Genomic DNA, 71,588 nt, shown 5'->3' on the forward strand with positions numbered 1-71,588 from the left:
AGGAGCGGTTTATAGTGGCTGTGACCACTTTGGTGGCCTTTTCGCTGATTGGCGCTCCAACGCGTTGCCGCGGCGACTTGTGGGAGCCGTTGGCTCGGTCAGTGAGTGACTGTGTGAGGGAAGTTTATTTATTTTTTTGGTCAGATTCACATTTATCACATTTATCAAGTTTTCAGCTGGGCGAGCGGGTTGCCAGATCACACTGACCCGTCAAATAGGGAGCATGAGAGATTTGACTCCGGAGCCTCTGGACGGAGAACCGCCCCCGCCCGCACCCACCCTCAAAAACACTCCACAGACCTCTGGACGCAGAACCCCCCCCCCCCCCCCCCCCCACAGACGTCTGTCTTTGAGACCGCAAGCTGTCTCCGTAGAGTTCCTCTTTCACATGAGATCACGAGGAGAACCCCTCGAGTGTGTCTCGAGCGCCGTGTCGAGACTAGACTGCGTCGGTGTCGTAACTCCGCTCCATGACCTGGCAACCTGTTTCGTCCATCAGCAGTCAGGGCAAAAGGCCTCGATCCCACCCTCAGTAAAGCTAACAGACTGAACTTTCCCCGTTTCGTTTGTGGGCGTCTTGGCTACACACAGGAATTCAAATTGGGCCCATTTTAATTCCTGGTGTGGGGAAGATTAAAAAGAAAAGACTTGTAAATGCCAGTGTAAACCAAATAGGGACGCACCCTCTCCCCCTCATAACGCATACGCACAAACACACGCACACACACACACACACACGCACACACATTGAGTGTTTGAAGGTGGGTGGGGCTGTGCTTTGGTGTGTCCTTGTTTTTTCCGCCGAGTCCCCCCCCCCCCCCGCTCAGGATTGTGGGATTGCGGTTCCTCCAGACTGCGGTGGTGGCTGTGTTGTTTGTGCAGTTTTTTGGAAACGAGGGCGTCGAGCACTCTGTTTTTATTTCTCCTCGCTGGGGGGCGGGGGAATAATAATAATTCTGCAGGATTTTCAAACAGGCAAGTGGGGGAATTCTGGGAAATGGAGTATTAAACGTCCCTTAGCTCTCTCTGAGTGGAAGGTTGCGTCAGTTGTGCTTGAAATCTTCCTTCACACAGAACTAAAGTACAGGATGTGCTTTGAGACATTGAGGCGTCCAGGTTTGCATTAATGAAACGCATGAAACTCACACGTCATCTGCTTTTCTTTTCTGACTCTCTATACACACCTTGGGTTGTGTGTGTGAGTGTGTGAGTGAGTGAGAGTGCGAGTATGAGCGTGTGTGTGTGTGTGTGTGTGTGTGTGTGTGTGTGTGTGTGTGTGTGTGTTTTTATGTAACACTGTTTCACTCTGTTTCATCACTGCTTACTGTACAGTGTTTGTAAACGCTGTCTAAAAAAATAAATAAAAATAAAAAAAGACCAACTTATAGTGACTGTAAATGTTTTCTGGACAACTACTAATAAATGATGATTGTTAATCTGTTTATTTGGGCCTGGTCTTTAAAAAGTACTCACTTGCATAACTCACTCATTTGTGTGTTGAAGCTGCTTGGGCCTTGTTCAACTGCTGTGCCCCTATTGGGATTTAAACCTGCAGTTCTTCTGGTCAAAATCCCGTTTCCTGGATACAGATGATTGGCTGATGTGTTCGGTGGCAGATATGTCCCAGGGTGTCGACATAATAAAGCCGCCTAAGGTTTCACGCTCTCTCTGGCCTGGAGTTTATGGGTGTGGGATGGGGAGATGAAATTAATCTGAAATTAACTCATTTTACATTATATCACATTACAAGGCATCTAGCAGACACTCTTATCCAGAGCAATGTACAATGAAGTGCAGATCGAACACAGGGACAAGTGTGATGAGGACCCTAGAGGACAGTACGGTTCCGAGTCCTAGTGTGACCTCATAGATACAATCGGAACCCTTGAAGAATACATCAACTTGTGAACTAGCATACCACGGTTGGCAGCTAGAATACCCTGAGTACAACAATACAATGGCTGATACAAAACATGATAATATCTATATATAACTATATAAGTGCCATTATAATCTATGGCATATACAAGGCTAATCATGGTGGTGAGGTAGGGAGGGAAAGGTGCAGCCTGAAGAGATGAATCTTCAGTCTGCGTTTGAAAGTGGTCAGAGACTCCGCTGTTCTGACATCCACAGGGATGTAACCAGAAGGCTTTATGTTCAACTCCCATATTGATTTAATCTTGAGTAAGATATTTAATCTAACTTGTATCCCAGTAAATCGGTGTCAGTGTAAGACATTGGACCAAGTTCTGTGACTATATATAAATTAAGCAAGCGAGTGGCCAGCATGGTTAGGGGTCGATTCCCTTTAAAATCTCAATTCGGGAAATGAACTGAAAAGCTCCTCATAGAGCCTCATGGGGTTTTTTGTGTCCACGTTCATTCAGTTACCTTTCTGAACCGTAAATGGGGCAGACCCCACCCCCATTCCCCCAATGTTAGTCAGAGGGGTTGGCTCTGCCCTGGGGGGGGGGGGTTCATGGGCTTGATTCCCCAAATGGCATCCTTGTCATCATACCTCTGAGTTTGGCCCTTGACCTCGATTGCTCCAGTGGTGGTTGATCTCTGAAAGACTGTGATTGTGTGTGTGTGGGTGTGTGTGTGTGTGTGTGTATGTCTGAGCGTGAGTGTGTGTGTGTGTGTGTGTCGCTGTCTGTCCCTAACAGATGAATAATGCCCAGAGAGAGAAACGGACATTCAGAATAGAAGCAGGTGGGCTCCGGGCCCCATGGGAAGGCCGTTCATTCAGACATATCCTGGGGCCCCTCCCCACACCCAGAGGGACCCAAACCACCCCTCCCCACACCCAGAGGGACCCAAACTGTCAAGCCATCCTTAGCCCCTCCCCCATGTCACCAAATTCTAAAACCACCTGTTTTAGAAAACAAAATGGCAAATCCAGGGAGCATTTTGTTTTGATATTATTGTATCTCTCGTTTGATTGTGTTGACTGGGGGTTGGTTTAATACATATCATTGCCCTGCACTGCATGCTAGGAACTTTAAATAAATCATGGTTGAGCCCAAAAACATTTTTCATTAAGTACTTATGTGCGTTTCGTTCATGTCCTCAGCTGAGGATATTTTGGTGTTGGATTGAAACAAACAGGAGGAAAATGCTGAATCAAGGCTCACACACACACACACACACACACACTCACACACACACATACACCCACACACACACCACACACACATAGACACACACACACACACACACATACACTCACACACACACACACACACACATACACACACACACACTCACACAGACACAGAAACCACACGCAAGCTCATCACATCACATGCCTGTGGTTGGCTGGAGCGTTCGGACAGATCTCGCGAAACACTTAATAGTTAAATTAGCTCCAACCTAACACGGTTAACACGGTTAATGCCTAACAACCTAACATGGTTAATGCCAGGCAGAACTAATAAACATGTTACTCTGTCAGTGTACAATGTACTCCTTCAGAGGTGATTTTACACTGAGCATTTCCTCATGTCAGTATCAGCCCTCTGAGAAAATGCTATGGATAATGAAGATGTGGAAATTACACCACACACACCAAACACACACACAGACACACACAGACACACACAGACACACACACACACAGTGTTAATTTTTGTAGAGTATCTAACTGTGGATTTTGGACAGATGTGCCTTGGAAAATTAATTGGGAAAGTGGGCAAGTCAAGGATTTCAACCTCCAAGAACACAGACTTCTCTCAATGACTTCTCCAGACAGCTGCATCGAAATGATCATACGTTGTCTTTCCAGTCTGGAAGAAAGAAATAAATGGCCTACTATAACCTGTATCTTCTCGCATTTTCAGAGCGCAATATCAAAAATCGATCTCTCGAGACTGACAGCCGTTTCAGCTGTATCCCGGTGACATCACTTCACGCGCCAGCGTCGTCGGGGCTATAGATGGAGCTGTCGAGTGCTAAAAAAGCGGAATCCGACACAAAGTCCTGTCACAAAGCGCTGCGCCTTGCAGACGAGAGCCCCCAAGTTCTGCTAGGGAGACGGGGAAGAGGGAGAGAGAGATAAAGAGGGGGAGAGGGAGGGGACCCAATTGCGGTGGGGGTGCAATAGCCTCACAGTGACCAGAAAGTGCCAATTCAGCTCGGAGTACCAGTGCGCGAGCGAGCGGAGACGCAGAGCCGTTGGCGAAAGAGGAAGAGGCGCGAGGGAGGAAAGACTGCGGGCGAAACGGGAGGGAGTTCGATGAAAGGAAACAGCCTGACGATGGGACACAATGTGGTTACAGCTGTTTGCCAAACAAAAATACATGAATCCCGTCGCTCGTCGACTGACCTGTGATCACAGCCAAGGAAAAAAATAATAAACCTCTAAAGAAATTCGATTGAACCTGGGAGACACCGGGGGGATACGAATCGCCACTAGTACAAACAGCCCGCACAATGAAGAAAAGCAACTTGGCCAAACGGGTGAGATTTTATAACATTGCGCCTGCACGGATTTTACGTAATTCTGTCAGCGGTTCGGGCACGAGCGCTTTATTCGTGACAAGCATGAATCAGACGCGATGTTAATATCGACGATTTGGTCTCTCAACTAGGTGAGGCGTTTTCATTACGCAAAGCTACTGACAAAATCTCATCGTGACAAATTCACAGTGTCAAAAGGACTCGTCAGCTTACGCCTGGATGTATTGTGCTGCGCGCCGTTTCTACCACATGCCTCTTGCGTCCAAAGTTTCCCTTTCAAATGTTTGGGTGAGGGTTTTTAAAAGAATCTCTTGTGCGTTAGTAGCAGTAGTGTGTTTCAGAACACACCACTGGTTTTAATAGCTTTACGTTTGTAAGTGGCACACTGTGGCGTTCTGGCTTGGGCGCAGCACTTTATAGTCTCGTGTCAAGCTCCGCCCTAATTACAATATAATATTGATCCAAACTGTTAAAACACATTGGACGGGTGGTGCACGTGCGCGGATGTGTGCACTGGCCTGGCGTGTGCATCGCGCGCGAGGAGTGTGATGCTGCAACGGAAGATCTGTCAGGCGGAGTCAAGTCTCTGCCCCGTTTGCCCGTTGAGTGAAGTGCTTCCGAAACGTTTAACTTTTATTTCGCCCCTTCTTCTGAAACATGCAGGGACCGCAGGATGCCCAGCAGCCGCCGTCGCAGCCAGATAAAACCGGCTGGATTCGCAAATTTTGCGGTAAAGGGATTTTTCGGGAGATATGGAAAAACCGCTTCGTGGTGCTGAAGGGGGACCAGCTGTACATCTCCGAGAAAGAGGTGAGTTCACGGGGACGTCCGTACACTTCCCGCTTAGAATCAGAAAAAGGCGAGGCGTGCACAGTTCCGTTTGTATTTTGGCCAGATTCGTGTTACTATCATTAAAACGAGATTTTCTTGACTGCTGGGCTTTATTTAGCATTACTTTGTTTACTTGTATCGAGGTGGCTATGCCAATAAAATGAGCAAGCAGAGCAGATAATAATAATAATAATAACAACAATAATAATAATCATAATAATAAAACGAAACATAATAATAGCTTTATTTATATAGTGCCTTTCATGCAGAATGTAGCTCAGAGTGTTTAACAGGAATGCATCCGTTAAAGGGAAAGTTTATTCATTGACTTTTTCTTTTAAATTATTAACTTATGATTCAAAGTTAGTTTTTACAAACTTACACTGCTCGTGCTGATGCCAATTTGGATTGTCATTACTTTTGTCGCGGTCAGTGTTTGAATTCAGCAATGCTTAAGTGGTATGATAACACAGATGGGGAAAATTAAGTGTTAATACAAGCACTTTTTCGTATAAATTGACATTTCTACCATGTCAGCAAAAAAAGTACAACGGGAAGCTGCTCTCACGTAAACGTTGATGTTCCCAGAATCAAGTAAAAATAATTAGACCCTGGTATTATTTAAAGTGGCGCCTCCTTGCGTCTGACACTGGATGGCCTAATTATTTACTCACTGGTTCTAAAAACACGGGTGACCACAGCTCACAACACAAACAAAAACAAAACAAAGCAGGCACCTTTTAGACGCTCTGGCAGACCTGTCGCCATCTAGTGGTGACACAGTGTTACTGTCATTCATTTGACGGGAATTTCCTAAAGTCAGAGCGGTCGAACACACACGCAGACAGTGTTGTCAGAGACCAGCCTGTGTTTAAAATTACAATGGAGGCCACCTTCCTGTCTTTATTCGGGGGTTTTCTGAGAATTGTGTTAGCAGTCCTCCCACTTCCCAGAATCCCAAGGATCATGTGAAGTTCTCACTGTGCTACCCTGCTGAAAAAGATAGATTTTGGTACAGCTGGTTGACCAGTTCACACCAGCTCCCAGCTCCCAGCTCCCAGCTACCAGCTCCCAGCTACCAGCTCTAGCTCAGACAAGCTACCAGCACTCACTCTCGGTTATTCCGGAAAAATCCACGTCCGCAGCTGAATGTTTTATCCCAACACAAAAAAACACACAAGCCACGCACAGCCGTCCAGCATAGACGGAGGTTTGGAATTCCTTGGTTGGAAATCCCGTCTGAGAGCAGGAAAAGGAGAATGGACTTTTTCCTCTGACCTTATCCCCTGTGTGTTTTTCCCTTACGGGCCCGTTACTGAAAGCATTCTGCGTTTCTCTTTATTTTTTTTGGATTAAGGGGAAATCCTGGAAGGTGAACTATGAAATGAAAACAGTCTGGAACATTCTGTCAGAGTTGCATTTCAGGGTAGTTCTGACACCTCTCTGAGACTAGAGGTGGCCATTAGAACACAGATTTAATTATTCCTACTTCCTGAATACTTTGCCGTAATAAAGTGTTGTGGTTTAGTAACGCCATTGGCTGAAGTGTTGTGGTTTAATAACCTCATTGGCTAAAGTGTTGTGGTTTAGTAACCCCATTGGCTGAAGTGTTGTGGTTTAGTAACCCCATTGGCTGAAGTGTTGTGGTTTAATAACCCCATTGGCTGAAGTGTTGTGGTTTAATAACCTCATTGGCTGAAATGTTGTGGTTTAGTAATGCCATTGGCTTAAGTGTTGTGGTTTAGTAACGGCATTGGCTGAAGTGTTGTGGTTTAATAACCTCATTGACTAAAGTGTTGTGGTTTAATAACGCCATTGGCTGAAGTGTTGTGGTTTAGTAACGGCATTGGCTGAAGTGTTGTGGTTTAATAACCTCATTGGCTAAAGTGTTGTGGTTTAATAACCTCATTGGCTAAAGTGTTGTGGTTTAGTAACCCCATTGGCTGAAGTGTTGTGGTTTAATAACCCCATTGGCTGAAGTGTTGTGGTTCAGTAACCCCATTGGCTGAAATGTTATGGTTTAGTAATGCCATTGGCTGAAGTGTTGTGGTTTAATAACCCCATTGGCTGAAATGTTGTGGTTTAGTAATGCCATTGGCTGAAGTGTTGTGGTTTAATAACCCCATTGGCTGAAGTGTTTTAATAACCTGGCTTCCAGAAGCACAGGCACACTTCATAACACCTGTGTGTTTATGCGTATGTCTGTGCATGTGTGTGTCTATGTGTGTGTCTGTCTTTATGCGTGTGTGTGTATGAAATTGTGTGCATGCCTGTGTGTGTGTGTGTGTATGCCTGTGTGTGTGTATGTATGCATGTGTGTGTATGTATGTGTGTGCGTATGCCTGTGTGTGTATGTATGTGTGTGCGTATGCCTGTGTGTGCGTGTGTGTGTGTGTGTGCGTGAGTGTATGCCTGTGTGTGTGTGTGTGTGTGTGTATGTGTGTGCGTATGCCTGTGTGTGTGTGTGCGTGTGTGACGCATATGGGCGTCTGCGTACACAGGCCACCAGGGACCGCTCCACACATTGAACTCTTTACTCTTTACTCACACCCAGCACTGAGCCAGTGCTAGTCACGCACACGGGGAGAGAGAGAGAGAGAGAGAGAGAGAGAGAGAGAGAGGAGAGAGAGAGGAGAGAGAGCTTTGATTGCTTGGAATTTGGTTTTCAGGGTGACACCCCCCCCCCTGTGGAGTGGGTGATTGGCGATTGGTCGGTTAGCGTGATTCTTTAGCACCTTTAGCGTCTGCAGAGATGTCTGTAGAGCGTCACTAGTACTAATCCATATAACACTCAGCTTAAAGATCCTCCACACAACGTGAGGCAAGGATTAATCATGAAGGTGTTGCCACTGGCGATGGAAGAACACCGTGCCTCCATGTGATATCCAGTCCTGGGAAAGTCATTTTTAATGTTCAGAATCTTCAGAATTCTGAGTCAGTGTTCTAGAACTCCACGGCTTTCAGTCGCAAGTAGTGATTGTGACATCAGCACTAGAATTGTCTGAAGTGTTGTGGTTTAATAACACCATTGGTTGAAGTGTTTTGGTTAAGTAACACCATTGGCTGAAGTGTTGTGGTTTAGAACTCCACGGCTTTCAGTCGCGAGTAGTGATCAGCACTAGAATGTTCAGTTAAGACATGTGAGAACTCACACCTGAGAGGGTTGTCTGTGTCATGGCCTGATTGTCCCACACACTCATACACACTCTCTCGCACACACTCACACACACTCACACACACTCTCTCTCACACACACACTCTCTCACACTCTCTCACACACATACACACTCACACACACTCTCTCTCTCACACACTCTCATACACACACACACTCATTCACTCTCATACTCTCACACACACACACACACACACGTACACACACACACACACACACACACACTCTCATACACACACACTCATACACTCTCATACTCACACACACACACACACGTACACTCTCTCATACTCTCACACACACACACACACACGTACACACACACACACTGTCGAGGTGTTTATATATAGCTGCGGATACTCTCCTTGTAGCATTGTAAAGTGCTCTTCGGATGCAGGCGCACGTTGCGTCAGGCTCTGTGAATATTTCATGGGGAGAGACGCCATGTCTAAATGAGAGGAGGCGCAGGCTTCTTCAGCCGTGCGTGTTTACAGTACACGTATGAGCATGTTATGCCGTTATGACACGGGCAGTGCATATTTATATCCCGTGACAATGTGTAACAGTGTTTACGTGTGGATGCATACTGTATATATGTTTAGAATTTACTTCCCGTTTAAGTTCCGTGTGCTACACATATACACATCGTCCGTCTGACCTGAACCCTGCACTGCCCCTGTACTGCTGTAGCTGTGTGGTTATAGTGGTGATTAAATATTAATGAGACTTGTGTGTTTGCTGACATGTCCACGTGCGCTCTGCACGTGTGTGTGCAGCATGAATGTATGAGTGTGTGTGTGTGTGTGTGTGTGTATGTGTATGAGTGTGTGTGTGTGAGTATGTGTGTATGAGTGTGTGTGTGTGTGTGTGTGTGTATGAGTGTGTGTGTGTGTGTGTGTGTGTATGAGTGTGTGTGTGTGTATGTATGTATGAGTATGTGTGTATGAGTGTGTGTGTGTATGTGTGTGTATGAGTGTGTGTGTGTGTATGTATGTATGAGTATGTGTGTATGAGTGTGTGTGTGTATGTGTGTGTGTGTGAGTATGTGTGTATGAGTGTGTGTGTGTGTGTGTGTATGAGTGTGTGTGTGTGTGTGTGTGTATGAGTGTGTGTGTGTATGTATGTATGAGTATGTGTGTATGAGTGTGTGTGTGTATGTGTGTGTATGAGTGTGTGTGTGTGTGTGTATGTATGAGTATGTGTGTATGTGTGTGTGTGTGAGTATGTGTGTATGAGTGTGTTTGTGTATACAGAGCTGAGGTGATCGCTGTGTGTGTGTGTGTCTCCTCAGGTGAAGGATGAGAAGCGGGTTCAGGAGGTGGTGGACCTGTCGGACTACGAGCGTTCGGAGGAGCTGCGTCGGTCCAAGAGCCGCAGTAAGAGGAACCACAGCAAGTTCACCCTGCTGCGCTCTCGCCAACCTGGCAACCCGGTGAGCAGCCCCATCCGCCCGGCAACCGGGCAGGTCACGCTCCCATTGGACACTTCAGTGTCCAGTGTTCAGTGTTTTTTTCAGTGTTCTAGAACTTTGCCTTCAATTGTCAGCAAAGTTTGATTGTTACATCAGCATCAGAATGTTCAGTTAAGGACATTCTGATCGCGCATTTGTGACCTCACACTTTAAAGGGCTAAAGGGATGCTTCACTTTGTCATAACGCAAGTAAATACAGTGGAGCGTGTACCCCATTTTAATTGCATAGTGTGAATGCTGACAACATCAGCTGTCCTTGACGACTGTTAATGACACCGGCGTATTTGTCTGGGTCCCATTCATTTTTGTGACCTTTCCAAAAATGAATAGTTTTAGCGGTCAGCAGGGACAGCCGATGGCGTGAGCATTCACTCTTACCGCATGTGTGTCATGCTGAAGTGAAATATGGCTCTAAGCGCATAGCTAACAGAATAACTAGCGGTACGGAAGGTCATGTGACGCAGGTGCGATGCTGAACACCGGGCGCAGGTCAGGCTGTGCTGCTGACAGTATTAAAAGCAGGCAGGCTCAGGGCGGAGAGGATGAAAATCTCTGCTGTTAGCACAAGCAAACGCCAGGCACAGCAGGCCAGGCGTGAACTGTCCTTGGTGCCCTCTGACCAAATCCACCCCGTCTGTGGGTCAGGGAGCTAAGCGTCCGTCCTGCAGTGCCGGATTGGTCCAATCGTGTTTGTGTGCTCACATTGTGACGTCTGATTGGTCCGATCGTGTTTGTGTGCTCACGTCGTGACGTCCGATTGGTCCAATCGTGTTTGTGTGCTCACATTGTGACGTCTGATTGGTCCAATCGTGTTTGTGTGCTCACATCGTGACGTCTGATTGGTCCAATCGTGTTTGTGTGCTCACATCGTGACGTCCGATTGGTCCAATCGTGTTTGTGTGCTCACGTCGTGACATTGGATTGGTCGGATCAGTTTTATGTGTTCACACCCCATCCCCTTACACGCACACACAAACACACATGCACACACAAACACACATACACACACACACACACACACATGCACACACAAACACACACACACACTCCTGGGTCCAGGAGAGTGCATGTGGTGAGGAGACTCTCCCAAAACTCAAGTTTGCCACCAAGCCATTTAAAAAGTGCCAGTTCTTTAGTCGAAAGCTCTGGTTAATGAGGGAACAGTCAGGCCAGTACAGGGAGTATCCCCCAGCGATACACATGGCATTTGGTAGAAGGCATATTTTCCACCATCTGAGACGGGTGCGTGGGGGTTGGACCCAAAATGCACGACTCAGAAACAATAGTAATATAAAGACCCCTCAGGGCTTTATTCGGGACGAATCCCAGGAGAGTAGTCAACACAAGCAAAGTCCATACACGTAGATCCAGCCAAACAAAAAGTAAACAAACAAAAAGCACGGTGCCGAGGGAAGAGGCAAACTCGTAGTCGGTAAACGTGCAGGGAGGTCCGGTAGCAGGAGAGCTGTCAGCGGGGCTGAAGTACAGGCGGACGGCAAGCAGAGTCGTAGTCGAGGGCGATGCGGAAGTCGAAACCATAAAACAATCAGCGAGGCAAAAGTACAAAGACGGTAGGCGAGGACGTGGTCAAAAACAAGCGGGGGTCAACAAAACAGAAATCAATAAACTATGGTCGGTAAACAGGCTTGGATCGTAACGTGTAATCAAATAGTAAATGCTCAAGAGTTGCTTTGGAGTTCAAGAGGCAGACAATTTCGCGAAGAACAGTTGCGTGACTGGGCTATAAATGCGGGTGTAGACAGGTGTAGACAATTAGTTAGAGCGTAGCAAGGAAATGGAAAACAGGTGCGATGGATGACAAGTTTAACAAGGAGATTAGTAATCGTTAGTAATAAACCTATCCTGCCCTAGCATTAGTAAATTAGTAAATGACATGCACGAGAAACGTAAGGTAACATGAACACATGATTAGTCTTGTTAGTTTCTACCCAATCCTGATCTAGCGTTAGTCGTTTTAGTAAATAGACAAATGGAAATAATTAGGGAGTGAATGACAGAAGGAGCGAGAGAGAAAAGGCGGAACGCAAGGTTTGCGGAAAGACATGTAAAAGTGTATGCATAAACAACGACCAGTTAACGTAACAATAAACATAAATCAAAACATAATACAAAACGAAACTAAGACGATAACCATTCAACATAACAAGGTAATATAATCGTAACGAAACATAACTAGACATGACGAGAAAATAAATCGTAACAAGAAATAAACTAAACAACATGACGAACCTAGACTAACATAATACATGAAGACACTACGTGACTAAGACAACATGAATAAACATAAAACATGGCGAGACAGACCTGAAACGTGACAGGACCCCCCCCTTAACGACCGACTCCTGGCGGTCCTTGGAATTTATCAGGGTGGTCACGATGGAAGTCTCTGATGAGCGATTTGTCCTGAATGAGACTGGGAGCGACCCAGGAACGCTCCTCAGGGCCATAGCCCTCCCAGTCAACCAAGTATTGCACACCACGGCCCCTCTTACGAATGTTCAAAAGCTCTTTCACAGTGAATGCAGGGTGGTTATCAATGATGCGGGGGGGAGGGGGTGGGGGATCGGGGGGACAAATGGGGTGAGAGGATACAGGCTTAATACATGAAACGTGGAATGTGGGGTGAATTTTAAGTGAAGCAGGGAGTGACAGTTTAACAGAGGATGGGTTAATAATGCTGTGGATCTTAAAGGGACCAATGAAGCGGGGTTGCAGTTTGTGAGAGGTGGCTTGGAGGGGAATGTCCTTAGTGGACAGCCAAACGGAGTCACCTGGTTTGTAGGCTGGAGCTGGTGTGCGGTGTCGATCCGCGAAGCGCCGATTACGGTCTGCCGTGCGTAAAAGCGCGGCCTTGGCATCCCTCCAGATCTTAGCGCAGCGCTTCATGTGGGTGGCGAGGGAGGGAACGGCGATCTCGGCTTCCTGGTCAGGAAACAGTGGAGGTTGGTAGCCAAGAGAGATCTTGCTCCATGAAGCCGGATTCTGGTTTGAGACACAACGAAGTGCGGCTCCCAAATCCTGGTTGGCCCTCTCGGTTTGCCCATTGGACTGGGGGTGATAGCCGGATGAGAGGCTGGCCGTGGCACCGAGGGCCAGGCAGAAGGCTTTCCACACTTGGGAAATGAATTGTGGGCCCCGGTCGGATACAATGTCTGCGGGGATTCCGTGGATGCGGAACACCTCCTTTATCAGTACGTCCGCGGTCTCTTTGGAGGTGGGTAATCCAGGTAGGGGGATGAAGTGGGCTGCCTTGCTAAAACGATCCACCACGGTGAGGATGGTGGTGTTACCTTCGGAAGGGGGAAGTCCAGTAACAAAGTCCACCCCAATGTGGCTCCAGGGTCGGCTGGGCACGGGCAACGGTTGGAGTAGACCAGCAGGGGCTTGGTGGGAGGCCTTGCTTCTGGCGCAGGTGGTGCAAGCCTTGATGAAGCGCCTGGTGTCAGGGATCATGGAGCTCCACCAGAACTTTCGTTTAAGCACCGCCAAGGTGCGGATAAAGCCGGGATGGCAGGACAGGAGGGACGAGTGAGCCCATTGGAGCACCGGTGTCCGGGCAGCAGAGGGAACGTAGAGACGTGTTCCCGGGTTGGACCTGGGATCGGGTTCCTCCCGTAGAGCCCTCTGGATCACCGCCTCAACCTTCCAGGTTACGGAAGCAACGATGCAGGAACCCGGGAGGATGTTCTCAGGCGCCTCACGCTCAGGACAGGTGTCGAATTGTCGGGACAGGGCATCTGGTTTGACATTCTTAGACCCCGGGCGGTACGTGAGAGTGAAGTTGAACCTTCCGAAGAACAACGCCCATCTAGCTTGGCGTGAGTTCAGTCTCTTGGCCGTCTGGAGGTATGCCAAGTTCTTATGGTCGGTCCAGACGATAAAAGACTTCTCAGATCCCTCCAGCCAGTGCCTCCACTCCTCCAGAGCCAATTTGACTGCTAAAAGTTCTCGGTTCCCTACGTCGTAATTCCTCTCTGCTGGTGAGAGCTTCTTGGAGAGGAAGGCGCAAGGGTGCAGCCGATTGTCAGAGGAAGAAACTTGCGAAAGCACGGCTCCCACCCCAGTGTTGGAAGCATCAGTCTCCACCACAAACTGGCGAGTGGGATCGGGGTGCACCAGGATAGGAGCGGAGGAGAAGAGTCTCTTAATCTTGACGAATGCCCCCTCCGCCTCGGGACCCCAACGGAAAGGCATGGCAGTAGACGTGAGCTTGGTGAGGGGGGAGACCACTTGACTGTAGGATCTAATAAATCTGCGGTAAAAGTTGGCGAATCCCAAGAAGCGTTGAAGTTGTTTCCTTGTGGAAGGCGTAGGCCAGTCAGTGACCGCCTGAATCTTCTTGGGATCCGCCCTGATCTGTCCCTTCTCCAGGATGAAGCCCAGGAACTCGACCGTGTCTGTGTGGAAGACACACTTCTCCGCCTTAATGAACAGTTTGTTCTCCAACAGTCTCTGGAGAACTTGCCTGACGTGTGTTTCATGTTCCTTGGCATTGGTGGAGTAGATAAGGATGTCGTCCAGGTAAACAAATACGTAGCGTCCCAGTAAGTCCCGAAGAACATCATTCACTAGTGCCTGGAAAACGGCAGGTGCATTGGTGAGGCCGAATGGCATGACCAGGTACTCAAAGTGTCCAAGGGAGGTATTGAAGGCGGTCTTCCACTCATCACCCTCTCGGATACGAACCAGGTGGTAGGCATTGCGTAGGTCCAACTTGGTGAAAATGGTGGCATCATGTAGGGGATGAAAGGCGGAGTCCATCAAGGGCAGAGGGTATTTGTTTTTTACCGTAATGTTGTTTAGCTCTCTGTAGTCAATGCAGGGACGCAAGGAGCCATCCTTCTTTTGTACGAAGAAGAATCCGGCGCCCACAGGTGAGGAGGATGGGCGAATCAGTCCATTGGCTAGGCAGTCCCGGATGTATTTCTCCATGGACTCCCTTTCAGGTCTGGAGACATTGTATAGCCGGCTTGAGGGGAGTGTGGAACCGGGTAGCAGCTCGATGGCGCAGTCGTAGGGTCGATGAGGGGGAAGCGTCTGTGCCTGTGTCTTGGAGAAGACCGTGCCAAGGTCATGGTAAGGGGTGGGCACCTTCTCCAGGGTGGGCTTGGGGATTTGTGGTGGGTTGGGTGCACCCTCTGCTGGTGCAGGAGCGGATCGAAGACAGGATTGGTGACACTCATGACTCCAGGCTTGAATCAGGCATGAACTCCAGTCAATGGTGGGATTGTGTCTCTGGAGCCAGGGTAATCCCAAAATGAGCTGATCATTAGGGGACCTGATGACGCGGAACTGAATCATCTCATGATGGTTCCCAGAAATGATCAGTTGGATGGGTTTGGTGATGTGCGTCATGCGGCAAAAGGTCTTTCCATCCAAAGACCGAGCATTCTCGGGATGGGGTAGTGGGAGGGTGGGGATGTCCAGTTCCATGGCCATTCTTTCATCGATGAGGTTAGCGTCAGCTCCGGAATCCACCAACGCATTAACCTGGATGGTTCTGTCGGGGAGAATCAACATAGCAGAAAGTGAGGGACGATGGTCCTTCCTGGCAGACCCTTCATGTCTGTCGAGCGCTCTTACTTCGACAGATCTCTTGGATCGGAAGGTGCACTGAACCTGGGTGTGTCCCAGCCTCCCACAATAGAAACAGGAACCGGTAGCTCTCCGACGTGCCCGTTCCTCGGTTGAGATCTTCATACCGGCACGGGACAGGTCCATGGGTTCGAGTCCTTCGGTTTGATTCTCCTCAGGTCGGGAACTTGGAACTCGCCTGGGGTATGGCTGGCCGGGTGGGACCAGTCTCTCAGTCCGGCGTTGTCTGGAACGGTTGTCCAAACGGATGGTGGCACGGACGAGTGGGTCGAACTCAGTAATAGGTTCCAGTCGCGCCAACTCATCCTGGAGAGTTTCACTCAGGCTGGCCAGGAACAGGTTAGCCAACGCTGCATCATTCCAGCTGGTGGCTACCGCGAGAGTACGGAACTCGATAGAATGGTCCGCCGCAGTTCTCCTGCCTTGGCGAAGGGCGATCAGACGTTGGGATGGCTCTTGGTCACTGGATGCATGCTGGAAAACCTTGCGGATCTCCTCGGCAAACTCCAGGTACCGGGGAGGGAATGAACCCCCGGACCACACAGCTGTCGCCCAGTCCAAGGCTCTCCCCTTGAGTACTCCCATCACGTAGCCGATCCGGCGGTCATCGCTGTTGTAGGTCTGAGGTTGCTGCCTGAACACAAAGTCGCACTGGAGCAGGAACGCCTTACATCTCTCCGGTTCTCCGCCGAACCTCTCCGGGGGGGGTTGTTGTGGCTCCCGGAATTGCCAGGTTCCCATGGGGTGGGAGGGTAGAGGTGCAGGCAGGTTGGCAGGTTCCTCCAGTGGGTGTGGCTGGACCGCGATGGCGAGTCTCCTCATCTCCGCACACAGCTCACGAATCTCCAGACGAAGTTCGGAGATTCCTTGCGAGTGTTGCTGGACAATGGCGCCTTGTTCCTGGAGTGCGTAGAACATGGCGGTTGAGTCAGCCGGGTCCATGTTGGCGAAATTGTTCTGAGACGGGTGCGTGGGGGTTGGACCCAAAATGCACGACTCAGAAACAATAGTAATATAAAGACCCCTCAGGGCTTTATTCGGGACGAATCCCAGGAGAGTAGTCAACACAAGCAAAGTCCATACACGTAGATCCAGCCAAACAAAAAGTAAACAAACAAAAAGCACGGTGCCGAGGGAAGAGGCAAACTCGTAGTCGGTAGACGTGCAGGGAGGTCCGGTAGCAGGAGAGCTGTCAGCGGGGCTGAAGTACAGGCGGACGGCAGGCAGAGTCGTAGTCGAGGGCGATGCGGAAGTCAAAACCATAAAACAATCAGCGAGGCAAAAGTACAAAGACGGTAGGCGAGGACGTGGTCAAAAACAAGCGGGGGTCAACAAAACAGAAATCAATAAACTATGGTCAGTAAACAGGCTTGGATCGTAACGTGTAATCAAATAGTAAATGCTCAAGAGTTGCTTTGGAGTTCAAGAGGCAGACAATTTCGCGAAGAACAGTTGCGTGACTGGGCTATAAATGCGGGTGTAGACAGGTGTAGACAATTAGTTAGAGCGTAGCAAGGAAATGGAAAACAGGTGCGATGGATGACAAGTTTAACAAGGAGATTAGTAATCGTTAGTAATAAACCTATCCTGCCCTAGCATTAGTAAATTAGTAAATGACATGCACGAGAAACGTAAGGTAACATGAACACATGATTAGTCTTGTTAGTTTCTACCCAATCCTGATCTAGCGTTAGTCGTTTTAGTAAATAGACAAATGGAAATAATTAGGGAGTGAATGACAGAAGGAGCGAGAGAGAAAAGGCGGAACGCAAGGTTTGCGGAAAGACATGTAAAAGTGTATGCATAAACAACGACCAGTTAACGTAACAATAAACATAAATCAAAACATAATACAAAACGAAACTAAGACGATAACCATTCAACATAACAAGGTAATATAATCGTAACGAAACATAACTAGACATGACGAGAAAATAAATCGTAACAAGAAATAAACTAAACAACATGACGAACCTAGACTAACATAATACATGAAGACACTACGTGACTAAGACAACATGAATAAACATAAAACATGGCGAGACAGACCTGAAACGTGACACCATCCTCGTAAATAAAGGAAATTAATGATTGCCTGCTTGCTGTAAAACGTGTGTGGGCTGGAGGCAGAGACCCCTCAGACTGACCCGGTTCTCCTGCGTTTCCCCCTGGGGAGGAGCCACCTGCCAGGCCTCAGAGTCAGTGCGTCGGTCAGTGCGTCTTTCAAAACGCAGCGCGTCGCTATGACAACAGGCAGAGTTGTGGGTGGGGGGGGGGGGGGGGGGGAGTTACCGTGGTGACGTGCGGCGCTTAAAATATTTCCTCACTGCTGCCGTTCACACTCTGACGCTCTGGTGAGAAAGTTTGATCGGCGGCTCCTGGGGTCCTCGCCCCCCCCGGGCACCTCCGCCACCTACGCTGGGCTGCCCTCTCAGCCGCCCGTCTGTAATCCCGCGGCTGACGGCGGTCTGCCCCGTCCGCGCGGCGGGCCGCGGCGTGTTTATCTCGCGGGGGTAGAGGTGTCGCACGCACACGCGCGCGGTGAGCGCCACAGAAGGAACCCTCACAGGAACTGAGGGGCTGTGCTCTCTCCTCTGAAAGGTCCGAGCCCACCGGGTCTCTGTGCTCCCGTCTGATTCTGACGGGTCTGAGCTGATCCACGCTCTGTTTCCAGAACCGGGAAGGGTCCGGGATGGGTCTGAGCTGATCCACGTTCTGTTTCCAGAACCGGGGAAGGGTCCGGGATGGGTCTGAGCTGATCCACGTTCTGTTTCCAGAACCGGGAGGGGTCCGGATGGCTTTTCCCTTTCTTTTTGGGTCATTTTTACTTCACATGCCATTAATGATCCAGTATTTACTGGAATAAATGTCAGATATTTATTCGGTAACTATTTCGATGTCAGAGTTAAGCACTCTCAAATGGGTTGTAAAATGTATTTACATACGTAGTACTTGCATATGGTACATACTGACTTTGTTTCGTAGTACTCGCCACTGAAACCAGAGTAGTGCTCTAATCATTACACAGGTAGCTGTATTTGCCCTGTATTTCTGGAGTCTGGATTCTTTTGGGTGAGTCATCGTGGCTGAAATGAAGAGGAAGCCCACAGGATGCTCGCTGGAGCGCTTCAGTCACGAGCAGCAGGGGTGTGAGGGACCCGGAGCAGAACCTGTGTGCTGTGAATCCAGGGGGCAGAAACTACGCTAGAAATTACATTACATTATTGGCATTTGGCAGACGTACAGTTGATTAGACTAAGGAGGAGACAGTCCTCCCCTGGAGCAATGCAGGGTTAAGGGCCTTGCTCAAGGGCCCAGCGGCTGTGAGGATCTTATTGTGGCTACACCGGGGATTAGAAACACTGACCTTGCGTCTCCCAGTCCTTTACCTTAACCACTACGCTACAGGCTGCCCAAACCACTTATGAATGCGGTGGCAGAAAAAAGAAGGATTTTGGCTGCCAGTTTGAGCACAGCCTTAATCTACCCGCACTCTGTTGGGTTCTTTTTAATCTGCTGGGACACGGCGTCCAGCCCTGGTTTTCCTTCCTCTCGGGTAATTCGTGCTGCTGATTCACACCCGACTCCCAGGTAAAGGGAGGGTGGAAAAGCAGCAGGTCTCAGCCCTCCAGGAGAAGTTGAGTTTGTGGTGGCTGTTGAGGGAGGCGTGACTGCTGAACATGGGGGTTACGGGGTTTTTTGGAAAATCCGTTACTTCATGGGACCGTAAATCAGAGCAGAATGACGGAGTCCAGAACGAGCGATAAATCCACCACTCTTCCTGGAACAAGAGAAACAGGCACCCTCCCTCATCATCCCTCTCTCTTCTGTTCTTCTTTCATTCCTCATCCCCCTCTTCTGTTCTTCTTCCATTCCTCATCATCCCTCTCCTCCTCCCACCTCCAGTTAATAAATTACCGTTCAGTTCCATAAGAAAACGACACAATATACAATCAATTGCAAATTGCCCCAGAACAAACAATAATCAGTGAGCTCACAAACAAGAAATCAAACCTGTGTCAAACTGACAGGGTCAAATTGGAATTTTTCTCATAGATGTGGTGATGACAGTCACACTTATGATGAGTGAGTTTACCTCATCGTGTCCGTAGAAGGTAAATGTGTGTCTCAAGGGACACAGTGTCCTCCCTCTCTGAAGTGCTGCTTTCCCTCAGCCTTTTGGCACAAGGTCATTCCTTCCTCTTTGGGTTCACAGCTCTGCCTTCATCTATTGGCTAAACTGGGCCAGGTCTGCCTATATCAGCCACTCTCATTCATCAAACTTGGCCAGGCCAACCTGTCAGCCACTCTCATTGGTCAAACTTGGCCCGGCAAACCTGTGTCACCCACTCTCATTGGCCAAACCGGGCCAGGTCTGCCTCTATCAGCCAATCTGGTCAGGTTGCAATCCACTCTCATTGGCCACCTGTGTCAGCTACTCTCATTGGTCAAACTGGGGGAGGCCCACCTATCAGCCGCGCTCATCTTCACCTAAACAAAACTGTTTGCCCAAAATCAATCCACCCAACTGCAGATTTAATGCCATCGTTCAGTAAAAATTTAACTCCAAAAAAGCCACGAAAACAATCACAAAAAAAACGTTCCAGTTTGTGTTTGTCAGTGTCAGAGTTAAGGACAAATCTCGACGGAATCCAAGCCCAAGTGTCCTCTCTGTGTTTTCCTTTTCATGGATTAATTCATTTGTCCCTTAATTGTTTGGAACAAACAGCCCAGGAACGGTGACTCTGCTACACTGTGTTTTTCTCCTCTGCCTTAATTTCATCAGTCTGAACAAAAAGCCCAGAGTTTGACCCCCCTGTTCTCCCGAGCACATTTGTCCTCGGCTGTGACTGGCACATGAACACTGAAGAGCCGTTTCCGTCCTTCGCGAACAGCGTTCGGCAGCGCAATGTTCTGATCGCCGAACTGTTCTGCAGACAGGTTCTTGGCATGTGAAAGCGAGCGAGAGATAAAGGGTGTGCCTCTGATTAAACCCAGGCCCGGTTGTGTCACACAAAGCCCCTCCCAGAACTGCAGTGCGTTGGTTCTGCAGATGCTTTCATCCAAAACGACGTAGAATAAGCGCACTCTAAGAACACTCTGCAGAACACTGGTCAGAAAAGCCACGATTCTCATAAAGTTTCAGTTCTCAGTTATCTGTAGCCATGAACATCCAGTCCAGTTCACGTGGAAACTATAGGCTAAGTCAGCAAAGTTATGGCATGTCTTAAACTAGAAGTGAGGCATGATTAGGATTATGGTAAAGAACTACATCGAGATGGAGATTCAAGTACAACATTAAAGTGCTTGATGAAGATACAAATACAGCATGAAGTTCAAGATACAAGCAAAGAGTTAGGCTCCTAAATGAGATATAGATTCTGGGGAAAGGATGTTGTCTCAAGTTCAATATCTCCAAAATAAAGAGGATTCAATCTTCAAAAATGAGATTATTCAGCAAGTAGGGGACTGAAAGATAGCCAATATCTTTTCAAAATTACCGAATTTTTTTATGTGAGCAATCATTTTGTCCCTTTTTAAAATGGTGGATCTCTCGTTTTGGAACTGAACTCTTGAGGTGTTACATGAGAGATACTAGATTTCGGGGACTCCTGCAGAGGAGCGAGTGAAGGTAATGTCTGAAGGGACGGTCTTCAGACCGCGGTGGTGTGTCACTGACCGGCGACATTAGGCGCCATCCCAAAAACACTGGAAGAGTGGTCTACATGTCTGCCTCATAAAGGAAATGAGCCTCTGGTCTGCTTCTTGTCCTCTCGTTTTGGCAGAAGTCGTTCAGAATGTTCTCATTGGAACCCAAATGGGAAAGAACGGGTTGTTGTGTTGGAGGCAACAAACAAGCTCCGGTTGTCAACGCTGCCGTTCGGAATGGGGGGAAAAAAATGACGCAATTCCCAAACGTGGGATTAAAATCCCTGAAATCACCCCTGACATCAGCCCGAAGTCTCTGTAGCCCCCTGTGTGTGAGGGAGGCGTCAGTCTGGGAACACCCTGAACGCAGGCTGTGTGTGTGTGTGTGTGTGTGTGTATGTGTACAGGGGAAGACCTGAGTGCAGGTGTGTGTGTGTGTGTACGTGTACAGGGGAAGACCTGAGTGCAGGTGTGTGTGTGTGTGTGTGTGTGTGTGTGTGTGTATGTGTACAGGGGAAGACCTGAGTGCAGGTGTGTGTGTGTGTGTGTGTGCGTGTGTGTATGTGTACAGGGGAAGACCTGAGTGCAGGTGTGTGTGTGTGTGTGTGTGTGTGTGTGTGTATGTGTACAGGGGAAGACCTGAGTGCAGGTGTGTGTGTGTGTGTGTGTGTGTATGTGTACAGGGGAAGACCTGAGTGCAGGTGTGTGTGTGTGTGTGTGTGTGTGTATGTGTACAGGGGAAGACCTGAGTGCAGGTGTGTGTGTGTGTGTATGTGTACAGGGGAAGACCTGAGTGCAGGTGTGTGTGTGTGTGTGTGTGTGTGTGTGTGGGGGGGGGGGGGTGCACACGCACATGCATTTTGACTGCATATTGGCCTTACCTGCAAAATATTTGCAGAGTTTTGTGTGTGTGCGTACATGCGTGGTGTGCATCTGGTTTAGACTGCATATTGTAGTTTCCTGTATGGTATTTCCTGAGATTTGTGTGTGTGTGCATGGGTGTGTGTGTGTGGTGTGTGTGCATCTGGTTTAGACTGCAAATTTAACATTCCTACAAAGTATTTGCTGGGATTTGTGTGTGTGTGTGTGTGTGTATGTGCGTGCGTGCGCATGCATCTGGTTTAGACTGCATACTGAACTTTCCTACACAGTATTCGCTGATCTTTGCTTAAGTTGCATTGTGCAGTGTGAGCACAGGTGTTCAAACAGGAGCTGAAACAAATCTCTCTATTTAAAGCCACATTCAAAACCACACATTTCCCTGAGAGCATCAGGGCTAGAACACCCCCCCCCCCCCCCCCCCCCCCCCCCCCCCACCCCACCACCATCTACCTCATGTCAGCCAGCCAATCAGGCCCCCTGCCAAGGGAGTGGGATTATGACCTCACCATCATGCCTATGCAAGCCTCCCATTGGTGGGTTGTAGTGTTTTGCGCGGGTGGACTGAATGATGTCATACGCACAGAGCTCCATTTCGATTTTAGCTCATCAAGGCTGCAGTGTTCACTATGGGCGACACTGGTTCTGCCGCTGTGTGTTTTCCCATGATATTCAGTATAGCCAGTAAGTCAATCTTAACAAGTGTTTTAGTCTTATACTCACGCTTAAAAGTCTTATTTATATTAGTTTTTTGCCAAATAAGATAAACATATTGCCAGCGCCACCGTTTGACTCATTTCAAGATTTGCCAATGCGGTATATGAGAAAATATCACTTGTCAATCAAACAGTAACTAGACAAGCTAATACCTTCTACTTGTGAGGAGATTTTAAGTTTAATTCCAAGACTAAATTCTAAGAGTGCAGGTGAAGCGAGTCACTCATTCACACACACCCCCCCACCTCTGTGAATCCAAAATATTTTAGTGTCATATTTACACTAATTTCTATGATATTTTTGCTAAATAAGATTGCCAGTGAGGGGAGGAAGTTTGACTAATTTCAAGATTTGCGAACGAGACAAGAAAATATCACTTGTCACTTATCACACACGATTTGCAGTCTCATGATGAGACTAAAACACAAGTTTTTTGCAGCAGTCTGCTTGCGGTGCCGACGAGGTGAGTCAACAGCTTTCATTTCCTTTTCATTTTCACCAGCAGTGGCTCTCCAAGGACGAGCGTGAGCTCTGCCGGAGAATGGATTCATGTTTTAAAATGGCCGCCACGCCCACAGAGAAACAGAAAAGAGGATTTCTTCTGACCGTGGTTTTAAGACAACACCACTATGCTGACATCTCTCTCTCTCCTCCTGTTTTTCTATCCCTTCTTTCTCTCTTTTATCTCTGCCTCTCCTGTCTTTCAGCAGGTTCCCAACCTGGTGTTCCTGGCGGTGAGTCCGGAGGAGAAGGAGTCCTGGATCAGCGTCCTGAACGTGGCCATAACTCGCGCCAAGAACCACGCCCTGGACCAGGTACGACCCAGCTCATCCCTCACTCCATCCATCTCCCGTGCCCTGGACCAGGTACAACCCTCCTCATCCCTCACTCCATCCATCTCCCGCGCCCTGGACCAAGTACGACCCTCCTCATCCCTCACTCCCTCCATCCCCCGCACCCTGGACCAAGTACAACCCAGCTCATCCCTCACTCCATCCATCTCCCGCGCCCTGGACCAAGTACAACCCAGCTCATCCCTCACTCCCTCCATCTCCCGCGCCCTGGACCAAGTACAACCCTCCTCATCCCTCACTCCATCCATCTCCCGCGCCCTGGACCAAGTACGACCCACCTCATCCTTCCCTCCATCTTGCCCACCCCTCCACCCCTCTCATTCTGTCCCTCTCTCTCACACACACTCTCTCATTCTGTCTCTCATACACACACACACACACTCTCTCATTCTGTCTCTCTCATACACACACACACACGCACACACTCTCTCTCATTCGGTCTCTCTCTCTCTCACACACTCTCCCTCCCTCATATGTAGTTCTGTTCCCCCGTCTCAGTGGCGGCGGTGAGATGCCATCGTCTCCCCTGGCCACTGCGCTGTGCCCTGAACAATAACACTGAGTCAGACTCTGCCCCGCTGTGAACCTGAACAATAACACTGAGTCAGACTCTTGAGTCTCAACATGCCCCGGGCTCTTACGCCCCCTCCCCATTCACCCACCACGGGCCTGCTGGGTAATAACCCACCACTGTACCCACCTCAGTAAACTCGCAGAAGCCCGTGGGGCAGCGGATGTGATGCGGGAGTGGAGCTGCGTGAGCTCGGTGTGTGAGGTGACCAGACCTGGGTCAGATAGTTATTTGAGAAATGGGCTTTTCAGACGTGTGCTATCGGGTCTTGTCCTTGGTGAGCTGCTGGGCGTGCTGACGTTCCCTGCTACTCGGCTCTCGAATGATTGACTGTGTGCGGCTCAATACACGGCTGACTCACCTCGTCTGGGTTCTTGAGTCTGAATTAGATTTGAGAACCCCCCCAAAAAAGTGAAAAGAATAATCATCCAAGCTCCAAAACTCTCCAAGGACAAATGACCACCACTGCTTTAGAAACCAGTGAAATGGTCATTACATTTACTGACAGTGCAGGTTAATATTTTATATTCTCACCAATATTCAGAACAAAAGCCAGTACACAGACCGGCCCTTGAGGACCGGAGTTGGGCACCCCTGTCTTAACTGAACATTCTAATGCTGATGTCACAATCACTACTGGTGATAGAATGCCATGAAGTTCTGCTCTTCAAAGGGTTAAACAGTGTTTTGGGTCCATGCCATTAGCCAGCTGGGAGAGCCAATAAGAAAGGCTTATAGGTGTGTTTAGGTGCTCTGCAGCCTGAGAGTGGGATCAATAAACTGAGAAGGACATGGTCAATGACCTAACTTTCATACTCCCACTCTCCCCCTCCTTCTCCCCCTTCTCTCTCTCTCTCTCGCTCTCTCTTTATTCCTACTTTCTCTCAATATTAATTCTATTTCTCAGTCTTTCTCCCCCTCTCTCTCTGTCTCCCCACCTCTCCAGGTGACCGTGGAAAGGGAGAGTCCCCTCTCCCACCCCACACGGGACCGGCCCAAGATCCCCCACGCCCGCCGCCTGCCCACCCGCGGGCATCTCCTGGCCGTGGTACGAGTCACATGACACCTCCACGAACAAAGATCCTCTGTAGAACACAAGACATTCAAGCGCTGCATTCTTTCCTTTGATAACTGAAACCCCCGCCGCCCACCTGCTCTGTCTCCGGAACTTCTCAGGCAGACTTCATTGTGACCTCATCCCCACCCCAGCAATCTGATTGGTTCCAGCCAAGTGTTCTGTCGGCGTTATGCTGTAGGGTCAACGGGTTGAGCTGGTCTGAATCACCAGCTCAGAGTTGAACCCCGCCCACACAAGATCACGATTTTCTCGAGGAAGGAACTGATGTAATGTTGCCTTAAAAACCCATCTCCCTGGGTGGACTTATCTAAGGCCATTACATCACCCTGAATGGTTAGGCTCATGGTCCTGTCAGGTTATGATTCCGACACCTGATACTAGCTGTGACCAGACATTAGTCAGCCTGTCTAGTGATTGGTTGTCTAGTGTCTGACCTGTCTCTTTCTGGCGCTCTGATTGGCTAATGTTTGGGTGGGCAGTCTCTCTGAGTACATGGTCCCTCTTCATTCAATGAGGTGTCAGTGACATCACAGACAGCTCTGGATGGACAGCTGAGGTGTGTGTGAATGTGGATGTGTTATCTGTGACAGAAGTGTGTTGGAGAGCTTTCTGAAATAGACTCTTTATCAGCTGGCTGCAAGCTATACCCTGAGGTGGAGGAATGAAGAGAGAGAGAGAGAGAGAGAGAATGTTAGGATAGGATATTAATATTAAATTATATGGTCTTGTTTTTAAATATAATAATTTAAGGTATGGAGGATTGGTTGGTTGGCTGATTAAATGTATAGTTAATTGGTTAGTTGGCTGATTAAAGGTATGATTGATTGGTTGGCTGGTTGAAGGTAGCTGATTAAAGGTATGATATATTAAATTATATGGTCTTGTTTATTAATTTAATAGTTGAAGGTATAGCTGATTGGTTGGTTGGCTGAATGATGGGATGGTTGATTGGTTGATTGTTGTCTGGTTGGATGAGTTGTTGACTGATTGAAAGTATGGTAGATTGGTTAGCTGGTTGATTGAAGGTATGGTTGATTGGCTGATTGAAGGTACCATAGTAGGGAGGACAACCGAAAAATTTATTTCCGGAAATCAACATGAATATTACGATTATTATCTCAGTTTAACCTTAAATTAACGTGTGGTGGACAATAATTCTGCTTAGGTTGAATTTTAATGTGACAAAATGACTGTTTTTGTGGCTTTTAAGCGCTCATTTTACCAGCATTCCATCAATGTTAAATGCTGGACCCCGACGGCACCGAAAAACAGGCAGATTTCACTGCCATTCCATTCTTTACGTATATGGAGCTCGAAAATGGTGACACAACAATAGCTTTTGCTGGTTTACTTCACGCGCTCATACATGGCAGTTGGTGGCAGTTCGAACTGTCAAAAGTGTGACTGTAGCCAGGTCAATATTTTTGCTGGGTACTCGGTATGTCCGGCCTTATAAGTCCAAAGTCCCTGGTTACTTTTTCATAGTTTCAATGGATTTTGACAATAGACATGTCAGACTTCAATCATGTTAACGCTCTCGAGCGTGCGTCAAAGTTTAGGTAGCAAATAACAGTGATGTATCCTTCTGACGTCATTTACATAGCTACAGAACTGTCCGATCACGCCGAATCACTGATAGAAACAAGATGAATTAATGACGATTCAGAAAATGTATAACTTTTAAAGATTTAAATAAATCCTATGGTGGGACTTTTGCCATTTATGGACGCTACGACAGAAAATTCCGGTGCCGTCGAACTTAATCGAATGCTTTTATTTATATCGTTCGAATGACCAAGTGCCGTTAAAAAGCAAATTGTATGGCTTTGTGCTATTCGCGTATGCTAGCTACATCATGCTAACATCGTACAGGGACCAGTAAAGGCTTAGAACACACTAGCACTTAGTTATTGTAAGTTTGATCACCTCTACTGTAAAGTAAAAAAGTGGACAAATTACGTTTTCTGTGAGAAATCTATTGGCGAGCTCACGTGCACACACAGCGGTCTACATTCTACAGCTCCACTTTGCCCTCCCTAACCATAGATTGGGTAGTTGGCTGATTGGATGTATGGTTGATTGTTGGTTGATTAGTTGGAGGCCGATTGAAGGTATGGTTGATTGGTTGGTTGGCTGATTGAAGGTATGGTTGATTGGTTGGCCGGTGGTTGATTTTCTGGTTGATGTATAAGAGCACTCCCTCCCTCAGGCCTCCACCTCAGACGGCATGCTGACGCTGGACTTCCTCCCGCAGGAGGACAGGGCCGCCCCGGGGCCCCGGGGCCCGGCCGAGGCCTCCGACGGCGACATGGGCGACCCCTCCCTGTCGCCGTGGCTGCGGCCGCCGTCGGCCCGCAAGAGGGCGAAGTCGGGCAGCCTGCCCCGCCGGAGCGAGGGGTCCCAGGACTGGCTCCGGCCCGAGGCGCCACAGTGCCGCACCCCGCAGCCCGGCAAGAGGCCGCCGGCCGTGCCCGAACGGAGCCGCTGCGTCTCCATGGAGATCCTCAGCCGCCGCACGGACGGCCCGCCGCGCGACCGCGTCCCGCGCAAGCTTCCCGAGAGGTCTCCGGAGCCCCCGGAGGGGGAGGGGGAGGGGGAGGGGGGCGCGGGGTCCCAGGGCCAGGGCCAGGCGGAGCAGCTGCTGAAGGAGGCGGTGACGGTGTGGGGGGAGGCGCAGGAGGTGCTGCAGGAGGTGAAAGAGCTCCAGGGACTGTTCCGGAAGCTCGACCTGGGCCCCTCCCCCCTCTCCTCCTCGTCCCCCCAACACATGATTGACAGCTGAGGACCCCCACCCACCCCTCCAATCAGAGACACTGCGGAGTATGCCGTACGACATGATACAGCTGTGGGAGAAAAACCCCCGCAACCTTGAGCCACTCAAAATGGCGGGAAGACGGGGGGAAATGGCGGTTTCACGCTTACGCCTGGTTGTCCTCTTTAAAGCGCTTTGTCTCTTTTAATTCTTCTCCCCTGAAAGGCCCTCTTTTGAGACTTCTTCTGGTGTTTCCATTTCCCCCTTTGCACCTAGAGGCAGGGCACTGCTGAACTCTGGGACTGTGATTTTGGAGGGGTCGTGAACGGGTCGTAGAGACGTCGCCGGGACAACGGGGCATTCCTGCCTGGCCCCAACGAAAATGTGACCCGTACCCCTTTTTAGTTATGTGTAGCACACTGGGGAGGTTCTGGAACCTTCCGGGTCCCCCGCGCTCCCATTGGTCAGAGCCAGTAGGGGGACAGTGGGGGTATCCGGTCCAAGCAGTACCCCTGGGCGGTCACCGGTACCACTGCCCTCCTTCGAGACGCTCGGGAGCGATCCGACTCCACTTGGCCAGGCATGATTTCAGTTTGGGTTCCTCTTCACTCCGCTTCTTCAGTCCACTGCAGTCAGCCTGTGACTTCGCACTTTTCCGCTTTGTTGGTTGGTCAGAATGCAAATCGTCGATGTTGATTTGTTTTTTGTTTTTTTTTAAAAGAGGCACTTATAAAAACGACATGTGTAAACAAGATGGGGGAAATGTGTCTTTTTTTTCCCCGCGATGGCGGACACATGGTGGTACACTGACTACAGCATTACACACGGAGATCACACAACCTCCCTCTCAGACAAGATGCAGAGGAGGAGGGTGCTCACCTCTTCCACATGATAGGTATGATAGGTGTCAGTATCACAAATTTCCAAATCCAAAGTGATCCAATGTAATAAGAAAGGATCTACGTATGTTCCAGCTAATGCAATCCTGTGATAATGTATACACACAACCAAAGTTTACGTTTACGAGGGACAGCAATAGCATGGGTGACGATGAGGATAAATCAGAAAACATAAACAGTGATGAGCAAACCGGCATAAGAGAGCAAACCGGCACAATATTATGGACACTTCTTGCCATGATTCATAACAAAACAGACACATTTTGACTGAATCGGATTGCTGCCCCTTGAGCCCCCTGTCGAACCCCTGTTCTGAACCTGAGCTGTGCCAGCAACAGACAAACGTTCCTCACGTCACCCAATCACGCTCCAGTATTCCTAATGCAGCCACCTCAGACTGTAAAAATCCCCAGCACAGTGCAGTCGTGAGTGTAAATGAGATTTCAGTGTTGTGTGATAACTGGAGGCGTTGGAAGGGAGCCTTCGGGACTCGGCGTGCCGGAACAAATTCTGTTTTTAGTCGAAGGGCATGTTCGGCTTGTCGTGACACCCCGTTGCATTGTGGGGGTTTACTTCTCAAGATAAACAAACAAATAAAGCCCGCCTCGCTGTCCCAGACAGGCACAAGCAGTGACATCACAGTGAACCCCTTGTGATGTCATAGGCAAATGGAAGGGTGGCCCTTGCCTGATCTGTGTGTGTGTGTGTGTGTGTGTGTGTATGTGTTAGCGGTGGCGCGCTGGTAATTGGTTTCCGCTCTAAACCACAACAAAACGACACGGTGACCCCTCTCCGTCGCACATTCCACCAGATGAAAGTGTTTGGATCGCACCTTCAGCAGCAAACCGCGGGTGTGCCGCAGCTTCAGAAAGTGTGAGATCGTATAATGAAGAGCCGCTTAAAAGCGTGGCAGGGGAGGCTGCCGCATCTGCACACCGGCACAGAGAATCACAGAGTACAGGGGTTGTGAAAATCACCTCACTTTTCCTCTATAACCGAGGTGTGCATCCAGCAAACTCCAGAGCTATTTTTATATTCAGCTCTTGGATATGGTGCAGATAATCATCTGCTGATCTCACACGTAGTGGCTTTGTACATGCACACAATTAACACGCAGAGCTATTCGGGTGTCTGATTGGAATTTAAAATCAAGTTTAGTTTCCCTGGAAAGAACTCAATGTGCAATGCATTTGAATTTCACTATGTACAGTACAGTGTTCTGGTCGGCGGCTCTAAGTACATGGTAATTGAGGAGCCTTACAGCTGACTAAACGATTTCAAGTTCAACACTGTTCTCAGCACACAGCACTCTGTGTCCTTTGTAAACAGATGTCTATGGTACATTTTTCCATTTCTTTAATCTTTTTAGGTGTGAGGTCACAAATATGGGGTTAGAATGTTCTTATTGTAACTGGACAGTCTAATGCTGATGTCACAATCACTACACTACAATCTAAAATTTCCCTCGGGATGAATAAAGTATCTATCTATCTATCTATCTATCTATCTACTGGTGACTCAATGCAGTGGACCTCTAGAACACTGACTGCAAAAATATATATTTTTCAAAGGATTCAAGCCAGTTTATACTGTCCTGAGCAAAATGTATAGACGCACCCTTTGCAATGGAGTATAAACTAAATGTCGCTGCAACCAGCCACATCAATTGCATGTCGTTGGTCACAGCGACATTTGGTTTATACGCCAAAGCAGAGTGCATCTATACTTTTTGCTAAGGACAATATAAACTGGCCTAGGTTCCTTCAGAATGTTTTTTTTTTGCAGTCAGTGTTCTAGAGCGCACACACACACACACACACACACCAATGGTGATAGGCTGCCATGCAAGGTACCAATCAGCTCATCAGGAGCATCTGCATGGATTTCCCACAATTACAATACTTTTTTTTAAATTTTGTATTTTAGCGAACCCCAAAAATGTCTTTGGCCCACAGAGGTAATTGTGCCAGATTTGTGGAGTCACTGTGTTCACTGCGCACTGCACGGAGGTAATTAGCCTGATTTGTGGAGTCACTGTGTTCACTGCGCACTGCACGGAGGTAATTAGCCTGATTTGTGGAGTCACTGTGTTCACTGCGCACTGCAGGGAGGTAATTAGCCTGATTAGAGGCACGGAGCACTCCTAATGAGGCAGCCAGGGAGGAAGATCAGCTGCAGACAGGGATGAATCAGCACCCTCGTTAATCACGAGACGCAGCCCTCTTCACACCACGTCTCAGCGCAGGAGGTGCCATTCACACCGCGTCTCAGAGCAGGAGGTGCCGTTCACACCGCGTCTCAGAGCAGGAGGTGCCGTTCACACCGCGTCTCAGAGCAGGAGGTGCCGTTCACACCGCGTCTCAGAGCAGGAGGTGCCGTTCACACCATGTCTCAGAGCAGGAGGTGCCATTCACACCGCGTCTCGGAGAAGGAGGCGCTGTGCTAATAAATTATGTTGTTTCTGTCTATGTATGTATGTGCGTGTGTGCTTGTACACATGTGTGTGTGTTTCGATGTGTCTGTGTTTGTATGTACAAGTGTTTGTATGTACGTGCGTGTGTGCTTGTACACGTGTGTGTGTGTGTGTGTGTTTCGATGTGTCTGTGTTTGTATGTACATGTGTTTGTATGTACGTACGTGTGTGTGTTTGTACGTGCATGTGTGTACGTGCGTACGTGTGTGTGTTTGTACGTGCGTGTGTGTATGTACGTACGTGTGTGTGTTTGTACGTGCGTGCGTGTATGTGTGTGTATGTGCGTGTGTGTACGTGCGTGTGTGTGTGTGTGTTTGTACGTGCGTGTGTGTGTACGTACGTACGTGTGTGTGTGTGTGTTTGTACGTGCGTGTGTGTGTATGTACGTGCGTGTGTGTGTGTGTGTACGTGCGTGTGTGTGTACGTACGTACGTGTGTGTTTGTACGTGCGTGTGTGTGTGTGTATGTACGTGCGTGTGTGTGTGTGTATGTACGTGCGTGTGTGTGTGTATGTACGTGCGTGTGTGTGTGTGTATGTACGTGCGTGTGTGTGTGTGTTTGTACGTGCGTGTGTGTGTGTGTGTTTGTACGTGCGTGTGTGTACGTGCGTGTGTGTGTTTGTACGTGTGTGTGTGTGTGTACGTGTGTGTGTTTGTACGTGCGTGTGTGTGTGTGTTTGTGTGTGTGTGTTTGTGTGTGTGTGTGTGTACGTGCGTGTGTTTGTGTGTGTGCACTGTAGACACATTAATAATTGGGGTTCTGCCCCAGCACATTTCAGCTCAGCTGCATTTCAGCAGAGTCAATTCAGCAAATGAACTGAAATTCAATTCCCACATTGTGAAAATAACCTCAGCGAGGAGGGCATTTCGTGAACTGAATTTCAATCAGTCTCCTGAATGGACTGAACTGACACGGAAATGACCCCCGTCGAGCATGTTTATAACACATCGATCTTTCCCATCCTCCGGGAGTTTATCTCTCAGTCATCTTTGAGGCAGGAGTGGTTTATGTTCCTGGCAGGTTTTCTTCCTGTGGAAACCAGCGCAGCATGCAGGACTCTGGCCTAACGCAGCGCTAAGCCAAGCTCCATTCAGTCTGACTCACCGCTACGCAAGCACGGTGCTGAAACGTAGCCACAAAGAGCCTTATACACACCAGCTTCCTCTGACAGAGACCAACTGAGAGCAAGAGAGGGAGGGGAGAGAGAGAGAGAGCTACTGTTTATATGCAGGATATTATACAGATTTATTACTTATTATTAGTCATTATTACTTTTTTCATGTTGCCATGTTCCTTTTTCTTATCCAACAAGCTTTGTCAATACAATTGGACACATTTGCCGTGCCAATAAAGCATACTGAACTGAGGTGAGAGAGTGGGATAGAGGGAGAGAGTGAAAGAGGGCAGAGTGAGAGAGAGAAAGAGAGGGGGGTGAGTGTGAAAGAGAGAGGAAGACAAAGAAGGGGGTGAGTTTGAGAGAGGAAGAGAGAGAGGGGGTGAGTGTGAAAGAGAGGAAGAGAGTATGATGGGGAGAGAGTGTGAGAGAAGGGGAGAGAGATTAACTGGTGTGAAAGAGGGGGTGAGTGTGAGAGAGGGAGAGAGAGACAGAGAGAGAGTGTGAGAGAAAGAGAGGGATGAAATTGTGTGAGAGAGAGGGAGAGAGATTAACTGGTGTGAAAGAGGGGGTGAGTGTGTGTGAGAGAGAGAGAGACAGAGGGAGTGTGAGAGAGAGGGATGAACTGGTGTGAGAGAGAGGGAGAGAGAGAGAGAGGAAGAGAGAGAGGGAGAGAGTGTGAGAGAGTGGGAGGGAGAGAGAGAGGAAGAAAGAGAGAGGGAGAGAGTGTGAGAGTGGGAGAGAGTGTGAGAGAGGGAGAAAGAGTGTGTGAGAGAGTGGGAGGGAGAGAGGGATGAACTGGTGTGAGACAGAGGGAGGGAGAGAGAGAGAGGGAGAGAGGGAGGGAGAGAGAGGGATGATCTGGCGGTGTGCGGCGTTGGCGTTAGAGGCTCTGTCGGTGTGCGGTGATTCACGTGCGCCCGGGCCGCGCTCTCTCAGCGGTGACGGAAGGTTCCGGTGCCGGGCGCTTCCCTCCCGAGCCTCCGCAGCGGAGAACGCCGCGGCGCCGTCGCCGTCGCCGTTAGCAACAGCGCTAAAAATACCCGGCGCTCCTGACGCAGCCGCGGGAGAAAGACCACGCGCGGCGGCCCCGGCGATCCTCACCGCGCCACACTCAGACCGCCGTGACTGCTTCTGCTCGCGGAACATAACACCACCGCGGCGGGAAGGCTTTTAGCCTCGGCGACGCCCGGATATTTGAGGCGCTGGGAGCGCGGTCGGCCCAGCGCAGGGGGGACGTCCTCACGGCAACCGTTCACTTCCTGCTCTTACCGCCGTTTCGGACGCAGCTTTCTGATTGGCCGCACCGACGAGAGGAGAAAGACCCAGAGTGTTCTAGGGCTGTGTCCAAATATACATACTAAATACTAAATACTAAATAAATGCCAACTGACATACTACACGCCATGTTTGGCAGTGTTTGAAATCACATACTACTCATACTACAATTTCAATGAATATGAGCCTGAAATTTAGTACGGATAGTATGCTAGTATGCGGTTTTCAAACATAGTAAACAGAGTACATCAGCTGGCTTTAGTATACGCGTAAAAGGTAAGATGAATTTTCAGACATACTACGTTGTCATAGAAACACGCCACTTTAAGCACAGTGCGTGTTGACGACGGCAGCTAGTTGATGCTAGTTTGGGTAACGAAAACAGAATTAAAAAAAATTATAACGTAGTGATTTTAAGTACATAAGCATAGTGACAGGTGCAACTAATTTGCCACTTTGGTTTGAAAATGACCTCTCGAAATTTCACAGAACGTGGCTTGACATCCGGGTAGTTTAGCATATTACTTCATGCATAGTATGCTACTGGCACAGCATACTAAATAGTAAGCTAGTATGCGACCTTAGACGCAGCCTCGGACAGCCGTGAGTTAGAAAAATGCGTCATACTCCCCAGCCTTGCCGTGTGACTGGCCTCTCTCTCTCTCTCTCTCTCTCTCTCTCTCTCTCTCGAAGGGAACGGCTGATCTGTCTGTTCTTTATCTCCTGGAGTGCTTCACCATCTCCCCCGGGAGCCGGGGAAGCGTTGAGCGAGGGCAGAGGGGCTGGATGAGTCACACAGTGTTCCTCTGCGCTGTTTAACGCGCGGCGGGAACAACGGTTTCAGCGCGACGCTAATGTAAAGAAGGTGAGACTTCTGAGAACCTTGCGGCTTCCTCTCCGCGTGCAAAAGTCTGAGGCGTGCGGAGGGGGGAAAGAAAATCCATAAAAAGGGGAAGATGCCTTAAAAAAAACAATCAAATGAAAAGCTTCTAAATAGAAAACATTTGCTGGGAAGAGCAGTAAAAGGCAGTAACAACTAAGTCAAAATCAATATTTGTTGTGACCAGCCTTCGCCTTTAAAACTGCATCTATTATCAGTAACTACACTGCCCTGTAGTTTTATGAGAAAATCAGGTGGTATGTTGTTCGAATCATGTTGGAGAACGTGCCACAGTCCTTATGCAGACTCTGAAAAGTGGTCTCCATCCATCCATCCATTATCTGAACCCGCTTATCCTGAACACCCTGTGGGGGGCTGGAGCCTATCCCAGCATACATTGGGTGAAAGGCAGGAATACACCCTGGACAGGTCGCCAGTCCATCGCAGGGCACACACACCATTCATTCACACACTCATACCTACGGGCAATTTAGACTCTCCAGTCAGCCTAACCTGCATGTCTTTGGACTATGGGAGGAAACCGGAGTACCCGGAGGAAACCCAGGCAAACACGGGGAGAACATGCAAACTCCGCACAGAGAGGCCCCAGCCGACGGGGATTCGAACCCAGGACCTCCTTGCTGTGAGGCGGCAGTGCTACCCACTGCACCATCCATGCCGCCCTGAAAAGTGGTCTATTGTCAATAATTGTATTGTTTTTTACATTCCTCTGTAACATTAAACTTTTTGGAAAATTACTGTTTGGAAATCGTACGAGTGACACACTAGTTCAGAAAAAAACGAAGGGAATTTATATTCAACCAATCTAGAGTGCCCAAGGCTTTTGTGCAGTACTGTATAAAACTGCTTTGGCTGAAGCAGTCTCTTCTTATCGTGTTCATTCTGAACGTCAATCACCTCAAGGTCCAAGACAGCGCTGGGCACTGAAAAGACACACAAATTCACAATAGGTTCCTCGTCACAATTTTGAGACGAGGAACCTCTTGCGTGTGTTTTTGTGCAAAAAAACCTTTGTGTGTGTTTCTACAGTACCTGTGAGTGTATTTACAGTAACTGTGTTTCTATGGTACCTGTGTGTGTCTTCATACAGTAGCTGTGTGCGTTTTTTTACAGTACCTGTGTGTGCAGTTTTACAGTAACTGTTTTTTTTTTTTATTGTGTGGAACAAAAGGCTGAGGGGTGAAACTATTCTTGGACGGGCGAGCAGTGAGCAGGTTTTATATCACCGCTCCCCTCTCCACAGAGCAGTCTCTGTTAGAGTCTAAAGAGTGAATCAGCCAAACACACTGTACTGAGCAGTCTCTGTTAGAGTCTAAAGAGTGAATCAGCCAAACACACTGTACTGAGCAGGCTCTGTTAGAGTCTAAAGAGTGAATCAGTCAAACACACTGTACTGAGCACTCTGTTAGAGTCTAAAGAGTGAATCAGTCAGACACACTGTACTGAGCAGTCTCTGTTAGAGTCTAAAGAGTGAATCAGTCAGACATACTGTACTGAGCAGTCTCTGTTAGAGTCTAAAGAGTGAATCAGTCAGACACACTGTACTGAGCAGCCTCTGTTAGAGTCTAAAGAGTGAATCAGTCAGACACACTGTACTGAGCAGGCTCTGTTAGAGCCTAAAGAGTGAATCAGTCAGACACACTGTACTGAGCGGTCTCTGTTAGAGTCTAAAGAGTGAATCAGTCAGACACACTGTACTGAGCAGCCTCTGTTAGAGTCTAAAGAGTGAATCAGTCAGACACACTGTACTGAGCAGCCTCTGTTAGAGTCTAAAGAGTGAATCAGTCAGACACACTGTACTGAGCAGTCTCTGTTAGAGTCTAAAGAGTGAATCAGTCAGACATACTGTACTGAGCAGTCTCTGTTAGAGTCTAAAGAGTGAATCAGTCAGACACACTGTACTGAGCAGCCTCTGTTAGAGTCTAAAGAGTGAATCAGTCAGACACACTGTACTGAGCAGGCTCTGTTAGAGCCTAAAGAGTGAATCAGTCAGACACACTGTACTGAGCAGTCTCTGTTAGAGTCTAAAGAGTGAATCAGTCAGACACACTGGCTGAGCAGTCTCTGTTAGAGTCTAAAGAGTGAATCAGTCAGACACACTGTACTGAGCAGTCTCTGTTAGAGTCTAAAGAGTGAATCAGTCAAACACACTGTACTGAGCAGTCTCACAGTTACCTCGCCTCACCTGGTTTCTTGGGTCTGAATCGGTTGCTTATTTTAAGGTGGAGACGAAAGCCAGCACACCCTGCGGCTCTCCAGGACCAGGGTCGCCGACCCCTGGTCTAAAGAGTGAATCAGTCAGACACACTGTACTGGGTGAATGAGTCCAGTGCATATACTGTATAAAAAAATGAAAATGGGGAAAATCGGCACATGGGAATGCATTAGATAAAGACAAAAAAACACTATATTTTCTTGTGGGGAAAAAATGATTGACTTTGTGTTTACTACAATTACACCATTGACCTATACTGGAGCCAACTAGTTTTGTTCTCTCACATTGAAGATATGTTTTAAGTTACTTTTTGCTTGACAAGTGAAACCGTCTAACCACATTGGTACAAAATAAGCAAAAGAAATAGTCTAGATACAAGAATACAATACTTGTTAAGACCGACTTTTGGCTGGAACAAAAGAATATGCTTGGGAGTACTCTAGAGGTGTGTGGGCATTTCTGCAAAATGTGCTTTGATGTATAAACAACAAAGAAATCCAACAGACCTGTCAGGTAATGAAAGACACCAGCGGCCCCACTCAGATGAAATAAAACACATCACACAAATTTCTGCACCCGTAGGAATGCGCCCTGTGATGCCAACCTTTGCACTTTTTGACAGACATGTTTTTCGCAAAGCAGCACCATCATTATCAGCGTCACAACAGTGGATGTTTGAAGCAAGACGCCGGTGCTTTTCCCAGCATGCCACGAGCTTACGACACGATGACATTCACGTGGCTGCTCTAGCTGTCGTTTGAACACACTGAGCGTCCAGGGGGGAAAGTTTCACACGACGGTGTGAAAAGTTAGCCTACATCTGCGTCTTGGAAAAGACTCACCACCACAGAATCTGCTAACATTTAGGTTTTTAGAGCAGTGGTTCCCAAACCTGGTCCTGGGTGCCCCCTTGTGTTCGCTGGATTTCCTCCCAACCTCAATTGCAACCCTGGAATTTTAACAAGCTGTAAATGTTTCTTAATTGGGTGCCTTTCATGAAGAGGGATTATTTACCCTCTTAAGCCACATTATATCAGAAATAGCTTTGCGGGCCATGAAGAGTGAAATTCCCATGCTCATATTGCGCTTAAATGGGACCGGATCAGGGGTGCCCCAAGGCCCAAGCTTGAGAACCCCTATTTTAGAATTCCTTTCTTAAAGGTGCTGAGTTGAGCATGTGCTACATCTTCCCAATTATTTTTCCTCTTCCAGGAAGTCACTGTTGGATCAGAGCAACCGTGGGACATGACCACCCTGCTCGACCAATCAGAATGCCTCCGAGAACAACCAGGCAAATAGACAGTGTTTTGTGATCCAAAAGCCCCACCGAAGACAGACATAAGCAAAGTCTTCTGCTAGTGAAACTAAAAACCGAACTTAAGCTTGAGCTCACACAAAAGCACTGCAACTGCTTTAGAGAACTAAACTAAACTAAACAACCAAGATCAATTCTGGAAAATAGGTAGTGGCCGTGCAATATTCAAGACCCACAATGCATTGCGGTAGGAAGAGGCGAGCATCGCTGGGCTGAGCGGCCTCTTCTCGTCGTTATGCTACTGCTTGTTATGTCACTGTGCGTGTGTAATTGTAGGTCTGGTATGCAGAGGATCATGCAAACCAAATTAGCCCCTTTTCTATCTGCGACCGAGGAAGGAGAGTTTCTGCACAAGTGCCACGGCATTATAATGGTGTTCAAGGGAAAACTAACTCCAAAGCACAGAACATTTGTGTTTGTGCGTTGTTCTCCATTTTCTTTCACAGTGTGTCTGTGTGCTAACGCCAAGTACTAGCACAGAACATTTGCGTTTATGTGTTTGTTCTCCATTTTGTTTCACAGTGTGTCTCTGTGCCAATGCTAAGCGCTAGCACAGAACATTTGTGTTTGTGCATTGATCTCCATTTTGTTTCACAGTGTGTCTCTGTGCTAATGCTAAGCGCTAGCACAGAACATTTGCGTTTATGCGTTGTTCTCCATTTTGTTTCACAGTGTGTCTCTGTGCTAATGCTAAGCGCTAGCACAGAACATTTGCGTTTATGCGTTGTTCTCCATTTTGTTTCACAGTGTGTCTCTGTGCTAATGCTAAGCGCTAGCACAGAACTCGGCCGCTAAGCCTCTCGGCCCTTTTCACAGTGTGAGCGACTCCTCCGCTGTGTCATCGTTTCGCCCGCGATAAAACAGCCACAGATCGCAGCCATGTCGGTCGATTCATTTCTTTTAGGATGACCCCTGGGGGCAGGGGAGGGTGGGGGGTGTGATTTGGGACTCCAGGCGGTGTACAGAGAAGTGGCTGGTAGAAGGGGGGGCAAGGGGGGCAGTGGTGGAAGGAGCAGTGATTAGGCATTGAGGCCTGGGGTGGGGGGTAAGGGTAAGCGGGGGTGGGGGGCGATTTGGGGTGGGGGGGGGGGGGGGGGCGCAGCTGTTGGGCTTTATCGTTCCTCTGACTCAGCTCGGATCTGGTGTCAGTAGAAAGTGCGTGTGTGTATGTGCGAGTGTGTGTGTGTGTGTGCGCGTGAATGTTCATATCCTACAGCGGTGATGAAGTAAATTTTTCTCTGATAGATTCCTGTAGGCCACTGAGCACTTCAGTATATGTCTCCATTACGTTCCCAGCACAAAAAGAGCTGTCAGGAGTGTGGGTGGAGACTCGGTGGAAACCAGCCCAGAATACCACGGGGGGGACGCAAACATCTCACTTCCTCTTTGACACGAACAGCACCCACACACCGCAGCCCTCGAAAGTGTGTCGCTGATGCGGCCCTCTCTCACGGTGAATGAGGAACGCACACGCTCTCTTCCACCTGCCGATGTCAAAATACAACACTAACCAGGAACTAATGCAGCGGATCAGTCACTATGACATCACCAGAGGAGCACAGGTGATGTCAAAATACAACACTGACCAGGAAGGAATGCAGCGGATCAGTCACTATGACATCACCAGAGGAGCACAGGTGATGTCGAAATACAACACCGACCTCAAATCAGAACTGAAGTATCTCCGCGAAGCAAGAAGGAATGCAGCTGACCAGTCATTACGACATCACAAGATGGGCACAGGTGATGTCATAATCTCTGACAAATATCTCCCGTACTTCAACAGGGCCGCTGCTTTGGGGTACCAGTAGACAGTCACCCTGGAACTGCTCAGCCGAAACCCAGGCCCAATCAGAACAATAATGTTCCCAGAACACAGCAGGGAAGCCGGGCGGCTGAAACCCAGGCGAAGATTAGCCAAGCCGTGTGGTCACGTGCCCAGCTGTGACTAAAGTATTCTAGAATCAGTTCAGAATAGAATTTATAATTAGCTTCAAGTCACTGGACACACTGTCCTTCAGGGAACAAACATGCACCTCCACACATGCACATAAAAAAATACAAAATAAAATCAAACTTTACAGGTATTTTAGTCTTATATTTAGCTAAATAGACAAAACGATTTCAAGAAAACAGTTTGACAGTCAAGAATTGCAAATGGTGTAAGGCAACTTCACATGACAAGCAAAAAGTCACTTAAAACAAGCTAATATTTTCTGCTTGAGAGAAAAAATAACATTTGAAGTTTCATTACAAGGCTAAAATATACTGGATAAGACTTTTTGTGCAGTGAACACACACACACACACAAACGCATACACAGTCTAGGGTCTTCAAAAGGTTGAAGGCACTATTAGCTCTGTACATTATCTGTGTTTAATCTCCATATTATTGCATTTTACCATCTCTGAGATCACACAGGTCCCTCTGCATATATACGCATATCCTGCCCGCCAGACCACATATGGGTCAAAGGTCACGATGTAATCAGATTTGGGGGGTGTCTCCCAGACGTGACCGTCTGGACCACCAAGCTGTTGACACCCTGAATATCTCTCTCTCACACACACACACACACACACACACAGACACATACACCACATTATCGCCAGTGTTGGAATCAACACCTCTGGTGCGAGTGTCACATGACCCTAGTCTGGCATGTAGGCTGTGGGTTTGAGTGAGGGTGGGGGGGTGTCACATGACCCGAGTCCGCCATGCAGGCTGATGGGCGTGAGTGAGGCGGAGGGGGTGTCATGTGACAGTTCCAGCTCTCAGTCCAGACGGAAGGCTTGTCAACATCATTCCATGTACGTGCATATCCGGTGTCACAACTGATTTTAACTGCAATATTAATACGCGGGAGGCACCAACGAACGATGAATATAGACAGAAAATCCAAGGCACTCTTCAAATATTAACAAGCTTTTCATACGGGGGTATGTTCATTCTGAAAAGCCTTTTTTCAAGGAGTTCTTTATTTTAAATGTTCAGGATATTTGTCTAAACCTTTGAAACTTACTAAACTTACCATCTTGGGTTGGTCTTTTGTGATTTATCACCTTCATTCACAAAACGCTCTTACTTCAGAAGACTACCTTTTTATGAAACGCCATTGCATTCTCCACTGCTGTTGATGAACTTGATGCTTGTTTTTTACCCATAGTGATTTGTTTTCAGTCCACCTCGCTGAAAAACAGGAATTCAGTTTTTGTCTGTGAGACTTCACATATAACTCTCATTGCAGGTGGCTCTGTATTTCAATAAGAGCACAGAGCTGTCTCCTTGCTTTTAAATTCTACATTTCTGTTGTAAGTGTGAAATGTCTTTTATCGGTTGGCCCGAGAACAAAAGCAAGGACAATTTTGTGGCGCTCCTTTCAGCCATCTAGTGGTGAAATGGCGTTACTACATACTGGTAAAACCCGAGAGTTGAGTGAATGAGGAACGTTATTGTTTCCGAGGATGCAGCTAATACATTAATGTAGTGTAGACGGGGTAGACACTATTTCTGTTTGTAACATCAACATTTACAAACAGAGAACGGATTCAGAATTCCACGGAATACGCCGCAGTCACAACACCACTTTAATCAAAACGATCAAATCAGTTTTCCACAACGGCCACAGAGGCTAGGCTCTACCGCCACCTGGTGGTGTCGTGGCATTATTACTCAAGTTGTCGAGTCTCCATTGCGATAGGCTTGAATAGGGGGACTTTATGAAATTATACGCGTACCTGTCACTGTGTCTCTCAGCCTCGGCCCTGGAGAAACATAGTGGATTCTTTATCTTCACCTCTCTCCTTTCGTTAGTGACTAAGCAGCCATTTTGATTTTATATTGCTGACTGAAGAACAGGCATGTCTTTGTTCAGTGTAAAATTGCTTCTGTGGGTTAATGTGTTTTCTTTCCATCTTTCATAGTCCGGAAGCACTCTACAGGGAAGCTCACCTCAAACTACTGCTAGTTCAGCACCCACCTGGGTGATGCATGGCAGCCATTTTGTGCCAGACTGCTCACCATACATATGGGGTGAGGTGGGATTATTAAACCAATTAGAGTGGGGGCAGATTAGGCTGCCAGGATCTTGAGAGCTGGTTTGGGAATTTGGCCAGGACAGTAGAGAACCTCCTGCTGTTGACTAAAACGGTTTTGTCTTTTTTAATCACACTTTTATATTTCTCACAAGCGCAAACCCAACCGCATGCTTCTTTCACAACTCATTTTCTCAAGTGTGAAAGCATGTTTACTGCGCCCTGATTGGTCCCCCACTAATCCCAAACCATACCTTTTCGGCAGTGCCATTGGTCAGATGTGTCCTTTAGTTAGAATTGCTTAGACCCCTAACATTACATTACATCGCTGTGTTCTTTAACTCTGGTGTTGGGACTGAATCCTGCAACCTACAGGTAAAACACCAATTGCCCCTGAACATACCGGAGTCACAGGCAGTGTGATGAAAATGAGTTGGGTTTTGCTGTTGCATGTTAAAGAGTCGGGTTGGCACAACGCTTAGCCTGTACTTTTTCCTCCGCCTCTTCGGCATAGTCATCATCCTCTACGCTCTGGGGAAACGTTCATGGAGCTGAAACGTTAACAAGTCAATGTCAGTTACGGCAAAAAAAAAAAAATCTACAGATACGGTAGCCTACATTGCTCTGGACAATCTATCGAGTGGTTTAATGATGTTTAATGTGTAAGTTACAAAGTGAGTACGAGTAACCACCAGGCAGAGGAAGAATCCTATACGCTTCAGCTTCAAGGCAACGGGAAATATAAAACAAACCAAACAGAACAAGCAGGTCTTAAAATTATTGGTTGAAAAATACAAGCTGGGATAGGCTAATGGAGAGCAGTTCAGTAATCAGTTCAGGTCCGGGGGCATATTTTGCTAATTGTAAATACCGGTGACAAGTCTCAGCGAAACAACAATCACCGGAATAAGAATGTTTTCGTAATCCACAGCAATTTCGCGGGCATCTAAGTGGTTAGCATTTTGAATAGTTTCATATGCTGATTTCGTTTTCACCATTTCAATTTTCAGAGGGGAAAAATGCCTTCACCGAGGCCTTATGAACACACATTCGAGGGCTTCCATAACTTACCTCCTTAAATAACAATAAACAAAACTTCTTCTTTTTAAGGCAACAGCGGAGGCAAACATGCAACCACGGCCCATAGCAGAGGGAAGGCGCATGCGCAGCAGACAGGACAGCTCTTCAGTCGGCCCGCACCTGGCGTTTTGGCGGGGGTCGTTATGGATACGTCGCGCGCTCCGCTGCACAGGTGGCGGCTCCAGTGTCGATGTCAGGAGTCTTCCACACAACACCCGGCGGCTCCGGGGAAAACTAGTGGGCCATCAACCGCTCTCCTCTTCTCCCCGACTTTGCCCAGGGCATGACCAACCGAACTGTGTAAATGCGATCGATACGGTATCGTTTGTACACGTCCTTCCTTCAGGCTCGTTACCATTATCCTTTTAAGTATAATTAAGGAATGGGTCTTGTCAGTCAGAATTCAGTTTCAGCAAACGGGTTTCCAACCCAAAGTTGGCCTGATTTCACCAGCTATTCAATCTGGTTGATCAATTCGGCGTCATCACCTGTTCAGCAAAAGTACATACTGCTTCTCACACTACAAGCTATGCCAGTTCAGGATGTTAATAGAGAGGTAATAAAGCTTTCATAAATCACTTTAAGAACACATGCCATGTGATGCAGCAACAAAAGTACAGGCCTCTCTAAGGCCTACAACTGCCCAATACCCCACATTAGTGATACAAAGAATCACAGACTTATGAAATCTTTTTATTTTATTTTAAAGCATTTGTTTTTTATTTTTTATTTTGTTTAAAACCCCTCTTAGGTTTACAGCACACAAATGCCAAACACATAACTGTCACAATAGCCAAGGACCGAAAACAAAACTATATATCGAGTGTCGCGGTCTAAAGCCTGACTTTCTTACCTGTGCTTTGTATTAAAACCAGTTTTTTTAAAAAAACATTTACACAGGAACAACAAAGACAGTTGGAACGAACACTATATACATATTGCCATACAAACAACAAAGTTCTCACTCTGTAAAATACCCCAAAAAAAACAAAACAAAAACAAACCCCAAACACTAATTTGTGTCCACTGCCTGACAAAAGATTAAGAGGTACATGGGAGAACAATTGGCCTCAACTCTCAATCACAAATTTCAACGTTTTGAAGTTATGCTATTATTTTTAATGACCGCAAGCTAAAAAAAAACCCTAAAAACACTTTGAAAGGTGGGGGGAGGGGGATTGCAACTGAATGTGAACGCAAATAGTTCTTGGGGTGGGTCTGAACCAGCCGGTTAATATTTTAGGCCCTGGCCCTGGTGTGTCCTGGCTGCCGGTTGCATTGATTGATTGGGGCTCTACGAGTGCTTCTCCGAATATCAGGATTCAAACACGACTCGTTATTTAGCCCTGCGTGATTCTTCAATAGGCCTTTAAAGGGGAACTTCACTCAAAAAATACCACCTTAGTGAATGATGTCATTGGACTATAACTCCTCCCCTGTCCGATTGCAGTGAACTGAGGTGCGTTTTGACTGAACACTGTGCAGTGGTGAGAAATCTTACTGCGCTTCTGTGTCCCAGAATTAATAATTACAGTGTAAGAAATACCTGAAGGCTTGGAATCTAGTCCTAAGTTTAATCCGAACAGCACTCTGCCAAATTCTCTACAGAGAGGGGGGAAGGGGAGGGGTTATATCAGCGACATCACGGTAAGGGGCAGGGCTAAAGTATTGTTGACATAATTGACACAAACACTATTCTTAAGGAGCAAAGTAAAATTATGGTTCTCAGGCCCCGTTCTCTTCCCACTTTTTAAAACCACAAAAGCTGCTCTGCACGACCCAACACTGGTGTTATTTTCTAATAGGCAAGCTTCCAGTATATCCCCACAACACAATTCTGAAACACCCTCCCCACCCACCATCTTCAAAAAATCTAAAGAAGAAAATAAAATTTACATAAAAAAGAATTCAATTATTTTCATGACTGGTCTACCACAGCTGCTGTGACTAGCCTATAAGAGACAAGGGAAAATATTGAATCTATTTTTTTAAAAAGAAAAAAAGAAGAAAAAAAAAAGAACGGAATAAGAAATTAATGGGGAAGTCTAGAGGGGGGGGAAAGAACGGTGGCCATTTTGTAAAAGACGCTGAGAATTCTGGGATTTTGGGGGAATGGACAGGTGCCGTTTGGGTTACCATGGTGCCAAAGCCAGGGTAGACACAGGGGGATGTGGGGGGGGTTCGGTAGTTCCTCCAGACAGCTGGAAAAGGGGGGTAGGGTTGGAGTCTGGGGGGGGGGGGGGGGTTGTAATCGGACCTGCCGGGACAACGGGGCGGAAGTCCCTAGCGCCCCATTCAAAAGCGAGAAACCGAGTGAACGAGTCGTTTAAAAAGACAAAACAAACGGGGAAAGCAGGGAAATTACCGTTTAAAAATGAAGACAACAAAATAAAAACACGCAATCAGCTCGCTATTAAATCGAGAAGCATACGCCCGGTTGGCATGTGGGACTCAGACTGGCCTCGACTCGAACCCACGCCGAAAACAACAACCCAGATATTCTACAAAGGAGGGGGAGGGGAGGTGGGGGGAAGGGGTGAATAAATCCTGGAATGATTATGTTGCTTAAAACCTTTCCATTTTTTATTCAAATAGCATATCTAAATAATAATAATAAAAAACAAAATTTAAACATTGAAATTTCTACAGTGATAAACCTATGGTTTACAAAGAGGGAAAAAAAATAATGAAGAATTATAAAACTTAAATCTCCAAGAGCACACTTTCTGGGGGATGGTCTACAGCTTGGTTCTGGATCGGGGGGGCAGGGGCGGGGGTGAGGGTGGGGGTGGGGGGGGTGTGGTGGGGGATTCGGGGGTTAGTCATCGTCATCATCATCTTCCTCGCCTTCGTCATCCTGTTCCCTCTTGCGTTTCTCCCCATGGACAGCAGCCTCCTCTTCTACAGAGCAGAGAGATAATTAACCATAAATAAATAAATACTGCGCACATCCACATCAAAACAGCATTCACAATAAGGGATGCCCTGCACAGTGTGGTACACTACGCAGTATTTTTTCAGCCTTGCTGTTGTCCAGTCAAAGAACTTTCCCCCTCCGTCCTGAACTTCATCCACTCAGCAGCTAGCTAAAGACGGATTCGCCAGGGCATCATAGATATATATGCCTCGCATATAGGTTATTTCATAATGTTTTCAATGTAAAAATCCTACATATTATGCCATTAAAACTGTGGTAATTGGGTGCAGACAATCAGTTAACGAATCTCCCAGGCACTTGCTTTCGAATACACATACATTACAATACTAATCGCCCTTGAATCGATCCAGTCGCAGGAGTAGATCAGTCCTGACGGGTAAATGAGGGGTTCGGGGTGTTGCATGTTTAGGGACTGGAGAGGCACGATCCTTACCTTCAACGTCTTCTTCCTCCTCTTCGACGTAGTCATCATCATCTTCTTCATCCTGGTGGGGCAAACGGTGAGAACTCATTGAGGCGAAACGTCAATGAATCAGCGGCAGTAAAATTCCCTTCGTGGATAACAACCCAAGGGTCGTTAGGATGCTCCAGTAAGCGATTCCAAATTTTATGGATAACCATCGGAAAATCACAAGGCAGTGAGATGAAGGCCCTTTTTTGTTGAGGAATTAGGTTTAGCACTTCAGGAGTTTTGATGTGCTGAATAAAGTAAAGGAGGGGTTTCTCCACAGGAACCCCCAGCCAGATCCAGGTATTTGTTGGGTTCCGTCACAAGCACACCGGATACTTTGTTGTATATGGTGTGCTTGAGGTGGACCACATCAAAAACTAAGATCTGGCTGTTTGGGAACTAGTGAAGTAAATAATTCACAGATTTCATGATTTATCATGTATGAATTTGTGGGAAATTATGATGGCTCTGAAAATGTAGTGTGTGCAGACATCATATCCAAATGTCACCCGAGAGATGGGCAGAAACCCAAACACAGGACAATACAACGTGTCCACGAGCTAAAACCAGATCTGGGTCAAACACGCAACCATTTTGGATTCACATACTTTTCACAGAGCTTGTCTGGTGTTTTGGAACCAGCTTTGTGGTCCTCTTGGCACCAGGAAAGGTCAATCGAGCAAAGAATTGGTACCCCAAATAATTGCGTATTTTACCTGGGTCTGGCTAAAACACCCCGGTGCAAACATCGGGGCTTTGGACCCTCACCTGGATGCCTTCTTTCATCAGGTAGGACAGCCCCACCTCGCCTGTCTCCGAGCCTTCCTCATCATCATCCTCATCGTCGTAGTCTCCTGTGGGGCCGGCTCCTTCCTCACCATCATCATCGTCATCTGTGTCTCACACACACACACACACACACACACACACACACACACACACACACAGAGGAGAGAACCATCAGGCCACGCCCGTTTCCCCCGAGATTATTCCAGGGAAGTGAACTCATTCACGTTCTTCCTTTTTAGGGCAGGGGCGCGTGGAACTCTGTGAATGCTGCGATTTGATTGGCCCTAGGAGTGGGCGGGGCATTTGCCTGGTCTCTCAGAGTGAGCAGTCATGAAGCCAATCAAAGGAGACAATAGCTGGCCAACATTACCAGTTAAAAGATCTCTATATTTAACATTTTGTGTGTGTGTGTGTGTGTGTGTGTGTGTGTGTGGAGGCTTTATTGCAAGCTTTTGTTATTGACCATAATTGCATCCACACAAAGAAACCACAGTGAACTCTCTTTTTTGTTTTATACTGGTGAGACTACCAAAGACCCTAAAACTGACTCCAAGGTCAACCTGAAGTACTACAGTAAAATATCCAACTGAAAGGAAAAGAACTGGAATGGAATTCACACATGAAACAAGCACATAAGACCCAAAATAAACTTATTTTGCACGCAGTAAATCCAAACTATGAAAACTAACAGCAGACTGCTGTTAGTCCTGGGTCTGTATGTTCTTCCGGAGACACCCATTCTGACTAATTAAGTAACAAGAAAGAAGGTAAATTTCTGAATGTGAAGACCAGGGTTCTACCATGCTGCAGGTTCATTCAGCAGCTAGCGCAAGACTTCCCGGTTCCTGGAGATTTCCAAGGTTTTAATTTCAACCCTAATTCTGACCTCCAGGAAGAGCATTGGGCAGCCTGGCTCCAACTCTTGAACTTGAACTCTTGTGCTTTTTATAGAGTTTGAATGAAAAACATTAATTAAACCTACTGGACAGTAGATCTCCAGGAGAAGGTTTGGCCACCAGAATCGCACCATCCTCAAAAATCACCAAGGCGACCACCATCCCTCATCACCATCACCATCATCATCATCATCATCACTGCCATGACGACCCACTGGGCTCACCATCATCATCGGCCTCTGAGTCTGGGGCCTCGTTGTCCTCCTGGTCGAAGCCGTCCAGGTAGGTGACCTGGGGCAGCAGCTGGAAGACGCTCTCCCTGTAGTCCTCCAGGGTGGTGATCTCGCAGTTAAACAGGTCCAGACTCTTCAGATTCTTCAGGTTTTGCTGCAGGGGTGAGCACAGGGTCAGAGAGCTCGACAGGTATCGTTAACAAGAGAGTCGGGGTCAAAAGATGCATGGATCCAGATCGATGTTATCGGTTTGCAGGACAGCGACTCGATCCATTGGATACAACATGCAAAAATCCGTCTGCACCGTTATGAATCATAGCAAAATATTTATTTAAATGTCAGTCATTTTATGGCGGTTTGCTCTCAACTTACACCCGTATTTATGATGTCGCCCCCGACCCTCACCACACCCCACGGCCCACGCCCCCCACCCTCACCAAGGCCTCCACGGTCTGCAGCTCTTTGATCTTGTTGCCGCTCAGGTTCAGGTAGGTGAGGTTGGGACACTTCTCCGACAGGGTCTCTAGGGCGCCCGAGATGCTGTTATCACTCAGCTCCAGCTGATAGGGCGAGAGGAACACAGCGCTGCTTTTAACAACAAACTCACCACAAGCTGATAAGGCGAGAGGAAACAAACTTACTGACAGGAAAGAAAATACCAGACATTCCCTGCAGTAGATAAGCACAGGTATGTGCAGATACAGGCACAGGGGCAGATGTAGCTGTAGTTGGCAGAATGCGCCACATAGGAATGTGAAAGTGTGGGAGTGTTCAGGTGTATACAGGTATGTGCAGGCACAAAAGTGTTCAGGTGTGCAGACGGCACAGATGTGAATGTGTGTGTGTGATTCAGGTGTGGGAGTATACAGGTCAGTACAGGTGTGGGTGTGTTCAGGTGTATTCAGGTGTGGGAGTGTTCAGGTGTATATACAGGTGCGTTCAGGTGTAGATTCAAGTGTGTGAAGGAGTGGGAGTGTTCAGGAGTATACAGGTGTAGATTCAGGTGTGGGAGTGTTCAGGAGTATACACACGTGTACAGGTGCATTCAGGTGTAGATTCAGGTGTTGGAGTGTTCAGGGGTATACAGGTGTGTGAGTGTTCAGGAGAATACAGGTATGTACAGGTGCGTGAGTATACAGGAGTATACAGGTGCGTTCAGGTATGGGAGTGTACAGGAGTATACAGGTGTGGGAGTGTACAGGTGTGTGAAGGTGTGGGAGTGTTCAGGTGTATACAGGTGTAGATTCAGGTGTGGGGGTGTTCAGGTGTGTACAGGTGTAGATTCAGGTGTGGGGGTGTTCAGGAGTATACAGGTGTGTACCGGTATGTTCAGGTGTAGATTCAGGTGTGTGAAGGTGTGGGAGTGTTCAGGAGTATACAGGTACATTCAGGTATGGGAGTGTACAGGTGTGGGAGTGCACAGGAGTATACAGGTGAGTACAGGTGTGGAAGTGTACAGGAGTGTACAGGTGTGAGAGTGTACAGGTGTGTGGGCCCCGCCCCTCACCTTGCGCAGTTTGGGCAGAGAGGGCAGTTTGGCCATGGAGGACAGGCCCACGTTGACCATGCTGAGGAACTCCAGCTCTTTGAAGTCATCCGTTAGCCCCTCCACCTCTCCGTCACTGGAGCGACAGTTATCCACCACCAGCTCTGCCACCTGGGGGGGAGGACCAGAGGGACGTTCTCACCAACATCGCCCGCAAAATTACACCCTTACATTTCTCACAGAAGCCTAGTCACACCACCCACCCAACGTGGCACAACGGCACCAGCTTTGAGTGCAAACTTTACCTCCGCGTCAGACTCAAAACCTACGCCAGCTGGAGCTGACTGCAGATTTCGGGCAGTTAACAGTGAAAGCCAGTGCACCACAAAAACCAACAACAACAAAAAAAACACTACCAAACAATATGTTTCAGTGAATCATTTATAGATTTACCTACTCATCAAGACACCCTACTTTAGGTTTTATGGAAGAGAGATATGTTATGCTAGCAGGAGTGCTTATGTGTGTTACAAAGATGTTCACCTAGATGAAAAAAATGGCAATGTTGCTTTCAGACATGCTTTTTCACATTTTAGGCTATCACCTACCGACGTTAGCACTCTGGTGTGAAACGAGGTGTGGGGGAAATGAGCTCGCTAACGAGATGTCAGTGCACCGCGAGGGAGCACAACAAGGGCCGATCCGTTTCAGGATTTCGTGCTAACTTCCACTCTTAATTATTTAATTGAATGAATCATATCTTATCGGACATGTGTGCGAGTACTGGCTACAGACGCAAGACCGCAAGTGTATCCCATATTGTGCTCAAGTACAGGCTGGAACCAAGACAATTGGTTGGAACAAATACCAGTACCAGCTCTCGAGGACCGGAGTCCGAGGTCTACTGTCATCAAGTTCTAACAGGGGCATATTTTCTCTCGAACTACATTTCCCATCATGCAATTGGGTCAGAATTATGTTCATATACATTCCTTGTCCTCCAGAAGCAGGGCTGAAGTTATTCATTTATTTATTTTAAACCACCACCTAAAAAAAAAAAATAATAATAATAATAATAATACGCATCTACCGGACAACACTTCATTCCTTCACATTCATAAATTCATTATATTTTTATAGACACACTCCGCCTCACAACAAAAACATGTATTAGTTTATAAATGACACTACTTGTCTACAAGACGCGTTATCAGAAGAAAACAACCCAAATAAACTAGATTTAAAGTGTGAAAGGAAAGAGGAATTTAAACATTCATATTGCAACCTCACTTGTACCAGCCCAGACAGTTTTGGAAATTACATTCCTGCTAAGTTAAATTTCGAACACACAAAAAGTAAGAGTAGACAATGTGACATTGGATTTGCCTTTAAGAAACGAGGGCAGTGTGCGGTCTTTAGGCGAGGTCAGAGAAGAGACGCACCGACACAGTAACCCCAGTGACACTGACGTTAAGAACCGGCTGTTGTGAAACACTACACGGCGAAAAAAACAAAAAAAAACGCTACTGTGTGTGTAAAAACCGAAACCGTATTCCGCCCTCAGTCGCCCCCACACTGGTTTCCCAACGCTGCATCTCCAGACGACGCCACGTCGTTTTCAATTTGTCCCGAAGCGAAACCGCTCCCGCTCGGTTGTAGAGAGAGAGAGATGTCAGGAGAGAGGAGGGCCGGGCGATGGACGGGGGAAGCGGGGCCGAACTGCAAGGGCTAGCTAATTCAATGAATGCGAAGAACTCACTCAAGCTTGCGAGATCGGGACGGTTGGGGTTTACTGTAATCTACTAAATAAGGGGGGGGAGGTGGCCTGAGCCCGCGACGCCATCTGCCAGATCGCTTCAATTCAGAAAACACGAACAGGGAACATCTTTGTGCATTTAGACACACAGTGGTAAATGTAAAACGAAGGTTAAATAATGTATTTCAAAGAAACAGTCATTTAGGATAAGGCGATAAGAGTTATGTAACCGCTCCGCATCTTAAATCTGAGGATTGGGCGGGGGGGGCGGTTGCATTCGGTGGGGTCCATTTAAATGGACGGTGATGCGAGTTCAAGAACCACGCACGTAGCTATCTAGTCTGAAAGCTTAGTCAACATAGCGTCGTCTGAATCACCTCAAGTTGGCTCAAAATAAACGCTGATCCGAACTGTATCAATCACGTCGTGCATATTTCCATAGTAAAATTGCAACTAAAATCCACAACGCCATCGAGCTAGTCGTCGTATATACAGGCTAGGCTAGCTTACAACAAAATGACTTCCACTTCCATCCCGTCAGAACAAGGGTTCAACTTGCTAGCTAGCTGCCGCACAATCACCCCATCGCCTCCCTCAACTTGACGTGAGAGTTACTGCCTTCGAGCACTGTAGCCAGTTAGCGTAGCTAGCTGAAATGTACAAATATGCATCACATTTGTTCGCTAACCACACAGATGGCTCGCTACACAATAACCCTGACGGACAGAACATGTCCGCTTTTAAACTATGGATAATCATGCCAGCTAACGTTAACTGTTAGCTCGCCCTCCAACTACAACGAACTTCACCTGTTCGCCGTCACATCTTCTCACCTACGAGCTAAGCAAAGTCTGACAGTCTTTGGCAAAGGTTAGCGAACTGATCACAGTTCGCTAGTTAGCCAAGTCTCTCAGCTCAATGGCATTGAAGTTTTTTTTGTTGGCAATACGGTAGAAGGTAGCTAGCCATAACCTAACCGTTGTCCATTTAACGTAACGTTACATCTAGAATATAGACTGAAGCAACTCGACCCGCCCCAAAATAGGTTAGGTGTTTGAAGAACCTTTCTTTTTTTTTTTTTTTTGCTGAAACAGGTCAAATTCTTCTGGTAAATTTCTGTGAAATGTCCGTGTCAGTTGTGGCGGTAGACGCAACTATTAAAAAATATAACCTTAGGTAAATTATACACGATACCATGTCACCTTCAACAACGTTCATTATCTCATGTTGGCGCTTGCAACCGTGTGATTCAACAAAACTAGTTATTGAGCAAGCTGCGAGTCACACAACTACGTTGAAGTATTTGAAAACGTGCAACGGAGCAAGCAAGCTACGTAATATGTATAAAGTTAACTTTTCCGCAGCAATCCGATTTCACTAACTTTAGAAGCTCAAATTCGAATTGCATCGCGTCCTAGTGTCCATGTGGTATAGAGTCGAATGAGACTACGACTACCTTGCTTCGCTAGCTGACTATTTCTCATCCACTGGACTAGCAAGCCTCCACCGCCTCGCGTTTCTTGTAAAATAAATAAATAAAGGCGAATTTGCATACCTCTTCGGGGGTCCTGTTCCGTAGTTCTAAACTTATTCTCTTCTTCATCTCCATTCCTAAAAATAAATATCCGACAATTCTGTCCCAAGGAAGAGAATTTTATGTTTTTAAAAATGCAGAAACTCCGGAGCTCAAAAAAACAGCTCGGCTTTCTTCAATGGCTACTCTTCGCTAACTGATCCTCCATGATACTTCGCACCCAACCCCCTCTGTAAAGTCCCACCCCTTTAACGTCCTGGTTGGTCAAATATTATTTTACGAATTTTAATTGGCGAGATGACACGCCAGTCAAATAGACCACGCCGATCAACATAATCGGTCTGGACGGGTGTAACGATTGGCTTACAATACGCGCGCAGTTAATTATGATTGGTCAGAAAAGGTATCAATACAATATTTTTAAACTTTAGGCACGCCCACTCTTTGTTCTCATTGGCGCCCTTCTACGTTGGATGTCAAACCTCTTTATGGTTCCCCGATTCGACATATAGCTCGGTCGATCTCAAGGGTTTAAGGTCAAGAAATATACGTGCCTTTTGAGAAATAATTGTGGCGCTGAACCAGCCTTTCTCTTCAGAACTCGAACAAGCGCACACACGTTGTTGTGTGTATCTGCAAAACTATTTTTAATATTCAGCCGAGCACTTATAAGCTGCAAATGCCTTGCTCTCCTGTTTGACATGCTGGTCTGTATCCCTGTTGAACGGTACCAAGATGGCGGTAGAGGAGGCTTTCAAGAGAAGCGAAGCGAAGCAAGCAATGCCATCTGTGCTATGTAGTATGCTGTTGACATAGGCCAAAGTCCTGCCCAAACTGTTCTTGCATTTACTCTTACACCATGTCTGACCATTTAAAGGGATTAACACAGAATAAGTGGTTTGCCAAGTCAAAAAATAATTACATGTAAAAGAAAAATTGCCGTCCAACCTGAAGGATTATCCTCGACAGAACACATGCATGGCATTTCAACATGTCTGCCGAGGTTTTGCTTCAAATATCTGAATAAAACTGTATGGTTATGGATTCATGGAGCCCATGTTGTTTTAAGTACACAAATAATTATATCAGCTGAAGATTTCAATTTAATATGTAAGGAGTGTTGATGGAGGCAAATCTTTTCATCTGTCACACACACACACACACACACACACACACACACACACACTCATGCACGCACACACGTAAGCATTGTTGTACGAACAGACAAATGCATTGCATTACTTCAAGGTGACCAGCAGGGGGAGCACATTGACCTAATATGGAGTTTTTCATGGAAAACATCGGAAAATTGTCTTATGAAATAAAAAACACAATTCCAAGTTTCCTAACATTATTATTATTATTATTATTATTATTATTATTATTATATTTGTATTTTTTTCCAATTAGGTACCATTTTTATTGTTTTAAGAATGATGCAAGCCCTTATATGATATTTCGAAACTTGTAAAGATAATTGTTCATGGCAACTTCAAACATATAAGTACAGCAAAGCTTCTCAGATTATAAGATGCATACAAAGGCTCTAACAGTCGTTTGTGTGTGTGTGTGTGTGTGGTTGGGAGGGAGGATACATCCTGGTTAGATGACACTTGGGGGGAAAATATATGCAGGAAATCCACCTTTACTCACTAGTCGAAAAGGAAGTTAGAGCACAAGCTTCCCCGATATGACGTGAAACGGGTCAAGGGGAATTCTCGAAGGGTGGGACGTCGATTTGACTGACGTCACAAGAGGAGGGGGACAACAAATGATGAGGTGCCCCTCTATGTGAAAAAGATATTGATTGGAGCGGAATGGAACATTGGATTGACATGCACGCCCACTGGTACACGATGACAAATTGTGGATGGAAAAAACTGTTACATTTTTATTACAACGGTCATGAAAAATTCCCTAAAATTAGGAATAAGTGTATTTTGATTTCAGCTTTTTCTTTAACCCCTTTGAAAATTAGTTTTCTTGGAATGTTTTTTTTTCTTCTTCTCTCCAGTCCAGATCTTCGTTGCTTTCAATTACCAGTAGTGATTGTAACATCAGCATTAGAGTGTTCAGTTTAGAACACTCCACACACATATGTGCAATTAGAATGTTCAGTTAAGAACACTCCACACACATATGTGCGATTAGAATGTTCAGTTAAGAACACTCCACACACATATTTGTGACCTCACTCCATAAAGGGTTAAGGGAAAGCGATCAACTGCCAATCGCCACGCTAGCCTCGTTCGTGCACCGCGCACAGGCAGGAGGGTTTGGGAATATGTGGCAGTTACCCGCACCAGCAAAGCCCCCCCTAGATGTCACCATCAAGGTGACCAAATACAAATATAGTCATTTATGGCTCACTGGCTCATCAAAGCTGCGGCCTGTCAAAGTCTAACCCTGTGTCTATTCATGTAAAGAATAAGGAAGGTGATGAGTAACCACAACCTTTAGATGTGTCTAAACAGCCATAGACTGAGACCCGGTCATTTTTTATTTTTTTTAACATAATGAAAAAAAAAAAAGGTAAAAACTCACAGACCATCATGGGCAGATCATTATTATTGATGTCACCATGCATTTATTACAAATATTTGCATTTACTTATTGAAAATCACAACCTAAACACACCCCTCCCCCTGTACACACACACACACACACACACAAACATACACACAGGAGTAGATGCGATGCGAATTACAGAATTAGACTAGTTTTTTATTTAGCGCAAAATAAACATCAAGTCAGCTTCCGACTAATGCCACAGTATGCATTATCTTAAAATGAATGTTCTGTGGTTCCTGAAATGCAAGTTAAGAACAAACCGTTTTGTGGTTCAAGATACATTGCCCGTAAAGTGATTCATTTCAAACCTGATGGTATTCTGATAGCAATCCAATGGAAACAGGGCGCGAAATCCAGAGCACTCGCCGGAATGTGTGTTATTACAGATATTACCAATAGGGGGAGCTGAACGCAAGGTCAGAACCGGTTAGGGCTAGATATAACACAAAGTAATCTCTTTACACCCCTACGGAAAACAAACACTTTCAGAAAACGGCCACAAGATGGCGCGTTAATGCAGTGAATGTTTATATTTCAAAATAAACGTCGCTGTGCTGTTGCGGTCATTTCAAAGCCCCACTCTTAGTGTAAACCGGACATGCGTCTTGATACTTTGTGATAGAGAGGAACATTCAACCACCCAAGAAACCTATTTTAGGGCAAGCGATGTGTGACATTAAATGTGGCAAGATCTTTTAAAAGGAATTTATGTAAAATTTAGGAAAAATGTGTGTGTGTTTGTGTGTGTGCACACACGTATGTCAGAGGTGCGTACGTGTGTATTTGTGTGTCTGTGTATGTATATGTATCCATGTGCACTTGTATGTGTATTATATGTGTGTGCGCGCGCGCGCGTGTGTGTGTGTGTGTGTGTCTGTGTGTGTGCATATTGGGAGCAGACAGTACGGTTGTCTACACAAACAAACGGATGACCTCTGATGGGTGAAAGCGTGGAAGTGCACCCTGTCTGATGTGAAATCGCGGAACCCGGCAATGCGAGGTATTCCCAGCAAGCAACGCAACGCCAACGCTTACCGCCAGCACCAACGCTTGAATACCGGAACTCATACAAACCGCGAGTTTCAGGGCCATTTGCCAGGTATTCTATTTCTCTTATTTCTTTTAAGAGCGGACCTTCATCCTGACTCATCTGTCCAGTTGCAGATGCTAACGCTGTGATCTTGACAGGCTGGCGTCTTGTTCCCACGGCAACCCGCAGCAGGGGGGTGCTATGGTTTCACTCTTGTGTGTGAGAGACAACAATATTCTCTGTCAATCATCCTAAAATAAATAGTTTAGCTGACGCTTTTATCCACAGCAACTTAAAGTTGATTAGGTTAATCAGGGGTCAATCCCCCCTGGGGGTTAAGGGCCTTGCTCAAGGGTCAAAAAGCTGAATCTTATTCTGGCTATACAGGAGCTAGAACCACCAACCTTCCAGGTCCCAGTCCTGTACTTTAGCCAGGAGGCTACAGACAGCCCAGAATGGCCCTGAATCATTCTGAAAATAAAAGGTTACATGCAAAATGTATCCTGAGTTTTGGAGTGAATATATCACATCAGGAAAATATTTTTTTCTTTTTTAAAAACATGCTCACAGTATCTGCCATCCCCTTGTGAAAATGAGATGAAGCACGTAGCTTTGAGGTACATGACTTGAGACCCGGGAGGTTGGAGGTTCAAGCCCCGGTGTTGCCATGATAAGATCCATGCGGCGGTCGGGCCCTTCAGCACTGCTCCAGGGGGGCCCCGATCAGATCAACTGTAAGTTGCTTTGGATAAAAAGTGTCAGCAAATAACAGATCTAACGAATGTGCAGTCTGTAAGTATTTGGACAAAGACACCCCAGCATGCTGAATTTGAAATGGGGGACGTATGTATAAACAGGGCTGAACTACATGTGGATGTAAATACCCAAACATAAAAGCTGACAGTCTTCAATGTGTGACCACAACTAGTTTCACTTTGCTTTTGAGACATGGCGTGACGGAATGTCTTGCTCAGACAACAAACTACAGGTCAGTTTCACAGACACAGATTAAGTTTAGTCCTAGACTAAATTCTATTTCTTATGGAGATTCTTCACAGAAAACTCAGGTTAGTCCTGGACTAAGTCTAATGTGTGTCTGTCTTTTATAGTGCTCTCCGAGCTTGTTTGTGACCATCTGAGAAATTCCCGAAACACAGACGCACTCGTCTTGGGGCGGGGGGGGGGGGGGTCTGTGGAACAGTTGTCACTGCTGTGTAATGTGACCTTTGACCCCCCCTTCTTTGTCTCCTGCATGCAGTTCACTGCCCATTTAGGGCCAATCACAGTGTGGGGGTGGGGCCAGGACAATGGGACAGGCGCGCGGGTGTATTCACATGCAAAGCGCAGCCGTGAGGAGATGCGATGGCGGGTATTTCCCGGGAGTGGAAACCCCCACATTGACCCAGACGTGACGGCTCGCGTGAGACTGAGAGCTGAGCAGCCTCTCCGCGGGTCACCAGAGGTTTGCGGTGTATATTTCACACACATACACAAATAAAGGAACAGCGAAGGTACATGTTTGTGCTTTGGGGAACAATTTTCACCAATAATGTTCTATTTTGGTATTAATAAGTATTTTTTTACCAGAAAAAAAAGGTACAAAATAAGTATTTATTGTTGGTTAGGGGTACGATTTCTCGTATATCCAGGGTACCGCACCAGAGTTTGTACCTGTATAGGCACTGTTTTTCTGAGACTGTAGTTGTAACAACAATATCACAGCTATGCGCTCGTATTTACCATGACGACCGTTCAACCTGTTCTTCAGTTTCTCTGCTCGAGTGTAGAATGGCAGAATGGCGATTTCAGGAGAGTGAAGACAGGGGGCGCTGTCCTCCAGTGCATGGCTGCTTCGCACAGTCCAGCAGTCACTGGAGAGAGGACTGTACTCACCTGCACAGTCACTGGAGAGAGGACTGTACTCACCTGCACAGTCCCTGGAGAGAGGACTGTACTCACCTGCACAGTCCCTGGAGAGAGGACTGTACTCACCTGCACAGTCACTGGAGAGAGGACTGTACTCACCTGCACAGTCCCTAGAGAGAGGACTGTACTCACCTGCACAGTCCCTGGAGAGAGGACTGTACTCCCCTGCACAGTCACTGGAGAGAGGACTGTACTCACCTGCACAGTCCCTGGACAGAGGACTGTACTCACCTGCACAGTCCCTGGAGAGAGGACTGTACTCACCTGCACAGTCCCTGGACAGTGCCTGTGATTGTGACAGTGGTTGTGATTGTGACAGTGGCTGTGATTGTGACAGTGGCTGTGATTGTGACCGGGGGATTTTCCAAATGCCAGCCCCCCCCCCCCCCCCCCCCGCGCATGATTGGCTGCCGTCCTCACGCACTTCCTGCCGGCCTGATCGGATTTCCAGATGGGCTCTCCTCCACCCCCACAGCCCGCTGAAATCCTCTTAGCAAGCTGCCCCTGACCCCTGCGCCCGCCCTCTGGCCCTCTGGCTCTCTCCAGGGCCCTCTGGTGCTCTCCTGGCCCCCGGCTGCTCTGTGCAGGACCCCAGGACCCAGGCTGAGAGGCGGGAGCACAGGTAGGAGAACATCCGTCCTTAAACAAGGCAACATGAAGCGCTACAACATGGCAGTGCAGGACTTTCATATGTAACTCAGCTGCCTCGATCCTCAGCGGTGACAGCCATCCATTAACTCTTTGAAGAGCAGGTCTTTGGAATGTTTTGTTCAGTGTTCTAGAACTCCATGGCTTTCAGTCACCCGTGGTGATTGTGACATCAGCATCAGAATGTTCAGCTCATCATGTATTTGTGATCTCGCACCTGATAGGGTTAATACATAGAAATACATTCTAATTTCAAATGCGATTGAGCTACCGCACTCCTAAGTAGTATCGACAGATAGCCAAAGCCACTGACGTATTGTATGTGTGTGTGTGTGTGTGTTTATGTGTCTGAATGCATGTACTCCACGTGTGTGTATGTGTGTGTGTTTATGTTTCTGAATGCGTGTAGTCCGCGTGTGTGTATGTGTGGGTGTTTATGTGTCTGAATGAATGTGTGTATTCCGTGTGTGTGTATTTATGTGTGTTTATGTGTCTGAATACGTGTAGTCTGTGTGTGTGTGTGTGTGTACCTGCATGCATGCATGTGTGCTCTTGCTCAAAATTTCCAGAGCAGTTTACAAAACCTACAATTTTCATGTAAAGTACACACGCTGCTGGCATGAAGTATGAAGAAGCAATTTTGGCAAAGTAACTTCCTAAATTCTATAACAGCTGTGTCCCACCAGGGATATGAACTGGCAACCACTCCATTAAACTGCCCTGGGGCAGCGTGGTGTAGTGGTCACATGACCGGCCCTGTGACCTCAAAGATCACAGGGCCAGATCCTACGTGGGTCACTGCTAATGAGCAAAAAAGGCTGATTTTTGTCAGCCAATAAAACAGTATTAAAATAAGTTAGTATTAAAAGTAAGTAAGTATTAACACTACAGCATTAAAATACGTAAGTACATGGAAAAATAGACAAATAAACCCCATGTAAAAAATGAGTGAATCAGCAGTCAGGGCTATTGTGCAGGGGATTCCGTCGGAAACAGAATATGGTTTAGTCATTGGCACGTTGCAAAGTGAAGTTTCCCTCAACAAAAGCATTCCGCGTCCCAGGAGGATGGCGGAAGCCGAGACCCGGAATCCGAGCAGTTTTCCGGCTCAGAGCGGTGGGAAGTTCAGCCAAGTGCAGCCCCACACAGCGTCCGGGACCCAAACCGCTGAACGGCCCCTCCCTGTGTGAACGGCCCCTCCCTGTGTGAGCGGCCCCTCCCTGTGTGAACGGCCCCTCCCTGTGTGAGCGGCCCCTCCCTGTCCAAACGGCCCCTCCCTGTGTGAACGGCCCCTCCCTGTGTGAACGGCCCCTCCCTGTGTGACTGCGTGCCGCCAAGCAGAGCAGCGGAGCTGATCTATTCGGCTGCTCTGTCCTGCTCTGCTACATTTAACATGGTTTCAGTGTGAAGAGAAAACAACTTGCTTGTTAAACACACACACACACACACACATGCGCCGGCACACACACACATACACACTCGCACACACACACACACACACACACTTACATGTACACACATGTGCACACACACACACACACACACACGTACACACATGTGCACACACACACACATAGTTCATTGTTGCCAACCCATCCTGCACCAGATAAACTCAGCACATATTCGCTTAGCTGGAAAGGAGGAAATTAAACTAGAGGATGATTGGATGGCCAGGCCTGCAAGGGCCTGTGTAGGAATTTCAGCCTAAAGCCAGGAAGCCCATACTCCACCAATCCCCATGCAGCTGGCCTGATCCCCAGTGAAGTCCTGCCATGTTTTTCTTCCGCCCATGCATTCAGCCAGCTGATTTCAGTCATTAGTTTGGCCTCCTGGCTTCAGAGTTGTGTTATCAGCACAAAACACTGGAGAGGACGTCTACTTTCTGAAGCAGGATTTTCCACCTCTGCAGATCACATCTACACATGGAATGGGCCACAGGGTGAGAAGTGAGAGATATTTAATATAAAGCCATAACATAACTTAACATCATAACATGACACAACAAAACAGAACATAACAAACATAACACAACACGACACAACACAACACAACATAACAAAACATAACATCATAACATAACACAAGAGAACATAACAAAATATAACACAACATGACACAACAAAACACAACACAACACAACAAAACATAACATAACATAACATCGTAACATAACACAACAGAACATAACAAAACATAACAAAACATAACAAAACATAACATAACATATCGTAACATAACGTAACACAACACAACACAACAAAACATGACATAATATAACATAACACAAGCAAAGAAAACATAACATAACATAACATAACATAACATAGTACAACCTCCTCCCTGGTAAAACGATGTGGTGATTAGAGGCATCAGCAGTCCTTATTCTTACGGAGCAGCGCGCCTTTGTTAGCGGTGTTAGCGGTAGCATCGATGCGCTGGGAACCCCCGCGGCAAGGCTCACAGCTGCTGCTGCTCTTTTCCCATGATTCCCTGGGTGAGCCACTCGGGGGACAGGAGAGGGCCTACCGCACGGGGCAAGAGGGGACAGATCTGGACCCGCTGTCAGTGCAGGGACAGATGCATGCTGGGATAGGGTGGCAGATGAGTAATGTAGGGGGGGGGGATGGGGGTGGGGGTGTGGTGGACGGGGGGGGCGGGGGGGGGGGGGGCTTGTGGGAAAACCATCAATCGCATATTGTCTGGAGGGTCTCTGTACAATCACCGAAACTATTTATGTCCCATATTTACAGTTTCCCACAGACACGATGACAGGCCATGATATTTCTTTTAAATAAATGGAAATCAGAACAGACTCTCAAATCAAGTCGACGGATCAATCAACAGATTTTCATTACGTTCATGTATCCAGTGACTGTAATATTATATCCTGCATTGGTTTGCTGCCTTGTGAGCACTCTAAGACTACCCTGAAACAAGAGGTACACATCTATCAACCCTTCAACCACAAACAATGTTCTATACTCTCTGAACCAAACAACATCTGACGAAACAACAATCTTGACTGCATCCAAATTAGCGCACTTACCTACTATTGAGTACACAAGAGACATACAAGTTATATACAAAGTGGATACTCAATAGTGTACACTCGATAGTGGGCATGCGTGCTGATTTGGAAAGGGACCTTGTCTGTGCAGGACCCAATCAAAAAGCTAGGATTACCCCTCGTAAATGTCTATTCGTTCGTAAGCAAAACGGCGTCAGTTACACAAACTGTTAATGGCGGAGATAAAAGGTTTGAGTGAGTCCATAAACGCGTTTATGTGCAAGACGGCGACCGTAAAACCGGGAAGAGACAGAGAGCTTGTCTCGCTAGCGGTTAGCGGGGGACGTGCTCGGGACAGTTTTTTTTTATCACCCAGCGCTCTGGCGTGTACCCGGCCCAGGGAAACTAGGGACGGAGCGCAAACCTTTTCCCACATCGGCGTAAAGCCCCCGCGTGCCCCCTTTACGATACCCACAGGGGGCCGCACATGTGGCAGAATGAAGTCCGCAAACAATGCCAAGCGCCCCTTTCCTCGTAAAAATGTCAGCCGGCGGCCCCAAGAGGAAGCCGGACACAATACAGTTATATCCGACAGTGTGTGTAGAAACTCCGCGCTAGTAGAAAACGCACAGCGGGAGTAGGAAAAACACTCAATATGTCTTTATAACGGCACCGTCGGGGCTGGCTCAGGAAGCCGCGACTGACGCTTTACAATCGCAGGCGAGCTTGCGGAGAGCAGACCCTGGGTTTGTTCCCCACACCTGGCGGGCAGACACCTGGAAGATTGATCGCGCGGTTCACTCCACTTTGGCCGCGGTCAGCGGCTCCGCTAACGGCCGCGCTATTCGCCCCCCTTTTTTCCAAACACGGGTATCGTCTTCGGCACACCGGGGCATTCCTGGGATTGTTATTTTTTCGCCGCGTGGAGTAGCGTAGCCGCTGCGCTGCCATTAGTTCCGCTCCCTGACTCGTTTTCCCGGAACGGCTGTGCGCAGAGGTCCATCCAGGCCGTGAGTTCAGTTAGTGGTGCGGGCAGGTGCGGAGGGAGAGGCTGGTTTTCATTTGCAGCCCAAACCGTTTGGGATCTAGATTGTTTCTTCAACTGTTAGCGAATGATAGTTCACCCATTCTTTTGCAGGTCAGGGTTAAAAAAAAGGAATTTCAGAGATTATGAGAACATGAATAATCCTTTTTTTTTAGCCCTTTAAAGTGTGAGGTCACAAATACGTGATTAGAATGTTCTTAACCGAACATTCTAATGCTGATGCAACTGGTGATTGACAGCAGTGGAGTTCTAGAACCCGGACTTAGAATTCTGGGGGAAAAAGGCCAATGCGTTAATGACAATAAGGATGTTTGATAGAGCAAACAAAGGTCAAAGGTTACTGGTTTCTCATGATGTTTGAGCAGAAATCTGCCTCACTGTGTTCCAGAAATGGCTCCCATAACTGCTGCACGTTTACAGTAGGGGGGAGCTGAGGGCCCAAATCCTGACCTCCGACCCCCCAACCAAATTTCCTTACTACAGCTGGCCTTCAAAAAAATACAGCTATTTTTTTTATACAACTGCTCATCAATTATGTTTATTGAAAGCTTTCATAGAAAACCTTCTATATTTTCCCACATTGAGCTTATTTTAATATAATGACATGGTAACATGGTGACATGGCTCAGGCAGTAAGAGCAGTCGTCTGGCAGTTGGAGGGTTGCCGGTTCGATCCCCCGCCCGGGCTGTGTCAAAGTGTCCCTGAGCAAGACACCCCTAAATGCTCCTGATGAGCTGGTCGGTGCCTTGCATGGCAGCCAATCGCCGTTGGTGTGTGAGTGTGTGTGAATGGGTGAATGAGAAGCATCAATTGTACAGCGCTTTGGATAAAGGTGCTATATAAATGCCAACCATTTACCATTTATATAATGAAGGCTTGTTTTGTCGTCCTGACTTTGGGTTCAGCCGGTGGGTTTAGCATGTGAACCACATTAGCCTACTGCCATGTTTATGGAGGATTGCTGTTAGTACATTAACGTACCCCCATGTTTATGGAGGATGGCTGTTAGCATGTTAGCCTACCCCCAAGTTTATGGAGGATGCTGTTAGCATGTTAGCCTACCCACATGTTTATGGAGGATGGCTGTTAGCACGTAAGCCTACTGCTATGTTTATGGAGGATTGCTGTTAGCACGTTAACGTACCCCCATGTTTATGGAGGATGGCTGTTAGCATGTTAGCCTACCCCCATGTTTATGGAGGATGGCTGTTAGCATGTTAGCCTATCCCCATGTTTATGGAGGATGACTGTTAGCATGTTAGCCTACCCACATGTTTATGGAGGATGGCCGTTAGCATGTTAGCCTACTCCCATGTTTATGGAGGATGGCTGTTAGCATGTTAGTCTACCCCCATGTTTATGGAGGATGGCTGTTAGCACGTTAGCCTACCCCCATGTTTATGGAGGATGGCTGTTAGCACGTTAGTCTACCCCCATGTTTATGGAGGATGGCTGTTAGCACGTTAGCCTACCCCCATGTTTATGGAGGATGACTGTTAGCACGTTAGCCTACCCCCATGTTTATGGAGGATGGCTGCTGACATCCTGGGCTAATGCCAAGCTGCAGTCAAGCTCTCAGCAACTTCTTAGCAACATGCTAACCAGCTGGCCGTGATTCAGGACATTGTTTTTTTAAAGATATTTTTTAGGCCTTTTTTCAGCTTTATTGGACAGTATAGTATAGAGAGACAGGAAGAATGGGAGCGAGAGAGAGGGGAAGACATGCAACAAATGTCAGACGGTCGGATTCAAACCGCCGATGTCGCGGCTCACAATGAGCATGCGGTCAGTGCTCTACAGGCTGCGCCACCGAGACACCCCGATTCAGGACATTGTTCAGGACAAGTTGTGCTGAATTAACTCTCCCCAGGCCTCGCCTATCCACCAGAGGCAATACCTGTGAACTGCACTCACTGTAAATCTTACTTTGATTTAACCGCGATATATGCAATGAGCGAGCCTAATCTCTTTTGTTGTAATCTCTGCTTGCTCCTCCCTTGGCCAGGGCTCCCCTGCAAAAGAGATAAAAGGTGAGTCTCAATGGGTCTCACCTGCTTAAATATAGGATCAATTATTTTAAAAATCCAATCACTGACGAGTTACACTGGCAGGCGTGAGATAGAGTCTTTCCATTTTCCCCACACGATTCTTCCATTACTTTTGTAGCGGTGCTTTCTTCTCACTTTCTCTGACACACGCCCACAGACAGAAGTTCTCAAGAGTCGTAAAAGTAAAAAAAAACAAAAAAAACAGCTCAAGCTTGGTTTTGAAACAGCTGATAAACTGCTTGACCAGTTCAGACCAGCTCCCAACTCGGCATGGTTTCGCTGGTTTACCAGTTCAGACCAGCTCCCAGCTCAACATGGTTTAGCTGGTTGACCAGTTCCGACCAGCTCCTTGCTTGACATGGTTTGCTTGACCAGCTTGACCAGCTACCGACTCAGACAAGCTACCAGCATTAGCTGGTTGACCAGCTCATACCCAGCTAGGACCTTTCTTTAGGCCTGTAGTCTGGTGGCTATGGTACATGATTGGAATCTGGAAGGTTTGTGGTTCAAGCCTCAGTGTAGCCCCAATAAGATCCACACAGCTGATGCTCCAGGGAGGATTGTTCCCTGAGTATTGTTCCCTGAGTAGTCTAATCAACTGTAAATTGCTTTGGATAAATGTGTCAGTTAAATTACAAATTATTATTCTTATGTTTGTTATCTTTATGACCAGCTTGGCCATGCTGGTTGACCAGCTCATACCCAGCATGACCAGCTCAATTTCAAAGCTGGCACAGCTGGGAGATCTCATTCCTGCTGGGATGCAAGCGCTTTAAAATCGCTCTCAGTGTCGGCGCTGCCATCGGGGATTTGAGTCCGCACCAATGTTTACTTTAGCGTGTTAGTATAATCTAAAGATACATCTACTGGATGCCTTCCCAGTGCGCGGTTGTGGGAACTAGACGGAAAAATAACCACGCAGGTGTTAGCTTTTTGGCCTGCCGTCCAAAATCGTATCCCCTGGTTACCCTCTGTTCTCGGGACGGAACCTCCCCGGGGAGCCGGTCTGTGTTACAGCGGACGCAGACGCTCTGGGGAACCATGACAACACAACGCGGAACCGCGCTCAGATTCCGCATTTGTTTCCGTGCCGCTCGCGACAATCCCCCAGATCTACTGTTTTTTTTTAGGCTGTTCAAAACAGGACGCGAAGTCCGACTCAGACGGAAACAATTTCTATATTGGCGAGTAATTACGGGATTTAAGGGGTTTTAATAGGTTATTCAGTAAAGGCAGGAAATGATTCGATGCCAGAGATTGTAGTCTGCGTTCTTATTCGGTAACAAGTTTGCTTTTCCCGCAATGTGGTGTGTAACGTTTGAATGTCCTGTCGTCTATTATTGTTACGAGTCAGCAGCGTCGATATAAAACATATTTTCCCCCATGGAGAATGTCTTTTTTCTTGAAAAACGAATTGCACTTGGTAGCCTAGTGTAGTGTAACGGTTAGGGAGCTGTGGTTTTACCTGGGAGAGTTTGTGGTTTAATTCCCAGCTGGGTCCCTGCCGATGTACCCTACAGCAACGTAATTAACCTGAATTGCTTCAGTAAATATCCGGCTGTATGGATCGTGTGTCAAAATGTAATCAGTGCCAGTTGCTCTGGATAAGACTAGAATGTGTGCAATATGCCAAACTGCAGTGTGATTCTCTGCAACTGTGAGTCTCTAAGTCTTACGCAGTAGACGTAGGCCGAGTAAACGGCTAAAAGCTGAATTTATTTGTAATGTTTCAGCATAATGATGTCTAATACACAGTTCATTTTAAGCTGAAAGCAGGCCTGTAACTACCATTGAGGACACTGAGGTCATGACCTCAGCATTTTAATAATATATTTTTAATCTAAGCAAATCTTTCAATTTTCACTTCACAGTACGCCAGATTATTAAAATTGTCAAAATCTTCTTCCGGGGGTTGAACTCAGTATGGCCCTGCCTGAAAATATTTAGTGGGAGGAAAAAAAAAAAACTTCCTGATATGTACTTAGATTATGATGATGATAAGTGAAGTGGAGGTGGGGGACTGAGTGTGTGTGAGTGATCCCAGCACAGTAAAATGGCCAGTGTACAGGATCGTATGATGACTTGAGAGCCAGTCTGGGAGTTCTGTTGCTCAGGAATTCCCCGGAGCAAGTTTTCCGAAAAGGGCGGCCAGATAGAAATGGGCAGAGTTCGTGACGACTCATCTCGACGCCTCGAGCCAGACTTCAAAGCTGGGAGTAAATCAATTATATGCATCGTGGCAAGGAACACTGAACGGCATGTTCGAAGGTATCTCCGGGCCCGATCTAGCTAAACCTCATCCATCTTGGGGACTACGGATGGCCATAGTTTGCCTACAGTTTGACGAGCGGTCAGTCCCCTGAGTTGGATGCATCTGTGGTTTTACGAGTACAAGATTGAGCTTCAGCTGCCACGCCCAAAAATACTGACTTCAATAGATTGCCGGAATTGCCAACAATTCCCCCCGAAAGTTCTGAGCCGGGGAATTTTCCCGAAAAACCCATGAATTGATGATGTCACAGAGGAAAACAAAAGAGCGGAATTTCACCACAATAGAGCCCTTTGACAAACATATGGCCATGTGCATGAAGCTACAAGACAACACAACGCTATCGACTGTTCTGACCATGTTGTGACTAATTGAGTCGCCTTGTCATGGGGTTATCGGTGCGGAGAACTCTGCGTTAAGAGAAAATTACTGTTCTCCGCTGTTCCTGTTCCGCAACGGAGCGAATGTGGATTTCCCGACAGGGACAAATGTCTTTTTTAAAACCCACAGTGCGGGGCCTTTTCTTTTTTTTGTAGATGTCCCGAAAATTTTGCGCATTACAGCCCGCCTTGCTTCCTGTTTTCTGAAGGAGCTGCAGGCTTAGTGCGAACTACCGTTTTCGGCAAAGTGCCGTCTTGGGAGAGAATTCACAGCGGGCTTCTGAAACGCAGTCTGTGAGTTACTGTGAGTTCTGCTCATACCTGCGTCCCTCTCGCAGCCAGGAACAGATACCAACAAAAGCCAGGAAGACATTCCAGAAGTTTTTTTTTTTTTTCATTAATTATTTGGCGACCAACACGGTGCTGTATATATCCCACCCCTAATTCGGAATGTCCAACCATCTCCCAAACTGCATTCATGGAGCAGCCCCCACAGAACTGGACACACAGGGGTTCCTTCCACAAGTTTCTTGCTGAACCTGCACCAGTTCCCTGTGTTATAACTGGAATGTGAAGTCAACTCTTCAGAATCTAAGCAATACATATTTGAAGATGAGATCCATGGAAAGGTGTGTATATACGTGGTGCACACTGCATGTGTGTGGCCGTTTTAAGCGCTCTTTTTGTGTATATGTATTATTATTATTAATTATGTGTGTGTTGAGTGTTTGGGGAAACTGCGTCCATTTGGGCCACCAATCAGAACCAGAACAGCTTTGGTAAAAACGCTGAGTGGACAGGAATTTAAAACGTGGGAGGGAAGTTCTCACAATCGCAGGATGTCACAATTACCGCGTGCGCTATTGTTACTCAACCTGGCAATCGCATGATGTCATAATAGGAGCAGTTTTACTTCTGTTCCAAGTCTCACCATCACAAGCGGGACGATATCACAATGCCCACACAATTCCGCACACAATCAAATGGGCAACGTCAGACTCCCCCGGGGACTGGAGGCATCTATGCGAGTGCCACAGCTGTTGAACACTCATGCTTGCACCTTGAACTCCGGCCGCACCGCATCCAGCTTTACAAACAGACAGTATGTAAGCAATAAGCTATGTATACATTTGTGTGTGAGTTAGAGAATAATGTCTTCCTGGCCAAGCTGGCTGTGAAGAGGGTTATGGCAGAGACGTCAAGACTTTCCCTCTTCAGCTGACTGAACGTTTTCAACGCACACATGCCAGCGGTTATGAGTGAAACGTCTAGTTCTGTGAGCCATTTGAATGCAACACGTTGCTGGATAGTGTAGGAACTGTAAACTTAATAGCATGTTCTCATGCACTTTTCTATAAAAAAAAACAAAAAAACATCTGGCGTTCAGTAAAGACCAAATTACTTTTGTTGTTTGTTGTTGCTGTGAGTTTGGGCGATGCTTTCCAACTTTCGCCTCCATTCAGTGGAGAGAAAAGGCCTGTGTAAGTTCTTCTCTGAAATAAACATCTGATTCCTGATTCTGACACACTTGCTCACGAATATCACAGCGATTCACGGTTCAGATACAATTAGAATGTATATACTGACCACACATTAACAGTGACAGATACATTGAGATTATTCTGAGACAACAGTAAGAGTCATATTACAGATAGTTGACTCTGCAAATGTGTGCTGCAACATCATCCTTTGTCTGTGAGACATGGAACATTGGTGAACTGCACTAATTATGACATCATACTTGGTCTGTGCGACATGGAACAGCGGTCAACTGCACTAACCGTGACGTCATTCTTTGATTGATTGTATTATAATGTTCCGTGAGAATGCAGACCCCAAGGTTATCTAGCTGAGTGTTGTTTTAACTGCAGAAACTTTATGCATGCGTTTCGTTTAGATCTGCAAAAACAGAAAAACAGATCCCCTGTCGGAAACCAGATGCTGTCCGAAGACAGATACCGCGAGAGAACAGAAGAGGCTTGGTAAAAAAAATAACACACAAGTTATCTTGGTCATCAGAAAAGCAAGAGGCAAAGTTCTCTGTTTTCAACATCTGCCTTCCTGAGTCATTGGTCTCATAACTCACTAGTCTCTTGGAACAGGGGCGTGTTTGTGTGTGTGAGTGTTTTTTTGGGGGTGGGGGTCCCAGAGGTCACACTGCCCACCCCCACACTGATCTGGATTCAGTGGCTCTCCCTCTTACCATGGCAAAGACAACCCCCCCCCCCCGCCCCACCACATCAAAACCCACTGACCCCCCCCCCCCCCCCCCATCCCACGCACTAAGGTCTGTTTCAGATCACAGACGAGAGAGCCACGGAGGAAACGCAACACGAGTGTTACTGAGGGACCCCACGGCCCACATCAGCACCAGAGTTCACCAGTTAACTGGACCGGTTCTGTGGCGGTGAGCTGTGAGTGCTGTAAACTCCACAGATGTTGAATCTCGGAGACCCGCGGCAGTCTGTCTGTCGGTAGACAGATCCGAAGGTCACGCGTTCACCCGGAACCTTTTCCTCAGAGATCATCTACTTTGTGGTTTATCACTGAACTGGCCTGAACAGGCTAAGCTAACGGGGCTTGCTTTTGGAATGCACAACATGCAAACTCGTCTGTTAGTGTCAACGTCGAAAATGCCTCCATTTGCCTTGGGGGGGGGGCTCCTAATTGTAATTCCTCCCCCCTGCCTCATTATGGCCCCATATGCGTGCCTCTCTGCTTTTTGGCCCTGTTGCCATGCCGACCGTTACCCCGAGCGACGAAATGATGGATGAATGACTTTCAGGGCGCCTACTGTACACGGCGACAGGCATTGGGCCCCCAAATGTAAACACGCTGAGACTTCAGTCACCTGACCACCCTCCCCAGCCCCCCTCCGTATCCACCATACGCTCCCACAGCTAAAACCATAACCATGGCCTCATCAAACAGGTTCAATTCTGATAGTGAAATATCCATCCAGTGCAAACCCCCCGCCCTTGATTCTGAATCGTAGCTACTACCAAACTTTGCACATCATTCTTTCTCTCCTTTCCTTACCGTGCAGCGGCTAATGTAGCACTTAAAGCAGGGTTGCCATGGAGAGTGCGCAGGCGTCTTACTCCAACCAATCCTGACACCAGCTGATCTCACTGATCATGTGTGATTGCGTGGGTAACACTTCACTTTTTGAATTGGCATTAACTAATTTTGTTGTTAACATCAATTAAGGATTCAC

At 47.2% G+C, this 71,588-nt stretch overlaps 3 protein-coding genes and 1 long non-coding RNA gene across 6 annotated transcripts in view; 2 read left to right on the forward strand and 2 right to left on the reverse strand.

The window, feature by feature from the left end:
• vps45 (vacuolar protein sorting 45 homolog) overlaps window positions 1-1,436 on the forward strand; it is a 15,408-nt gene extending 13,972 nt beyond the window's left edge. For both annotated transcript variants that reach the window (XM_061254708.1, XM_061254709.1), the window contains exon 15: window positions 1-1,436. This exon is cut by the window's left edge and continues 713 nt beyond it. The gene's annotated coding sequence lies outside the window, so the exon portion shown is untranslated.
• Window positions 1,437-4,009: 2,573 nt separating this feature from the next.
• plekho1a (pleckstrin homology domain containing, family O member 1a) lies at window positions 4,010-28,806 on the forward strand. Of its 2 annotated transcripts, XM_061253542.1 has the most exons (6): window positions 4,010-4,461; window positions 5,125-5,271; window positions 9,759-9,899; window positions 23,510-23,614; window positions 25,171-25,278; window positions 27,512-28,806. In XM_061253542.1, exons 1-6 carry the CDS (start codon window positions 4,435-4,437, stop codon window positions 28,082-28,084), a joined length of 1,101 nt encoding a protein of 366 aa, XP_061109526.1. In that variant the 5' UTR covers window positions 4,010-4,434; the 3' UTR covers window positions 28,085-28,806. The 2 variants fall into 2 exon arrangements, with proteins under 2 accessions (XP_061109526.1, XP_061109527.1); XM_061253543.1 differs by lacking the exon at window positions 27,512-28,806 and having other exon boundaries at window positions 4,018-4,461; window positions 23,507-23,920; window positions 25,132-26,354.
• Window positions 28,807-41,289: 12,483 nt separating this feature from the next.
• LOC133137838 (uncharacterized) lies at window positions 41,290-43,612 on the reverse strand. The gene is made up of 3 exons (XR_009709632.1): window positions 43,355-43,612; window positions 42,687-42,834; window positions 41,290-41,438 (listed from the first exon to the last, which is right to left on the reverse strand). It is a non-coding gene; the product is annotated as an uncharacterized LOC133137838 (long non-coding RNA).
• A 431-nt stretch (window positions 43,613-44,043) lies between these two features.
• On the reverse strand, window positions 44,044-53,648 carry anp32e (acidic (leucine-rich) nuclear phosphoprotein 32 family, member E). Its single transcript, XM_061256210.1, has 7 exons — window positions 53,468-53,648; window positions 50,178-50,327; window positions 49,108-49,230; window positions 48,662-48,824; window positions 47,521-47,645; window positions 46,735-46,786; window positions 44,044-46,264 (listed from the first exon to the last, which is right to left on the reverse strand). Exons 1-7 carry the CDS (start codon window positions 53,519-53,521, stop codon window positions 46,182-46,184), a joined length of 750 nt encoding a protein of 249 aa, XP_061112194.1. The 5' UTR covers window positions 53,522-53,648; the 3' UTR covers window positions 44,044-46,181.
• Between the last annotated feature and the right edge of the window lie 17,940 nt (window positions 53,649-71,588).

Source organism: Conger conger, chromosome 9, assembly GCF_963514075.1.
Source record: "Conger conger chromosome 9, fConCon1.1, whole genome shotgun sequence".
In the NCBI taxonomy this organism is placed as follows: Eukaryota; Metazoa; Chordata; class Actinopteri; order Anguilliformes; family Congridae; genus Conger; species Conger conger.

Excerpts from the sequence above, each read along its gene's own strand:
- anp32e (XM_061256210.1), bottom strand. The coding sequence starts at position 53,521 with ATGGAGATGAAGAAGAGAATAAGTTTAGAACTACGGAACAGGACCCCC. Across the intron at positions 48,825-49,107 it reads TGCAGACCGTGGAGGCCTTG|CAAAACCTGAAGAATCTGAA; the intron begins GTGAGGGTGGGG and ends TCACCCCTGCAG. Across the intron at positions 46,787-47,520 it reads TGATGAAAGAAGGCATCCAG|GATGAAGAAGATGATGATGA; the intron begins GTGAGGGTCCAA and ends TTGCCCCACCAG.
- plekho1a (XM_061253542.1), top strand. The coding sequence starts at position 4,435 with ATGAAGAAAAGCAACTTGGCCAAACGG. Across the intron at positions 4,462-5,124 it reads AAAGCAACTTGGCCAAACGG|GGACCGCAGGATGCCCAGCA; the intron begins GTGAGATTTTAT and ends TGAAACATGCAG. Across the intron at positions 23,615-25,170 it reads AGAACCACGCCCTGGACCAG|GTGACCGTGGAAAGGGAGAG; the intron begins GTACGACCCAGC and ends CCACCTCTCCAG.